General features: G+C 44.3%; 2 long non-coding RNA genes and 1 pseudogene across 2 annotated transcripts; 1 reads left to right on the top strand and 2 right to left on the bottom strand.

Annotated features, from left to right (window-relative positions):
* Positions 1-20,808: 20,808 nt before the first annotated feature.
* On the bottom strand, positions 20,809-39,367 carry LOC117075054. Its single transcript, XR_004433825.1, has 4 exons — positions 39,180-39,367; positions 35,378-35,430; positions 24,272-24,334; positions 20,809-20,938 (listed from the first exon to the last, which is right to left on the bottom strand). It is a non-coding gene; the product is annotated as an uncharacterized LOC117075054 (long non-coding RNA).
* LOC117075055 lies at positions 20,863-35,542 on the top strand. The gene is made up of 4 exons (XR_004433826.1): positions 20,863-20,946; positions 21,502-21,598; positions 34,888-34,943; positions 35,396-35,542. It is a non-coding gene; the product is annotated as an uncharacterized LOC117075055 (long non-coding RNA).
* Positions 39,368-42,839: 3,472 nt separating the features above from the next.
* LOC117074434 lies at positions 42,840-44,277 on the bottom strand (annotated as a pseudogene).
* Between the last annotated feature and the right edge of the window lie 21,753 nt (positions 44,278-66,030).

Here is a 66,030-nt window from a genome sequence, read left to right as displayed (position 1 = left end):
TATTCCATTCTGAATTTAGTCCTCACCATGGTCAACAGGCTCCCGATCTCTCCCAGCCCCAAAGCTTGAGCATTTAATGACTCTCCATTCGTCTTTTCCAAAATCTCACCAAATCCTGATTTTTGTCTTAATCCAATAGCCTTGGATCTACGTCTCCTTACATCTAGCTCTGGCTCTTGGCCGGTGCTCTTCCGTATATGGGCTCCCTCCCTTTGCTAAAGAATTTAAAGAACCTAAACCTGTGGGCAGGCTGAAAGCCATGACGCTTGTCACGTTGGAGTAGCTTTTCTGAATTAGATTGGCTGACCCCCAATCTCTCTCTCTCAACGTCCCAGGGCAGCTGGGCTGTCTGCCTGGGCTGGCTGCCACTTTCAACCATGCTGTGGTCCAGGTGGAGGACTCGTAAGAATTTGGCTTGGCCTCTCCAAAGGAAAGATGTTAGTTTGATCACAGAGCGTCTGTCCTTGCACAGGGAAAAGTGTGTCACCATAGATCTGAGATTCTAAGAATCCAAACAACCATGAGATTGTAGCAGAATGGAGCCTTCTAGATGGGGTGTTTTTCCTGAGACATCTGTTACCCTACTAGTCGCCAGGCCTGTCTGGCCTGATCTGGCTGGCATGTTGCCTCTCCCTGTAAAAGAGTGCAAAGACATTGGCAAATCTCACCCAAATATATATGAATTTGGCTGTCAGTTTCCAAAAGTTCACTTGGAAGTTAATTATTTGGAACTCAGAACATATTTTCCCATAACAGTAATGTAATAAATGGTGATTATATTTCCAGGCTGACACGCAAGTGTGTTTAACCCTTAACGTGCTTGAAATGCCACATATCTCAGAGGGGAAAAGCAGTACACCAATAGTACAGTCAGAATACCAGGGATTCAATAATACTGAAAAATAACATCAGGACAAAAACTTTAAAAAAATAAATTCAGTTAACATAAAGCACTGTTCTATGCCCAGGGATGGTAAAGAAAGCAGGTAAGTTTCCTATCCTCATGAGTTTACATTCTGTCTTAGTTTCTCTGTTTGTGGTCCATCTTCCCCTGGGTATGTAAGCTGCCTGTGGGCTGGAATCTGGTCTGTCTTGTTCTCTAGTGTAGGTCCAATGCCTAGAACAATGCCTAGCACATAGGATGTGATCAACAAATATTTGTTGAATGAATAAGTTCTAGTTGGAAAGACAATAAACAAGTAAGCAAACAAATATGCAATCAGTTGGAGATGTGATAAATGCTATGAAGCAAAAAGAAACAGAGATCATAGGAATGGAGGTGGCTGGGGTGTTTTTTGTTTTTGTTTTTTTAAAGCTAGGGTCTTACTTTGCCACCTAGGCTGGAATGCAGTGGTGCAATCATAGTTCACTGCAGCCTGGAACTCCTGGGCTCAAGTGATCCTCCTGCCTTAGCTTCCCAAGTAACTGGGACTACAGGCTTACACCACCACACCTGGCTAATTTTGGAGGTAGCTGTTTATGATGGGGTGGTCAGAATGGCATCTCTGAAGAAATAATACTTACACAGAGATCTAAATGAAAGAAAGAATCATGGAAGATCTGAGAGAAGAAGGACTCTTGCTTTTTTTTTTTTTTTTTGAGACAGAGTCTCACGCGTCGCCCAGGCTGGAGTGCAGTGGCGTGATCTCGGCTCACTGCAACCTCTGCCTCCCAGGTTCAAGTGATTCTCCCGCCTCAGCCTCCCCAGTAGCTGGGATTACAGATGCCCACCACCACGCCCAGCTAATTTTTTGTATTTCTAGTAGAGACAGGGTTTTACTATGTTGGCCAGGCTGGTCTCGAACGCCTGACCTTGTGATCCACCCGCCTCAGCCTCCCAAAGTGCTGGGATTACAGGCATGAGCCACTGCGCCCAGCTGACTTCTGCTTTTAATATCAGACCAGTACATTTGTACCAATGTTCTCACTGAGATCAACTAAAAAAAAACTGGACAAAATTTAAATAATGTGAAAAAATAGTTATCAGTGGTGAGGAATTGCCAGGCAAAAAGTAGGAGAAGAGGAGGACCATCATTGAAAGCCACCGTTGCCATGAGGACATCTATGGATTAGAATAAATATCTACAAAAGCTGTCTTTTGACCTCATAAGGCAAGGGGAACAAACCTCAAAGCCTAGGAAGAAATGGGGACTCTGTGCTTGAAGCTGGGGCCCCTTAGGAGCTGCATCTATCTTCTGGGTAAATGTGAAGCAGAAATAAACCAGCTCTTACTCAGACTTGTAACCTGACTTCAAGTCACCTGGATAGTACAAGAGATAGCCTAGAACTTGGGTTAAAGTGGTTCCAGACAAGGAGGAGTGCCAGGTACCTGGCAGAGTCAAGAGGAAAACCCTATCACTCTAAGCTTCAAATTATTCCAAAATGGAATTTCCAGCATGTAGTCAGGTATAACCAGGAAGGCCCACAAAACCCTGAGATACTGAAATTATCCAGCGCAGCCAATAAAACAACTAGGCTTGCTTGTTTCTTGAGGTCAGAGGCTGCCTCTTCAAAGAAATAAAATTCAGACTTGAAAATTTGCGCAGAAACTCAAAATCGTGTTAAGATCTGGGGCAAGAACATTCCAGGCCAAGAGGATAGCAAGTACAAAGGCCCTGGGGCAGGAATAAGCTTGGCATGCTAAAAAGAGAAATTCTCTGGCAGGAGCAGAAGGAGCAAGAGTAAGAGGTGGTAGGTGAGGTCAGAGAGGAAGGTGAAGGTGAAGGTCAGATCATGTGAGTCTTAAGGGATTTTAGGTTTTAGTCTCTGTGTCAAAGGAAGCCATTTGACGCCTTGGAGCCGTGAAGTGGTATACCTTAATTTACTTAACTTTATAAAAGTCAGTTTGGCTTTTGTATAGAAAATAGACTGTAAGGAAGCAAAAATAGAAGGAAGGAAACCAATTAATAGGTTATTGAATGGTCCAAGTGAGAGATGATGGAGGCTTAGAGTAAGGTGGTGATGATGGAGGTGGTGGGAAATGAATTCAGAATATTCAGTGAATTGAACTAGACATGGGGTGTGAGAAAAAGCTCGGCATAGCTCTTCACTTCCATGTGCTTTCTGTATAACCCCATTCTCCCCCAACCCACATGGTTTTTCCTTCTCTCTCTCAGTAGACAGCTCTTTAATTGGCATTTTCAGCCCAGTCGTTTTTTCTGTGTTTTACATCTATCGAGCCAACTGCCTTCTGAAATGTTCCACCTCAATGTCACCAGACCTTATACTGAACATGCCCCAAACTCAGCTCATTATTTGCCCCTCTAAACTATTTTTTTCCTCAATTTCCTATCTTAGTTGATGAAACCACTTTTCACTCAATCACATAAGCCAGAGCCTTTGGATTAATTTTAGACTTCTCACTTCCACGTTCAATTAGCAACCAGGGACTAGCAATTCTACCTCCTTAACTTCTTTGGAAGCTGTCTGTTTCTTTCTATTTTCATGGCTTTTGCCTTAGATCAAGCCTTCATCACCTCTCTCTAGACTATTATCATAGTCTCCCACCTATCTCCCAGGTAATGATCTCAGTCCCTGCCCATCTGTCAATTCTAAAGTTTGCATCTTTCTAAAGTATAGAGGTGACACTTCTGGGGCTGCCAATTGCTTAAAGAAGGTACAAACTCCTTAGCATGGGTTAAAGGGCCTTCCAACCCCCCTTGATCTTTCTCTATTTTCCCTATGCTTTTGATCCTACTATATCCTGCTCTTACCAGTTATCTATGGCTTCCTGGACATGCCTTTGCATGTGCTAGGTAGTTTGCCAGTATGCCCTTCCTCCTTTTGCTGCCCATCAACTTGGCAAACTCCCACCCTTCTTGTAGGAACAACCAAAGCATGAGTTTCTCTAAGAAGTATCCCTCCTCCTGTCTGTCCAGAATTGAGTTAATCATCTATGAAAGCTCTGTGTTTAGTATAGACCTTCCTCTAAGGTAGCACTTTTTCACTTAGGTTATTTTTTTAATGTATGTCTTACCTACTGAGTTTCTCGAGGTCAGTGGCTGCCTGATATGACTATGTCTTCTGCTCCCTATACTATGCGTGGCACATAGCAGGCACTCAACTAAAGTTTTTTTTTTTTTTTTTTTTTGAGACAGGGTCTTGCTCTGTTACCCAGGAGTGGAGTGAAGTGGATTGGATTGGACATGGGGTGTGATCTCGGCTCACTGCTGCCTCAACCTCCTGGGCTCAATTGATCCTCCCACCTCAGCCTCCCAAGTAGCTGAGACTACAGGCATGCACCACAAAACCCAGTTAATTTTTAAATATTTTTGTAGAGATAGGGTCTCACTATGTTGTTAGGGCCAGTCTTGAACTCCTGGGCTGAAGCAATCCTCTCACCTTGGCCTCCCAAAGAGTTGGGATGATAAGCATGAGCCATTGCACCTAGTCTCAACTAAATCTTTATGGAATGGATAAAGGAGTCGTTAAATGAACAAATACACCAGACTATACACTCGAGCTCACAGAGCAGACCTCCAGCCCCTAGAGGAAAGCTGTAGCAACCAGCGTTGGGGGTATTTCATGAGCTTTCGTCTAGGTGATGCTGGCCATGGCATGTGCCTCTCTCCCTAGCTGCTTTAGATGGATGGTTCACACAAAAATAAGAGTTCAAAAGTTTTGTAGCTACTTGTACCCAAGAGGCTTAGTTACTGATTACCCTCTTTTGTGCCATCCACAAATCCCGTGCCCAGCCCTTGGAACTTACCCCAAAGCAGCATTTCCTCCCAGCTTGGGTGATGCTAACTGTATTTAGGAGCCCACAGATGTACCTTAAGTTCACAGCACAAATGATCACATGTGAATGTTAACACTCATCTTTCATAGTCATGTGTAATTTCTACTATAGTCCATGACCCCCGCATCTTCTCCCTTTTCCCCTCACTTATAATATGCTTTTTATAGAAGAAGTACAGAGGAACATAAAAATGAGACAGCTAGGAGGAGAGAGAATGAACCGATAAGAAAAATTGGGAAAAGGAAAGAATAAAGGGCGGACCAGAAGGGAAAGAAAGGAAAAAGAAAGAAGGAAGAGAGAAAGAGGAGAGAAGAGAGAACAAGGGAGAGAGAGAGAGAAAAAAAATAAAGGAGAATAAGGGGAAGAAAGAGGAAAATAAAGGGAATAGAAAGAAGGAAGGAAGAGAATAAAAGAGAGAAAGAAAGAACAAAGAGAGAACTTTAAATTAAGCATCCACACACATCTGTGAAATTTATCTGAAGTATCTCTACTTAAACAGCAGGAACCTCGTGGCCGATATTAAACATTTAATTGACTAGAGAAACCAATCATAGAACAAAGCCCCTTTTCTTTGTGACCTATCATGTGATAACCCAAACACAGGAATTGCTATTTTTCTCCAGAAACTATCAGCCACAGCCATCTGTCTTGGTCCCAGACTGTTTAAAAACAATTTTTCTTCTTTAAACATGTGTGTGTGTGTATGCTTCAGCCACAGAACCAAAGTAGCCTCCATTGCAACAATGGCTGACTTGTGAGACTCAGCAGCGGTTCCCCCAGCCTGCTTCTGGCCACCAGATGTCATTCAGTGGTTCCCTTTCATCCTCACCCACCACAGAGCCATTTCAGCCTGTGTAGGGGTGGGGGTTTGCAGCCCTTTCTGAGCCCCACCCCAGATCTGAGTGTGGCCTAATCTTGCCTGAGGCCAGCTGTGGGGGAAGGGAAAGAGCAAAGCCACCTGGAAGTGGAGCTGGGATGGAGTTAGATTTCTTCCGAAAGTTCAGCAATTGCTGCTTATTAAAAAGCTTGTTTTCCGCCTGGGAATCCAGTCTTTAGCATGAGAGAATAAAAGGACAGACATAATAGTGGGATTTGAAAGGAGTGCTGTGAGCTGGGGACATGGAGTGGGGCACACAGAGTCCCCCTTCCCTGAGTACTGGCCGTGCAGTCCAGTACTGTACCATAGACTGAGAGGCAGCTGATGGTTCCTGACCCCATCACCCCACCACCTCTTCCATCTTTCTCTTCCAGTTCTTTCTTCTCTATCTCTTTCCCTTCCTTTTCCTCCTCCATCTCCTCCTTTTCTTTCATAACTGTTGACTCAGGTCAGCAATGGAGTCACAGAAAGGCGGTCAGAAGTCACACCACACAAAGATGCCAATCAGAAGGCCACAGAGCCGCCAACACTGCCTCTGGGGCGTAAGATAACACTAAAAAAGGCAAATGATAGTTCAGCTTACTAGTTTAGAGCTCAGGCAGGGTGTGGTGCCTCACGACTGTAATTCTAGCACTTTGGGAGGCCGAGGCGAGAGAATCCCTTGAGCTCAAGAGTTCAAGACCAGCCTCGGCAACACAGTGAGAACTCATCTCTCCCAAAAATTTAAAATTAGTCCAGCGTGGTGGCATGTGCCTGTCTCCTGGCTACTTGGATGGCTTGAGGCCAGGAAGTCAAGGCTTCAGTGAGCTATGATGGTGCCACTGCACTCCAGCCTGGGTGACATAGCCAGCCTTGGTTTCCTCATTGGCAAAATGAAGATAATAGCACCTGCTTTATATAAGGAGATATCATAGTGCTTTTTCCCCATATTATAGATATTGGGGTTAGTATGAGGAATGCGGGACTAACACAGTAGGTGAAATACGTAGCACATAGTAAATGCTCAGTGAATTATACACTACTACATGCCAGGCTCTATTCCAGGTGCTGAGTGAACAAAAGAGACAAGAAGAAAATCTTGCCCTCATGGAGTTAACATTCTAGCAGGGGGAGACAGACAATAAACAAGTAAATAAATAAAATATATAGCACATCAGATGATCAAAAGTGAAAGGAGAAAAATAAAGCCAGAAAGGGGATAAAGGAGTGCTAGGAGGCCGGGCGCGGTGGCTCAAGCCTGTAATCCCAGCACTTTGGGAGGCCGAGCGGGCGGATCACGGGGTCAGGAGATCGAGACCATCCTGGCTAACCCAGTGAAATCCCGTCTCTACTAAAAAATACAAAAAACCAGCCGGGCGAGGTGGCGGGCACCTGTAATCCCAGCTACTTGGGAGGCTGAGGCAGGAGAATGGTGTAAACCCGGGACACGGAGCTTGCAGTGAGCTGAGATCCGGCCACTGCACTCCAGCCTGAGCGACAGAGTGAGACTCCATCTCAAAAAAAAAAAAAAAAGGAGTGCTAGGAGAAGAGGGGTTGCAGTTTTAAACAGAGCAGCGCAGACTCCCTGCAAATGTAATTTTTTGATTAAAGACCTAAAGGAGGTGAAAGAGCCAAGCATGCAAATGTTGAAGAGAAGAGCATTCTGGGCAGAGGGAACTGCAAGTTCCAAGGTCCTAAGCCAGGAGTACACCCAGCATGATTGAGAAATATCTAGGAGGTTGGTGGGCTGGAGTTCAGTGGGGGAGGGACAGTAGTAGGAATTGGGGCAGGAAAGGCAATGGTGCATGCACGCAGGAGGGGAGGTGCAGCAGAGAGTGCAATCATGTAGGAACTTGTTAGCCATTGAAAACTCTGGGGAGTTTTAAGGAGAGGAATGATAGAATCTGATTCACATTTTAAGAGGATTGCTCTGGCTGCTGTGCTGCAAGTAGGCTATGGGGGTTCAAGAGTGTCAGTAGGGAAACCAGTTAAAGGTCAGTGCAATAAGCCAGGTGAAAGATGCTGGTGGCTTGGACTAGGTAGTAGAGAAGGAGGTGGTGATAAGGGGTTGGATTCAGGATATCATTTTTAAGGAAGAGCTGTCAGAGTTTGATGATGGATTTAACAGGAATTGTGAAAACAAGAGAGGAGTTCAAAAATGTCTCTGAGGTTTTTGGCCTGAGCAATGGAAAGGATGGAGTGGCTATTTGCTGAGATGAGGAAAATTGTAAGTGGAGCAAATTTGGGGGTGGATGAGATGGAGCGGGTGGTAGATGTTATGAATTATGTTTTGGACATTGTGAGAGATTATTACCGTAATAGCCCCCAGTGAGTCATGTACTGGGCCTTATATACTGGGACTTGCCCTCTTAGAATGCTGCCTTGGCCTTAAAAGGAATTCTACTGAAGAACCATATGGAGGACAGCCAAAATGCCCTGGTCAATAGGCTCAACTAATATCCAGACACGTAAGCAAGGACATCTTAAACCATCCAGTAAATCTCCAAAAGACTTCAGTCATGTGAATGACCCAAGTCAAGAAGAGAAGAACCACCTAGCTGAGCTCAGCCTAAATTGTCACTAAACTTCAGAGTTTAATTATGTAGCAATATATAACTGGTACAATCATGTTAAATTTGAGATGCCTTGTGCACATTCAAATTAGGATTTCAAGTAGGCTGTTGGATGCCTGAGTCTAGAATCCAGGGAACATGTCCAGGCTGAAAACACAATTCAGGAATTAATGAGCATATAGATGATAAAGTCATGAGACTGATAAAAACAGCAAGGAAGTGAGTAAAGGTAGAGAAGTTTAAGGACTGAGCCTTGGGGAACCATAACATTTAGAAAGGAAGAGGAATCCCCAAAAGTGATAAAGGACCAGTGAGTGCAACAGAAGGAAAACCAGGCGTGTTTGGTGTCCTGAAAACCAAGTACAGAATGTGTCTCTGGGAGAAACGAGGAAGCAATTGTGTTGGATACTGCTACCTAATCAACTAAGATGAGGACTGAGAATTCATTATTGAATTTAGTCGAGGCACGTCTTTGGTTACATTGAGAGAAACAATTTTACTAGGGTGCGAAGTGTGGAAGCCTGCTTAGGAGGAGTTAAAGAATGAGAGGAGAAGAATTAAAGCCAAGGCTATAGATAACCCTTTTAAGGAATTCTCATATAAAGAAAAATGGGGAAATGGGTCCATAGTGGTAAAAGGATCTGCAGTTAAGAGACAGGTTTTAAGACTGAGAGCATATTATTTACAGATATGAAAGATCTAGTAGAGAGAGGAAAATCAAGTGATGAAGAATAGAGAAAAAAAGATTTGCTGGATGATATCCTTGAATAGATGAGTGGGAATGGGACCCGTTGAAGGCATTGGCTCTAACTGGGAGCAAGGATGAATCTTACATAACGTGAGAGGAAAGGCAGAATATGTGGGCACTGACATAAGTTGGTGGAAACACGTAGGTAGAAGAACATAAAACTTCTTTGCTTATGTTTTCTCAGCAAGGTCATTGGCTGAGCTTGAGGATGGGGGAGGGCTGTTGGGGTTGTTGGAATGTTGAGGAGAAAGAAGATAAGAAATTCTCGTCTAGAAATGAACAGTATCCATTGTTATTATCTTCTTGTAGGAGGCAAGGGCTCCCAACTTACTCATTATATCCAGGAGCTCAAGACTCCTGTTCTGATGGGCCCAGGCTTGACATAACCTGTAATGTAGAGAGATCTTGGCTGGTACTATCATGCCTAAACAAAGTCATTTCTTACTTTCTCTTTTGTTCAGATATGTGGTGGTCATGTGCTTGGGGGAATCTGAGTCTTTTCCCTGACCAAGGCTGTTAATCTTGGTTAGTGTGAGCCAGTCAAGATAGTTTTATTTCCTTGGCCAGCAATTCTTTTAGGTACAAACATGTGTTACAATTCTGACCAACAATATGTGACAGGACATCTGCTGGTAGTCTCTTAGAAAATATTTTCCTTTCTGATAACAAGAGAATCATGGAAGGAATATTTCTTTTGTTTCTTTTCTTTGCTCTATGTGTTGAAACTGGATCTGCAGCAGTCACATGTTACCAGTACGAAGGGTGGCCCACAGGCTAAAGAAGGCAGTTCTGTAATGAGTCCCTGAACAACTGAATTCAATCCTGGAGCCTCCCTGTCTCCAGACTCCTTTTTTTTTTTTTTTTGAGACAGAGTCTCGCTCTATCGCCCAGGCTGGAGTGCAGTGGCGCGATCTTGGCTCACTGCAAGTTTCGCCTCCCGGATTCACCCCATATTCCTGCCTCAGCCTCCTGAGTAGCTGGGACTACAGGCGCCCGCCACCACGCCCGGCTAATTTTTTGTATTTTTAGTAGGGACAGAGTTTCAATGTGTTAGCCAGGATGGTCTCAATCTCCTGACCTCGTGATCCGCCCGCTTCGGCCTCCTAAAGTGCTGGGATTACAGGCGTGAGCCACCACGCCCGGCCCAGACTTCTTAATATGTGAAATATTGTTATATATTTTCCTTGTCGACTATGCCTTTTCTTGTTGGTTCATCTGTGATTTACAGTGGGAAGAATTGTGATGCATAGATCATTAGTAAAATAGATGCAGAATTCAGCTTGGGACCATTGAGAACACAAATTCAATTCAGTGCAATATAGATACAATGAGAACAATGTACCAGGCACAGTATTAGACACAGAAGAATAAAACTTCGTCACCATGAATATCTTATGACAAATATATATGGTGTGCATTGTAAACTGGGGATAATAAGAATATCAAAATTCCTATTATAGAAAGCAGAATATGTTTAGTGCCTTGAAAGAGATATAAGAAGTCAAAGAAGATGGTGAAAACATCCATCTGGAGAAACTGGGGTAGTGTCAATCAAGGAAGTAAGGCCTAGAAAATAGGGAACAGTAGGCCTGGCACGGTGGCTCATGCCTGTAATCCCAGCATTTTGGGAGGCTGAGGCGGGTGAATCACTTGAGGCCAGGAGTTCAAGACCAGCTTGGCCAACATGGTGAAACTCCGTCCCTACTAAAAATACAAAAATTAGCCAGGTGTGGTGGTGGGCACCTGTAATCCCAGCTACTGAGGAGGCTGAGGCACAAGAATCACTTGAATCTGGGAGGTGGAGGTTGCAGTGAGCTGAGATCGTGCCACTGCACTCCAGCCTAGGCGACAGAGACTCTGTCTCCAAAAAAAAAAAAAAGAAAGAAAGAAAAGAAGGAGGGAACAGCAGTAATAATAAACATACAGGCAAGAAAGTGGACTGGTCTGGAAAACTCCGTGGTAAGATTGGTTTGGCTGACTTACAGAGTGTGGAAGGGGGTAATGAAAATAATGTTGGAAAGTTACATTGGGTCAGGATTTGAGAAGCCTTAAATGGTAGGCCAAGAAATCTGGGTTTGCTTAGGTTGGAAATGGCAGCCCCTAGAGAATTTTTTTTTTTTTCTTTTAAATAGGAAGGTAACATGGTCAGAGCTGAATCTGGGAAGAGTCATCTTTAGCAGGGGAACTGAAGGCATTTCTTTTTAATCCAATAATAACGAATTATTTTAGTCATTTGCCACACCCTCAGTGTATGCAGATGTTTAACATGAACACATCTAAAGCCTCGGCAAGAATAAACAAGAGAGAATTACATTCTCAGACCCAAGCAATGAGAGGCAGCATCAAGACAGAGAATCTGCCTTGGCCTCAGGCAAGCCTCTTCAGCCCTTTTCTCTGTGTCCCACCCACTTCCTTTAGGCTCCCTGGAGCTTCAGAGAGCCCTCATTCCAATTAAAATCTTCCCTCAGAGTTCAAATTTGCACCAGGACAGTACTATTTCTCTGGTCTCCAACACTTTTTTTTTTTTTTTGGAGACAGTGTCTTGCTCTGTCACCCATGCTGGAGTGCAGTTGTGCAAATCATAGCACACTGCAGCCTCAATCTCAGCTCAGGCGATCCTCCCACCTCAGCCTCCCGAGTATCTGGGATTACAGATGCATTCCACCACATTTGGCTAAGTTTCTTTTGGCTAATTTTCTTTTAATTTATTTTTTTGGTCGAGACAAGGTCTTGTCGTATTACCCAAGCTGGTCTTGAACTCCTGGGCTCCAGCAATTCTCCCACCTTGGCCTCCCAAAGTGCTGAGATTACAAGCCTGAGCCACCGCACCCAGACCTTCAATATTTTCATACAGTGGGACTCCTCCAATCAGTGATGGTACCCTTTGCAGAACACCATGAAATATTGATATATTTAAGTTCAAAATACTGCCTATGAATTAACACAAAATTACATATTTAGCTACTTTATGCTTAAATTGCTTAAAAATGTTAAATTTGGGCCAGGTGCGGGGGCTCACACCTGTAATCCCAGCAGTCCGGGAGGCCGAGGCTGGCAGATCGTGAGATCAAGGGTTTGAGACCAGCCTGGACAACGTGGTGAAACCCTGTCTCTACTAAGAATACAAAAATTAGCCAGGCATGATGGCATGTGCCTATAATCCCAGCCACTTGGGAGGCTCAGGCAGGAGAATTGCTTGAACCTGGGAGGCAGAGGTTGCAGTGAGTTGAGATTGTGCCACTGCACTCCAGCCTGGGTGACAGAGCAAGACTCTGTCTCGGGGGGGAAAAGAAGTTAAATTTAATTAAACTTACAGATACTAACACATAATAAAAAACCACAACCATAAGCCCAAACACCTGTCCATAGAAAAAAGCTGTCAAACTAAGCACAGTCGGTGATGTCTGGGTCCATTAATATTCATTTGTTACTTACTAATTCTTTCTGTCATCTGCTAGCACTGGCCAGTGGACAAGGAATAACAGGTGCCAACAATTTAATAAAAATGTAGAGAGAGAAAACTAAAAGCTGAAGATACTCTATCCATTAACTTAATTTTTCTGGGAATTAGTATATTTATTCATTCAACAAAGATTGATTGAGCAGCTACTGTGTGGCAGGCACCATGCTAAGGAGAGGAGACACGAAGAAGTAAGGTACAGTTCTGTCTTCCAGAGATGTCTAGGAGGGGAGACAGCCAAGAAATGCTACGAGCAAACAGAAAGTGAGTATTAAGGTGGAAGTGATGCAGGGTCCTCCAGAGCTCTGGGGTTAGAGAGGGCTTCAGAAAGGATGTCATGAGAGGTAAGTTTTTTTTTTTTTATGCTGAGAGGCAGTGTCTCACTCTGTTACTCAGGTTAGAGTGCAGTAGTGCGATCATAGCTCACTGTAACCTCAAAACTCCTGGGCTCAAGTGACCTCCTGGGTCGGCCTCCCAACATGCTAGCTCTACACACCTGTGAAAGGTAAGCCTTGAAGATAAACTCAAAGTATCTAAACCAGTGCTTCTCAGACTGTGGGGTTTCACAGAGCAGCAAATTGTCTGTGGAACTGAGGGTAGGGGTTGTCAGGACCAGGAAAAGGTTATCAACTTTTACATTGTGAAATAATGTTTACTGAGAATATCATCCACTATTATACTTTTATAGAAGAAAGGACATTTTTCATACCAAAAAAAAAGAAAAAGAAATAAAATGGACATAATAACAGGCAAAAATGAAGTGTCCTTGAGTTGGTATGAATTTGGCTTTGTGAAGAACTCATCGCATTGTCCTTATTTGTCTTGTTTCATGGGAGAGAAGCTGGAGAAGGTGCCACAAGCAGAGTAAAGGGACATGGGCAAAGGTCCTGAGGCATCTGGTCTTTGTTTTTTTCCTGGGGCTGAGGTTCCAGCCACCCTGGGTTTGGGGAAGCGGAGCCAACAACCTGTCCCCAGGGCCACATGATCTTCGGCCCTAGGCTCTGTGTCCGGGGAAGTAGGAGGAGTGAGCAGAACTTTCACCATAAACAATTCTAAAGATTACATTTTATGACTACTTTGGTATAAGGAAGACTATAATCTTTGACCTCCAAAAGTTTATTATTTTTATTCTGACATTAAAACAAAGTAAAACCTTTTTCTGGACCCCTAAAAGTGTTGTGTGCCTAAGACATGCCCGTTCTAAACTTTAGGCAGCGTGCAGTAGGATGGGGTCCTGAAGTCTTCCTTATCACCATGATCCCCTCCCCATTCTGCCTGTGGAGAAGTCTGCCCCTGCCTGGGGAGCAAGGATTGTATTCGAGGAATAAATACTTGAGGAATAAATTCACAAGATGGCCAAATACCACAGAGGTGTGTGCATCTGGAGATGAGCAGTCAGGACTGGACACTCCAGGGGGCGAAGGGCCACTTGTCAATGGCTGGTAGGTCCTGCTAGCCACAGCCAGCCCCAGGGACAGGAAGCAGCAAGGACCTGCCCTGTCTGGAAACTCTGCCAGATGGCCTAGCATCCCAGGCTTGGTCTGCTCTGCATTTTATCAGCCAGAGCCAGAACCAGCCTTTCATAATTCAGAGCTACTTGGGACCCTGTCCCAAAGACTGCCTCTGATGTGGACTTGATTCACTAAGGCTTAACTTTAATCTGTCCTTTTTTGTCCAAGCCTCAGGGGTGTGTGTGTGTATGTGTGTGTGTGATGTTCACATGATGGGGAAGAAATAACCGGCATTTCTTCTCCTTCCTTCTGTTCAAAGGATGTCTTATCTAGGATATGCAGGGCTGGAGGGCAGGGACAACGGTCATTTAAATGCAGGGGCGTTTGAGATAACTGGTGGGAAGACAGTGAAGAGAGAAAAGAAGACTGGGAGAGAGAAGGAAAGGGGGAGATGAAGGAGACACAGTAGGAACACACAGCAGGGGACCAGTTAATGTTTTTGAAAGAACTTTGCAATCCTGACAAATATGTGTACTCTGATATGTTATCCTAGGCTGCCCAATTTGGCCTAAGTAGAAGTTGAAAAACAAATGCAGGCTGGGCACGGTGGCTCACACCTGTAATCCCAGGACTTTGGGAGGCTGAGGCAGAAGATGGAACACTTGAGGTCAGGCGTTCAAGACCAGCCTGGCCAACATGGTAGAACCCCGTCTCTACTAAAAATACAAAAATTACTAGCTGGTCATTGTATTGGGCACCTGTAATCCCAGCTACTCAGGAGGCTGAGGCAGGAGAATTACTTGAACCCAGGAGGTAGAGGTTGCAGTGAGCCAAGATCACACCACTGCACTCCAGCCTGGGAGACAGAGCAAGACTGTCTCAAAAAGCAAAACAAGGTCAGGCCCGGTGGCTCATGCCTGTAACCCCAGCACTTTGGGAGGCTGAGGTGGGTGGATCATTTGAGGTCAAGAGTTCGAGACCAGCCTGGGCAACATGGTGAAACCCCATCTCTACTAAAAATACAAAAATTAGCCGGGCATCGTGTTGCGTGACTGTAATCCCAGCTACTCAGGAGTCTGAGGCAGGAGAATCGCTTCAGCCTGGGAGGCGGAGGTTAAAGTGAGCTGAGATCACGCCACTGCACTCCAGCCTGGGCAACAGAGTGAGACTCTGTCTCAAAATAAATAAATAAATAAAAATAACACACTCCTAAAATATGATCACACTAAAATAATTTAGCATTGACGCAATAGCATTCTTTGATATATAGTCCAGCTATCTAAAAATACCTATTTTATAGTATTTTAATAATCCAGGATCCATTCAACTTTACTCATTGAAAACTGATTTTTATATCTTCTTGATTTCCCTTCATCTAAAAGAAGCTTCCTGCCTCTATTTACTACTTATTTTGTGTTAAGGATACTGGCATGTATTTTTTTTTTTTTTTTTTTTTGAGACGGAGTCTTGCTCTGCCACCCAGGCTGGAGTGCAGTGGCCGGATCTCAGCTCACTGCAAGCTCCGCCTCCCGGGTTTATGCCATTCTCCTGCCTCAGCCTCCCGAGTAGCTGGGACTACAGGCGCCCGCCTCGTCGCCCGGCTAGTTTTTTGTATTTTTAAGTAGAGACAGGGTTTCACCGTATTAGCCAGGATGGTCTCAATCTCCTGACCTCGTGATCCGCCCGTCTCGGCCTCCCAAAGTGCTGGGATTACAGGCTTGAGCCACCGCGCCCGGCCGACTGGCATGTATTTTAATTCAGTTTAATTTTATTTTGAGACAGGGTATCACCCTGTTGTTAAGGCGGGAGTGCACTGCTGCCTTGACCCCCTGGACTCAAGCCGTTCTCCCACCTCAGCCTCCCAAATAGCTGGGACTGCAGGCCCACACCACCATGCCCAGCTAATTTCTTTGTTTTCTCTAGAGACAGGGTCTCATTATGTTGCCCAGGCTGGTCTTGAACTCCTGAGCTCAAGCAATACTCCTGCCTCAGCCTCCCAAAGTGCTAGGATTACAGGCATGAGCCACTATGCCCGACCAACATTGGCATTATTAGAGTTCACTTGTCTTGTTGAACATCGCACAATCTAGATTTTGCTAATGGTTTCCTCATGATGATATTTAGGCTAAATGTTTGAGGCAAGAACACTCTGCAGGTGATACTGTGTGCTTCCTGCTGCACATATCAGGAGGTCCTTCATGTTTACGATGCTCAGTAATTTGGTTAAGGAGATATCCATCACGTCTCTCCATTGTAAAGATACCTTTTGACCTTTTTCATTAACAGTCACACTGTGGATGTTAAAACTGTTTTTAGGGGGCAAAATCATCTACTTTTCCTGGAAAAACCGTCTTTCTTCCATTGTCTTATCAAAAACCCCACTGCCATATGGTGTGCTTATGGCTGACACCAGCATCCAGGAGGCTGCTCTTATAGCATGAAGATTCATGATTGTAATCATTAATAACCATAATATTTCCTAATGTCTTGTAGCATTTTACAGTTTATAGAGCATTTTTGCACATGTTGCAACTTTTGATTTGCCCCAAATTTCCTTTTCATTGTCCAAGAAGTAAGACTGCTTAGAATCATTCACTCGCTCATTCACCCGTCCATTCATCCAGACCACATGCCAGCCGCTGGTCCAGAAGCCAGGGCTTTCATAAATGAATGAGGGGATCAGATCTAGGTGGGGAGACCAACAGGCAATCTCTTCCCAAACAGTGTCACTGCAGCGGTAAGACAAGCTCTGGGGTAGAGAACATGGGGTTGAAAGGAACCAGCTGAAAAGAGAAGCATAGAGAAGTAGAAACTGAGGCTCCAGCCTGCCCTATCCACTGTCACATGAGAAACTCTATTTCTCTCCCTTTTAAAGCACTGTGAGTTGGGTTTTCTGTTTCCTGCAGCCAAGTGCGTCCTGATACTCTCAACATTCTCACATTGCAGGTGAGGAAATGAAGGCCCCAGAAGTAAAATGATTTTGCCAAATGACACTCAGCTAGCAAATGCCCGAGATGGTCCTTGATCATGGGTGATTGATTCTAAGTCCCTCACTTGTGTCCTAGGGGAAGAGACAGGAAGAGCCCGTGTTGTCTGAGTCTTGATGAACTCCCTGGCTCTCCTCTTCTGTACACAGTTCAGAGATGGCTAGACAGAAGGAAGATGCCCAGTAACACTTACTCAGGTGCTCTGAGTGCTGGTCACTTCCCCCTTGGTGGCTAAGTGGCGGGCATTTCAGGATACAGAGCACTTTTATTAAGTTTAGCACTATTCACATGGACAGACAGTGGGTGTGCACGTTCAGTCAACCCAAACAGACGAACATACTGTCTGAAGGCCACAAAGTGCACCATGAATAATTCCCTGTAAATACACATTCAATGCCCACACTTCACAGAGACTGATTGAATGTGTAAAAGACTGAAGGGCTCAGGGAACAGGAATTAATGGATGGAAGGAATCTATCGTGGTTGAGGTCAAAGAGTAGGCTCAATGTAGCAGAGAGCCAGGCTCACCAGCCTGCTGTGAATTTGAAGTATGGGGGCAATTAGGCATGAGCTATTTGTAGACAGAAGGAAAAACGGTGAACTAAATGGCTTAGGCTTAGTTCCATGTGCAGGTTGGATGCAGAGGACTGTCATCCTCAATACAGGCTGCAAAATGATGCCAAGGGTCACCCTCATAGAGGGCAGGGCCCAGTGTCGGAAACATTTAAAGTACAACTTCTGAGCTTTAAAAGAGACATTGTATATATAGATCAATAGGAAGGTCAAGAATTCTAAAATCCTGACAGCTAATTGTCCCATTTCACCTTAAGTAATTTTGCTAGAGAATGCTGATGCAGCCTGTATTTGTGCTGTGTGTGTGTGTGTGTGTGCGCGCGCACGCATGTGTTTATGCGTGTGTGTGTGTGTGTGTGTGTGTGTGTAGAGGACGTAGTAAAAGGGAAAAAATGTGGCATTTTTGCCAGCATTTGCCTTTTTTTTTTTGTCTTTTTTTCTTGCTGTTCTCCACCCCTACAATAAGCTGAGCCAGTATAAGTTACAATTTATTAGCTGGTTGCTATGGGTTACACCAGTGCTCCACAGATATTCCCTTCAGAAATAGTAACATTTAATGTAATGTAAAACAGAACTACTGTATCACCACTTGCTTGGCTTCTGCTGGCTTGCAATATTATATCCTTCCCTGCTGAGCTTGAAGCCTCAGGAAATTAGCTGGTGCCATTATTTTATGATGATGATGGGTGTCTGCCATACCCCCCTTGTTTCATGAAAAAGACAGCCTGCAAACCGAGGGTGTCTGCAGGACCTGGGGTGCCAACTTGCAGTGCCATGCAGTGCCCAGGGACTGACTGTTTGTTTCATCTGCCTGTTCATTATTTAAGGCAGTCTTCTCAAAGCTGAGTCCCTGTGGGCCTGGGGCCAGTTACCATTTCAGGGAGGCTAGTTGTAACTACCAATGAATTTTATTTATTCTGCCATCTGTATAATATTGGTGGCAGGCTGCTTAACAAAAATTTGTGGGCTGGTACATTTTCAGGATAATTTAACTGTAAGAGTGATTTGAAGGGGAAAGGTTAGAAGATGGTGACCCTGAGTAAAGCCATTCAAGTTAAAATAAACAGAATATAAGAGAAACGGGTGTTTTCAGGCCACCCACATTCTCTCTTTTCTGCCTGCTCTCTCCATTGCCCACCCACCTAACCACTACCCCTCTCAGAGTACACCTTTTCCTGCCCGTGTGCTCAGTCTCTTCTCTCGCCTGCCCACGGAGGTGTGCTCTCTTTTACAGGCAGGACACTTGGTTGCTCTACAGATGATGCTTCCCTAACAGGGCCCACTAGTGTAGGAGGAGTGCTAGGGTGGTAAACAGAATGTGGGCTCTGGAAGATCTAGGTTCAAAGCCTGGCTCTGCCACTTCCTGGTTGTGTGACCTTGGACAAGTTCCTTGACCCTTTGAAGCCTCGGTTTCCATATTATAACATGGGATAACCATATTTACCTTGAGTGCATATTGTTAAGGATCTGAGGGTGCAACGTCTGTGTAATCTCTTAGCACAGTGCCTGGCCCGTCGTGAAAAGTGGTCTTGCCTACTCTCCAATGTGGGATATTTTTTTTCCCTCTTCCTGAGAGACTCTTAGCCAGCTGGTCCTCCTGGGCATCTCCTGCTTTTCATTCAAGACTAGATCAGACACAACCTCTTGTGAAAGCAACTTAGCTACTCTCCTGCCTGTCCTCTTTCAAGCCATGTGCCTGCTGCTCTCCGCCGCTGCTGTGGCACCTCTGCATGCCTCTGCTGTAGTGTGTCCATGCTGGATTGTCATTCTCTGTTGAAAAGTCTTCCTCCCACTGAGCTCTGAGCTTCCTCGGGGTTGGCAGCTTGCCTTTCTGATCTCTCTTCCTAGTGCAGTGCCTGTACACATAAGTTTTCAATGAAGTTTGTTGGGTGTATGAATGAAGTAAAGAAAAAACTAATTCATTAACTCATGTTTACCTACAGTATACCTGGTGGATAAAAGTCATGGCTCTATTCTACAGGGCAGTGGCAGCCACCAGGACTAAGGGACAGTGTATGCCATAGTCTCTATCATTCAAATGCCTTTGGCTGTAAGTAACAAAAGATGCAATTCGCAATGGCTTAATAATAAGAAAATTTATTATGCTCCATAGCAAGAGACCCAGAGGTATGCAAGCTCCAGAGATGGTTAATTTATTTCTTCAGTCACGTCATAGAAGACTCAGTTTCTTCCAACTCCCACCCTAGCTATCTTCATCGCGTTGCATTTTTCTTCACGGTAACTCTCCTCAGAGCGAGAAGTAAGGCACAGCTGTACTAAGCAGATCCAATCCAGATAATATGACAGTGACTGCTTCTCTTTTTATAAAGAGGAAAACCTCTTTTAGAACCCCCGGCCCTACCTAGTAGACTTCTGCTCGTGGTTTTGGTCAGAACTAAGTTATGGGTCCTTTTGAAAAACTGGTTATTAGCACAGGGAAAGAGAATGCTATGAACAGCTTAGGGCAAACACATGGTCATGAATAGGACATGTTGCCAAGCAGATTGGAGTTATGTTAGGAAGGGAGAAGCGCAGGGATACAGTCATGTTGGATAAGCAGCCACACAGCTTGCTGCTGTGTGCATTTATTCATTCAACAGATATTATCTATCCTATACCCAGCATTGTGCTGGAGGTTGTGGACAGTAGTGAACAAGAGAGACAAGATCCTTCCCCTGCCAGGCCTTCCCCTCACCCTCTGCCCTTTGTCCCCGCTTCACCCTCTGAGGTGAGGAGGCGTCCAGGGCCTCGCACCTCAGCATGGGACTGACGGGCTTGCCCTGACCTCTCGCAGGCATGAATGCCGCTGTCTGGGTCGTGACACACATGAGCATTTATTTGGGCTGCAAAGTCTTCCTCATCTATGAGGTAAGGCTGAGGTGAGCTCTGTGTATGTGGGGAGCAGGAGCCTCTTGGGGTGCAGGCTGGGGTCTGGTCTGTGTGGGTCACCCTGGGAGCCTTCAGATGACCCTGGTGGAGCTAATGTTCCAGACGTTCCAGTAAGGAAAGAGACAGTGGCCATGTAAACAAATAAACAAGATCCTTGTAGAGTGCTGTAACTGTCATAAAGAAATCAGCAGAGCAGTGGACAGAGTGTAAACAGGGCCTGCACTGGAGGTGGACATGGAAGGTCCTTCTGAGAAGATAACATTTGATGAAGTAGGGAGCAACAAGTCCAGTGCAGATCAAGAGAGAAGACTCCAAGCAGAGCCAACAGCAACTGCAAAGGCCCCAAGGCAGGAATGAGGTGGCTACGTGGCTGGAGCAAAGGCTGTGCCTAATGACCGATCAAAAGTTGCTTCTGGCACCCAGCCTGGCTCCTGCCCCAAGTTGAAAACAGATCATCAGCAACAACTCTAGCTTCCCAAGCCTCTCCTGCCCAGACTTGCAGCTCCACCCAGGTCAGAGGCACAGCTGCAGGGACCACAGAACAATGGGCTCAGCTCTGTGGAGACAGGAAAAGCCACCATGGTTTCGACAAAGAATACAGGAATGGTGTTAAAGGCTTCTTTGGGCAGTATCCAATTTATGTAGCAATTTTCTTGGTCACATCTGCGGAGGTATAAAAAGACAGATATAAGGCAAGGATGGAACTACTTTATGTGTGTTGATATCCCTTCCCCATGGTTCTGTACACCTCAGAGCTCCTGCAGCGTGGCGGGTGATCCCAGTGGCTCCTATTTCACCTGGAGGCAGGACCGTGCTGCTGCCACGTATGGCAGCTCTGCCAGGGCTGGGGAGGCAGAGACTGTCATTCTCAGTTTGGTGTACTCATCCCTACCACTTTTCTGCCACTGAGTTTTTGGGTGGGCATAAGTTCACTGGTGGCCTGGGTCCCCAGTCTTACTCCCCTCCAGGCCTGATAGCTCTTCTTTCCTGCAGTGAACACCTCTCTGAGGGTTTTGATGATCCTGCCCAGTTCTGGCCTGTCACACCCATCACAGCCTGGTCAGTCCAGAGAGCACTGAGTCCTCCTGCTTCCTCTGTCGGCAGTGACATCAGGCATCTTCCCTAAGCTTCCTCTATAAACTGGTCCCTTTTCGTCCCTCTTCCAGGTAGCCTTTTCCCCCGAATGTTGTTAATGGATTCATTTGATATCTTGTTTTCCTTTGAAGCTTTTGTGAAAGTCGTGTAGACTCATGGAGCATCCAAATGAGGTAACATCACCATCAGTGCTCCTTCCCTGGCTCACTGCCTCAGGAAACCAACCTGGTAGGTGTTTCTGAGACTCTCAGTGTCTGTGGAAGTCCCTGGGGATTTCTCACTCAAATCTGCAGAGTGTTTAGTCTTCCTGGACTTTTGGCTCTAGGCAGTTTGCTTGGAAGTATTGAAGGAGAGTAGCTCTCTGACCCCCATGTGATAATATTATAGGGCCTCAGAGCATGCTTGTTTGGCATTCTAGGGGCTGGGAGATTGGTGAGACACCCCAGATGTCTGCTTGACTTCAGGGTGGCTGATAACAGAAGAGACCACCACCCAAGACCCGGAACCGCAGCTTCCTCTGACTTGCAACTGTGCTGCTGCCTGGGACAGATTCCTTTCTTCTTAAGGTTGAACTTTCTCTTAAGGAGTCCATGTTTGGGTGTTGTCCCTAACCACCCCACCTCCCCCGCTCCCTGTCCTAAGTTCTACAGGCACCAGGGACCCCAGCTGTGGGCACAGGGGGATTCTTTCCCTGGAGCTCCAGAATCCAGGTAGAACCTGGGAAGGGATGGGAAAAGAGGTCATTCCATCATTTGGACAAACCTAAATCTAAATTTAGCCCCAGCCTGCTATAGAATATCAGTATGAAAGAAACTTTGGACGTTATTAGGTCAACTGCTTCATTTTGCAGATGAGAAAACAGAGGCCCAGAGAGGTGAAGTGGTTGGACTAAGAACGTGGACCTCATGGCAGAGCTGGACTGACCATATCTCCTGACTTTTAGTCTGGGTCTCCATTCACTGTGCCTTCTGCCCTTGTTGCTTTTGAATGTTATAAAAGGTCCTTTACATTCAAAAACCTCTTCTTTCTGTTCCCCTGCCCACCCTCTACCTCGTAGAACTTCTGATAAGATGCCTAGGCTATGAGTGGCATTCTTGGGCTGTCTTGAGTGTGAAGACACCTTTGTGGCTAGCCTCCTTGAGCACGTATGGGGCATCAACACATATGTATTGAATCAGATTAGGACATAATTTTCCTTTTTTTTTTTTTGTGAGACAGAGTTTCGCTCCTGTTGCCCAGTCTGCAGTGCAATGGCGCAATCTCAGCTCACCACAACCTCCACCTCCCAGGTTCAAGCAATTCTACTGCCTCAGCCTCCCAAGTAGCTGGGATTACAGGTGCCTGCCACCATGCCCAGTTAATTTTCTACTTTTAGTGGAGATGGGGTTTCTCCACGTTGGTCAGGCTGGTCTCGAACTTCCGACCTCAGGTGATCTGCCCGCCTCAGCCTCCCAAAGTGCGGGGATTACAGGTGTGAGTCACCGCACCTAGCCAATTTTCGGTTTTTTAATTCTCCAATAGTATATTAATAGAACTACTGTGAAAATAAAAGTGCATATTTTCCACTTAAATAATTAGGTTAAATCGACTAAGATTGTTATTTTTCCTGCAGGACTTACAGCTTATAATGGGCTAAAAAGCACTGTGACTGTTGGCCAGGCATGGTGGCTCACGCCTGTAATCCCAGCACTTTGGGAGGCCGAGGCAGGCAGATCATGAGGTCAGGAGATCGAGACCATCCTGCCTAACACGGTGAAACTCCGTCTCTACTGAAAAAAAAAAAAAAAATTAGCTGGGAGTGGTGGCGGGCGCCTGTAGTCCCAGCTACTCAGGAGGCTGAGGCAGGAGAACGACTTGAAGCCGGGAGGTGGAGCTTGCAGTGAAATGAGATCGCGCCACTACACTCCAGCCTGGGCGACAGAGCAAGACTCTGTCTCAAAAAAAAAAAAGCACTGTGACTCTGGACATTTAACATGAACTCCAGAAAGTGTTCTCCATAACATATTTTGCGAAAAGCTGCACAAAGGTGGATGCATGGAAAATTGAAGGTTTGCCTGATCCTCTACCAGGAAATCCTGGTTCTATGGAGCAGCCACAGCTATGACTGGTCTCCAGGACAGGAATATGCCTGCTCCCTGGTGAAAGTGCCTCTCTGTGGCCTCAGGGCCTCTGTGAGGCAAGGCAGAACTCCTGTCCCTGCATGAGCACACCTGGGGCTTCTGGAGTGGCTGAGACACTTATGCTCCCTGCTTCCTGCTTCCTGGAGCAGAATTTAAGGAAGACTACTGGGCTTTTGCCTCAGGAGACCAGACGAAACAAAACCTCCTTTCAGTGGGGCATTCTTCTGACTTTTTCTTCAAGTGGAATTGTGACTGTAGGTTTGGGTTTAAACATTGAATTTCAATTTTGCACACACACACCAAGAGGCCTTGGGGCAATGGGGGTGTTTGAAATGAACACCAGCCCGAGTCCTCTACCTGCCAAGTGTTCGATTAAGCTGCTTAGGTCTGTTTCCACCATCCTGTCTTTCAAATATTTATGTGGCAGATTATAGGCAAGCTTCAAAGGCAAGGAAATGCAAATCTGTTCTATAAATCATGGAATAACACAGCTGCTGTCTTCCTCAGTGTGACAGCTTACGAATGCCAGCATTTCTGTCTGCAGAAGGGGTGGTGGGAGTGGGCTTCTCGAGTGCAGCCAGGCCTGTGTGCGTGCCTGTGTATGTGTGTGTGTGTGTGTATGTGTGTGTGTGTGTGTTGGGAGTAGGGAAGAGAGTAGGTCATACTAATAATATTCGCATTTTTGCAAAACAGCAGGTTTTTTGTTGTTTAAATTTCCCAGCAGTTAAGGAGTTAATTTATTTTGCTAATCTTAAAGAACTGTGGCAGGAGAAAACCTCACCTGGGATCTGAGGCATCCAGAAAACTAGAGATGAAAATGGCTTTCGGTTTTGGGGATATATACCTAGAACGTGAAGTAAGGGGAGAGAAGTCAACAGCAATAACTTTGGAGATTCCAAAATGAATTTAATTTAGTCTAAATGAATAAAAAGGTAATTGTGCATTGCAAATACTTATGCAAATTAAGTTTTGCCCCCAGGGTCTTAACAATCTGCCAGTGAAGCCCCCAGTGTGCCAAAGATTAGACTTTTGTGGGCTCTTTTCGGCTGTTGCCATGAACACATCGATTTGGTACATTGGTGTTTAGTGACCCATTAACATCCACCAAGACCAGCACTGGGGTTTATGGTCCTTGCCCAGCAGCTGGTTTTGGCCTGGTGTCATTCTAAGGAAAAACCTGGGAAAGCTGCAGTCAACAGCGTGCAGGGACCCAAAGGAAGATGCTGTATAAGACAAAATGAGTGGGGATAAGTTTTGCCATGTATTAGTCAGGATTCTGTTGCAAGTGACTCAAACTCACTTAGGCAATAGGGGGAATTTTCTGGGTCACTGAAGGGAACATTGAATAACCAAATCATGGGAAAGGACCGAAAGTAGTTGGGCTCGGGAACAGTTGGAACAAAAACTGGAATGCTGCTAGGACTGTCTTCCATCACCTGTCTTTACTTTTTCTCTGTGCTGGCTCCTAACATGGCTGCATATTAGGACTAGTAGATTTTGTGCCTAACGACTTTTCCTATTATAAAGACTGTTTTGCACCTGACAACTTTTGTCTCTGTAGAATCCTATTTTGAATAATCCCAGAGAAGAAATTTTTTTTTTTTTTTTTTTTTTTGAGACGGAGTCTTGCGCTGTCACCCAGGCTGGAGTGCTGTGGCCGGATCTCAGCTCACTGCAAGCTCCGCCTCCCGGGTTCACGCCATTCTCCTGCCTCAGCCTCCCGAGTAGCTGGGACTACAGGCGCCGCCACCTCGCCCGGCTAGTTTTTTGTAGTTTTTAGTAGAGACGGGGTTTCACCGTGTTAGCCAGGATGGTCTCGATCTCCTGACCTCGTGATCCGCCCGTCTCGGCCTCCCAAAGTGCTAGGATTACAGGCTTGAGCCACCGCGCCCGGCCTGAGAAGAAATTTATAATTGGTTGAGCTGGGATCAGGTGGCCATGCCTGGACCAATCAACTGTAGGAAGAGGACAGAGAGTCATATAAAAACATGGCAGCTCTTATGGTAGTCGTGTTGATGATGGGTGGCTTTCCCCCCCCACAAAAAAATGGAGTGGGGAAGCTTTGGACAGACAATCCAGTAAGCATCTACTACATTCTAGAGAGAGCTGGAAAAAAGACCAAAGAAGGCCAGAAAAGATGGTGTGATGAATGAGTTGCATGTTGGAATTCATTGACTGACTCCTTGACATTCGGTATTCCATAGGATTCCTTAATGACACTAAATGACACTAAATACATTCAGTATTCCATAGGATTCCTTAATGACGCTTAATGACACTAAATGCTCCTAATGACGCTAAATAAGAGCTATTTTTCTGATAGCTCTTATTCTGTCTCCTTGATTGTTCTAGAGCCTTCTCTTCTCTGCACTGAGAATCTCCTCAAGATTACAGGCTCTTAGTTATGTATCTTGCCTCTACAGAAGACAAATAGATAGCTTCTTTCCAACTGCATAAACAGTATTCCCTGTCAGGACCCTCCTCTTACCTTCCAGAAGAAATCTACACTTGGATTTCCTTTAGTCACATTTAATACCTTTCTAAAAAAGTGTGATTCCTGAACCAGTCACATGAGAATTACCTGGAAGCCGATTGGAAACACAGAATCTTGGGCTTTATCCCAAAACTGCTGAACCAGAATCTGCATTCTAACAAGATGACCAGATACTTAGTAAGTCCATTAATTTGGAAAGCACCACTTTAAGCAATTAGAAAGGGAACTCATAATCAATCTGCTCTCAGTGGCGAAATAAATGTTTTTTCACGATTTTCCTACCAGGTCAATGGCAACCCTGTCTAGAAACCCAGATTCACAACAACTCTCAAAATTACTTTTCCAATACTTTCTTGTCTTCATTACCTATGTCCAATCTGTTACCAATTTCAACCTATTAATTCCACTGTCCAGTAGGTCTGTTTTTCCTAACCATGCCTTCCTCACTTTCTGCAGGCTCTAATAGATGCATTTGCCAGTCAGCCTCCTCATTTAAAAAATGGGTCAAATGATGCTTACAATGCCTCCTATACATATTTACATACAATACAAATTTAATGTGTAATTATCTTCATCCTGGTAGGACTGGTTTTCCACTATGGCTTTGTACACAGTTGTAAGGGATATTGCAAATAACATATTATTAACCATAAAGTGCCAAAATCTATGAATAATTTTGATTTTAAATAAATTAGAAGGGATTAAAGATTATTTCTAAAATTATTTTCCCTTATCTGCACTTTAATATGCTATAATGAATAACAGAGAAAGTGGTGGAATAATACCTGGTAGGCCAGGAATTATAGATAGTAGTGTCTTACATATGAGCATCATCTATGATAGAGGTCAGCAAACTCTTTCTGTAAAAGGCCAGATAGGATTTTAGGCCTTCTGGGCCATATGGTCCCTGTTACAACTACTCAACTCTACCATCATAATGAGGAAGCAGCCAGAGGCAATACATTGCACATTGATTACTGTAGCTTTAAAGTAAGTCTTGGTATCAAATTAAGTCCTTCAGTTTTGAACTTCTTTTTCAAAATTGTTTTGGCTAACGTAGGTTATTTTCATTTTTTACAAATTTTAGGTTCAGTATAAAAATTGCTTAAAGAAAAAATGCCTGCTGGGATTTTGATTGGGGTTGCATGTAATCTGTAGATCAATGTGATGAGAATTGACAGCATAACAATATTGAGTTTTCCAATTCACAAACGGGTATGTCTCTCCATTTTCCAAAGGTCTTTAATTTCTTTCAGTAGTTTTTTTGTAGTTTTTAGCATAGGTTCTATACATACTTGGTTAAATTAATTCCAAAATATTATCTATTTCTGATGTTATTGTAAATTATATTTTACATTTTAATGTCTCACTTATTTGTTGCTTGAATACAGAAATACAATTGATTTTTTCTGTTAACTTTGTATTCTACAACCTTACTAAATTTACTTATTAACGTAGTAGCCATTCAGGGTAGACTCTTTAGTATTTTCTAGATAGAAAATTATGTACATGGCTAGGCATGGTGGCTCATGCCTGTAATCTTAGCATTTTGGGAGGCTGAGGTGGGAGAATTGCTTGAGGCCATGAGTTTGAGACCAACTTGGGCAACACAGCAAGACCCCATCTCTATTAACTAAAAGAAGAAAAGAAAAGAAAATTGTGTACTATGTGAATAAAAAAAGTTTAACTTTTGTTTTTCTAATCTATAAGATTTTATTTTATTTTTTAGGTCTTATTTTACTGGTGGGACACCAATATAATGTTGAATAGAAGGGAAAAAACAAACATTCTTGCCTGGATCTCAATATTAATGGGAAAATGTTGAGTCTTTCAATATTAATTTACAGTATTTGCTCAGGTTTTTCATTGATTCCTTTATTGGGTTAAGATAGTTGTCTTTTATTCCTAGTTTACTGAGTTTTAAAAATCGTAACAAGGCACTGAATTTCACCAGATGATTTTTCTGCATTGTTGTAAATGATCATAGGATTTTTCTTTTTTATTCTGTTAATGTGATGAATGACAATGATTGATTTTCAAATGTTAAATAACCTTGCATGCCTGGAATAAACTCCATTCAGTCATGATGTATTATCATTTTAATTATATTTCTGGATTCTAGTTGCTAATTATTTGTTAATAATTTTTTATCTATGCTATGTTCATAAGGAATTAGACTATAATTTTCTTTTAATGTCTTTGTCTGGTTTTGTTATTAGAATAATGGTGACTTCATAAAATGAGTTGGGAAGTATTTCTTCCCCCTCTATTTTCTGAAAGATTTTGCTTAAGACTGGTATTATTTCCATAGAATTCATTATTTACTCTATCTAGGCCCAGAGTCCACTTTGTCAGAAGAGTTTAAGTTATAAATCCAGTTTATTTAGGCTTAACATAGAATTGATGAGATTTTCTATTTCTTCTTGTGTCAATTTGAGTTATGCATGTTTTCAAAGGAATTATCCATTTCAACTAAACTTTTTAATTGGTTGGCATAAGTGGTTCATAATATCCCCTTTTTATTTTTTAATGTCTATAAGACTTATAATGCTGTCCCTTCTTTTATTATTAATATTTATTTTTGTGTTTTTCCTTTTTTTCTTTATCTGTCTTGCTGGTAGTTTATTTTTTATTTTTAGGGGTTGTTTTCTCTTTAATGGAAAACAAAGCTTATTTTGAGGATTTTTTCATTCATCAAACATTAGCTTGGAATTGATGACTGTCATAGTGTTGGGAGTGTGGTGGGAGAGGGACTACAAAAAGCAGAAGATAGTTTTTACTTTCTTTTTTAAAATTTTTTAAATTTTACTTTAAGTTCTGGGATACAAGTGCAGAACATGTAGGTTTGTTACATAGGTATATGTGTACCAGGGTGGTTTGCTTCACCTATCAACCCGTCATCTAGGTTTTAAGCCCCTTATGCATGAGCTATTTGTCCGAATGCTCTCCCTCCCCTTGCCCCCCATCCCACCGACTGGGCCCCGTGAGTGTTGTTCTCCTTCCTGTGTCCATGTGTTCTCATTGTTCAACTCCCACTTATGAGTGAGAACGTGTGGTGTTTGCTTTTCTGTTCCTGTGTTAGTTTTACTGAGGATGATGGCTTCCAGTTTCATCCATGTCCCTGCAAAGGACATTAGTCTCATTCCTTTTTATCGCTTCATAGTATTCCATAGTGTATATGTACCACATTTTCTTTATCCACTCTATCACTGATGGGCATTTGGGTTGATTGGTTCCATGTCTTTGCTATTGTAAATAGTGCTGCAATAAACATGTGTGCATGTGTCTTTATAGTAGAATGATTTGTATACCCAGTAATGGGATTGCTGGGTCAAATGGTATTTCTGGTTCTAGATCCTTCAGGAATTGTCATACTGTCTTCCACAATGTTTTAAGTAATTTGCATTCCCAACAGTGTAAAAGCATTCCTATTTCTCCACAGCCTCACCAGCATCTATTGTTTCTTGACTTTTTAATAATCACCATTCTGACTGGCATGAGATGGTATCGCATTGTGGTTTTGATTTGCATTTCTCTAATGATCAGTGATGTTGAGCTTTTTAAAATATTTTTTTTTGCCACATAAATGTCTTCTTTTAAGAAGTGTCTGTTCATATCCTTTGCCCACTAGAAGTTTATTTTCTTCATTGAATTTTTTTTCAAAGAATGAACGTTTGGATTTATCAGTTTTCTTTGCTATTTGCATATTTTCTATTGTACTGATTTCCTTTTTTATGTTTATTATTTCCTTTCTTCTATTTACTTGAAGTTTATTTTGCTGTTTTTTTCCAGTTTCATAAGGTAGAAGCTTAGAGCATTGATTTTTTTTTTTTTTTTTTTTTTTGAGACGGAGTCTTGCTCTGCTGCCCAGGCTGGAGTGCAATGGCCGGATCTCAGCTCACTGCAAGCTCCGCCTCCTGGGTTTACGCCATTCTCCTGCCTCAGCCTCCCGAGTAGCTGGGACTACAAGCGCCCGCCACCTCGCCCGGCTAGTTTTTTGTATTTTTTAGTAGAGACGGGGTTTCACCGGGTTAGCCAGGATGGTCTCGATCTCCTGACCTCGTGATCCGCCCGTCTCGGCCTCCCAAAGTGCTGGGATTACAGGCTTGAGCCACCGCGCCCGGCCTAGAGCATTGATTTTTAAACTTTTTTTCTTCTAATGTAAGCATTAAAGTTGTTAATTTCTGTCTAGGTACTTCTTTAACTGTATCTACATATTTCTATCTATCTATCTATCTATCTATCTATCTATCTATCTATCTATATCTATCCAATCTATTTAGTTCAACATAGTTTCTAATTTCCCAAAATATTTTCTGACCTTATCCATAGGTTATTTTAAAGGTCATTGTTTGATTTTCAAATATTTGTGGATTTTATAGATTTTTTTTTTCTTGTTTTTTAATGTAGTTCCATTGTGGTCTGGTCAGAGAACATACTCTGTATAGGGTTTGAATATCTTTAAATTTATTGAAACGTATTTTACGGCCAATTATGTGCCCTCTGTGTCCTCTAAGATAAATGTTCTATTTTCACTTACAAGGAGTGTGTGTTTCATAGTTGGCTGTGTGGAGTATTCCATAAATATCAATTAAGTTTGATTGTTTGATGGTGTTGTTCAAGACCTCCATTTACTTTCTAACTTTTGTGCCCTTTTGTTCTATCAACTACTGAGAGAGGGGTATTAAAAATCTCAGACTATATTTTTGTATTTGTGTGTTTTTTCTTTCAGTTCTGTCAGTTTTTTTCTTTGTGTATTTTCAAACTTTGTTATTAGGTGCACATACATTGACTATTGTAAATATTCTTGATCAATTGACCCTTTTTTATGATGAAATATTTCCCTTTAATCTGGAAATATTTCTTATCATGAAGTCTACTTTGTCTGATATCAAAGTAGCCACTCTAGCTTTATAATTAATATTTGCCTGGTATATCTTCTTCTGTTCCTTAACTTTTACCTATATGTATCTTTGTATTAAAAAACTAAGCCTTGTAGAAAACAAATAGTTGGATGTTGTTTTTCTACCAGGTATAATAGTATCTCTTAATACATGATTTTGGTCCTATTATACTTTTCTACCAAGTATAATAGTATCTTTTAATAGATGATTTTGGTCCATTTTTACCTAATACAATTCTTAATGTGGCTGTGTTAAATCAGTTAACTATTGACTTATCGGTTTCATTTTTTCTTTGCTTTTGTTTTCCTTTCTCTCTCCCTTTTTTGAATTAAAAAATTTATTATTTCATTTTATTTTCACTATTGTCTTATTAGCTATAACTTTTTAAATAGTTTGCTCTAGGGTTGATATAATATGTCTTTTATTAATTTTTTTCTTCTATAATGTAGAATCTGCCTTTAAATCTGCCTAGTGGGCTTTTTGTTTTAGATATTGGGGTGTTTTTTAGCTTTAGATGGCTGATTTGTTTCTTTTTCTGTTATTTTTGTTTTTGTTTTTTGAGATGGAGTTTCACTCTTGTTGCCCATGCCGGAGTGCAATGGTGTGATCTTGGCTCACTGCAACCTCCACCTCCCAGGTCCAAGCGATTCTTCTGCCTCAGTCTCCCAAGTAGCTGGGATTATAGGCACCCGCCACCACGCCTGGCTATTTTTTTCTATTTTTAGTAGAGACGGGGTTTTACTATGTTGGCCAGGCTGGTCTTGAACGCCAGACCTCAGGTGATCCACCTGCCTCAGCCTCCCAAAGTTCTGGGATTACAGGCATGAGCCACTGTGCCTGGCCTGTTTCTTTTAATGATTTCCATTTACTTATTTATTATGTTAGTGTTTTCCCTTAATTGCTTGAACAAATCTATAATGGTTGTTTTAACGTCCTTGTTTGCTAATTCCATCTTTGTCTTTTCTAGATCTGCTTCTATTGTCTGATTTTCCCTTTCATTATGGGTTACATTTCTTGTTTGTGGCATGTCTAATAATTTTGACTGGATTCTGGCTATTGTGAATATTCCATTGTTAGCCTAAACTTTCTTGTGTTTCTTTACAAATTATTGATTTTTGCTCTTGCAATAGATTAAATTAATTTCAGATCAGCTTTATCCCTTTGAGGCTTTTTCAGAAAGAGTCTAGAGTATCTTTTGCTCTAGGACTAGTTTAGCCCTACTAGTAAGACATACTCTTTCCAGGATTTCACCTGAATGCAGCAAGTACTCAATGAGGTCTTTCCATTCTGGCTGAGCTGAACTCAAATATCTCCCAGTCCTGTGCAAGCTCTGATAGTTGCTCAGTTTATAGTTCTCCGTAATTTATCTTTCCTTCATCATTATTATTTCCCAGGGTTTATGGAGTTTCACCTTAAACATGTGCATCTTATTATTTAGCCAAAGATTCAAGAGGATCCTCTGCAGATTTCTGGAACTTATTCTATGTTGCTCTTTCATTCTGCTACTGTGTCTCACAAGTTCCATCCAGATGCCTCAGCCTTCCTGAACTCCAGTCTCTGACTTTTTGAGTCATACTCTGATTGAATTCCCCTTTCCTGCAACTGGTACAGAAAGTGCATTGACATAAAAGGCTAGGGCTATGGTAGGGCTCACCTCACTTGTTTCTGTTCTCTCTCAGGCATGAGATCTCATGCCTGAAATGCCTGTTGTTCAATAACCGAAAATAACTATTTCAGATATTAATATTTTTGTTTAATTTTCTGGTTGCTGACACTTGGTGGACTAGATGTGCACTAGTTACTTCGTTCTGATCATAAACAGTCTTATTAAAATTTAATTTTATGCTGTTTTTCATGAACACTCCTTTCCAGTCAATTTTCGGCTGATCCCTATATACAATTTGATGTTCTTCAGTGTATTCAGACCTTTCAGGCCTTCCTCAAATGCATTTTCCCCTTTCTTTCTATGCCTTACTCCATACAAAAGCTATTTCAAACTCACCTTTTCCAGAAAACCTCCTATGATTAATCCATTCACCCTCTTTATTCACCTGCCCTTTGTTGTAATTTGTACTTCGTTTCTACTACATTAAGTTGCACTTTTGGCCATGTAGTTTTGTTAAGTTTTTGGCAGTTATTTTATGTGTGACTGTTTTGCTGATGATTATAGGCAGAAGCTTATAAATAGAAAAAGCCTGTCTTTCATTTATTCCCTTTGTTGCAAACCCACCTAATTCAACTGGCTGTTCCCAAGGTAAATATTGGTGACCCTCTATAGTTTGGTGGAGAGGCATTGTATTATGAAACAGACGAAGCTAAATATCAGAGCTCTCATGTGATGGGCCACTTCCAAGGCCCTGGGAGGGTCCCCAGCCATCTATTTACATGGTAGATGGTTTTATAAATTTTGCAAAGGACAGATTTGAATCACAATGGAATAAGGCACTCTCTCTTTCCATTATGAATTTCTTTCAGCCAGTCTCCCCTTTCAGGTGGTGGGGAGTGACTGTAAGCATTTGGGGATCTAGTTAAGGAAAGTTGAGTTGGTGATACATTTAGCTGAGGTTTAGTGGGAGGTATTTATGTGGTTTGCAGACATTTCCATGTATAGTTAACTTATTCCTAGCTGTCCTGTGCAGGAATATTCTTACCACCCATGGGGCAAACTTACCGAGTGATATGACAGGAAGATACAGAACCAGAGCACCTATGAACATGAACCTATGCTATGGCACCCAGCACTGGATCCTTACAGGGAGAGGGGAAGAAACAAGGTTTTAATTGTATGAAGCCAGAAACTAATCTCCGGAAGTGTCTTTCCATCAAGACATAAACAATTCTAAGTGGAGGATTCTGTTCTCATCCATTTCTAGTAAAGGACATTCTGTCAGGAGTGTGCTTTATATGCAGTGTATACAATTATAAACACTCCATGATGTTTTCTTTTGTGAAGATATTATGCAAAACTAAATTCATCAGAATTTTTCTGTTTATAGTGCACAACCTTGTGGAAGAACTACAAAGAGTGAACTTGTCTATTGAAGTTGCATGTTTTATGAATCTTAAAAATTAACATGGAAAAAATTTTGATCAACCAAGTTAGAGGAAGCACTAAATTATTTTATTCTCTCTATAGAAAGTATTACAACATGGTGGTGACATGAAGAGGCCATCAAGGAGGATGCAGCAAAAAAAGTAAAAAAATGAGCCTGGCGCGGTGGCTCACGCCTGTAATCCCAGCACTTTGGGAGGCCGAGGCGGGCGGATCACGAGGTCAGGAGATTGAGACCATCCTGGCTAACATGGTGAAACCCTATCTCTACTAAAAATACCAAAAAAAATTAGCTGGGAGTGGTGGCGGGCGCCTGTAGTCCCAGCTACTCGAGAGGCTGAGGCAGGAGAATGGCAAACTCGGGAGGCGGAGCTTGCAGTGAGCCGAGATCGCGCCACTGCACTCCAGCCTGGGATTCAGAGCGAGACTCCATCTCAAAAAAAAAAAAAAAAAAGTAAGAAAATGCATTACACAGCCATATCAACCATTAATTAATAGAAATATTATGTCATTTGGGGGATTTTTGTGGTATTTGTAAACTTTTCAATATTTGAAGTCATTGGCCGGGCACAGTGGCTCACGCCTGTAATCCCAGCACTTTGGGAGGGCACAGCAGGTGAGTCACCTGAGGTCAGGAGTTCAAGATCAGCCGCCAACATGGTGAAACCCCGTCTCTACTAAAAATACAAAAATTATCCAGGCATGGTGGTGCATGCCTGTAATTCCAGCTACTCGGGAGGCTAAGGCAGGTGAATTGCTTGAACCCTGGAGGCAGAGGTTGCAGTGAGCTGAGATCACGCCATTGCACTCCAGCCTGGGAGACAAAGCGAGACTCCATCTCAAAAAAAAAAAAAAAAAAAACATTGGAGCCATTTTTTTCTCATTCTGTATTCATTTTCATCGCTAATTTTGTATTTATAATTTTTAATACTTCTTTTTCAGAGAAGACCCTGAAGGTTTGTAAGTCTCAGGCCCCACAAAAGTTGGATCCAACCTTGAGTAGGTGAGGATATTGGCTCTTCCCCCTTCTTAACCTTGTTATCGGGTGATATGGTTTGGCTGTGTCCCCGTCCAAACCTCATCTTGAATTGCAGCTCCCATAATTCCCACATGGTGTGGGAGGGACGTGGTGGGAGATAACTGAATCATGGGGCGGTTCCGCCATACTGTTCTCGTGGTAGTAAATACGTCTCATAAGATCTGATGATTTTATAAGGGGTTTTCCCTTTCACTTGGCTCTCATTTTCTGTGTTGTCTGCTACTTTGGTAAATATTAACTAACCATCCCTGGAGTACGCATTCCCAATTATAGCAAGTGATCATCCCTTGGGTGCAGATTACATCTAAATAACATATACAAGCAAATCACACTGCCAATGCTGAAGCGTTTCAAAGTAAATTCAGACATAAACAAAGTAAACAGAGAATATAACTTACCTGTCTCTTCTATTACAGTTGCCTTTTCATTGAGTCCTGTGGAGCTTAGGTTCCTGTGGAGGGTGGCAGAAGGGAAACTTCAATTACAGCATATACGGTCTGATCTGTTCTAAATATTAAAGTTCATACTATTTTCTTTGTGATAAATGAAGGGTGTTCTGCTGCATCTGAAACTCTGAAAACCATTGCTCTAGCACTAACCATCTGTCTCTATAACAGGTATCCACTCAAAGTTACAATGAAAGCCCAAAGATGTGCTTGAGTTAGCTTATGTCAATGAAAATGCTGCTAGAGACTTGGTGTAGATCTGCTGAGCTGCGTGTGAAAACTACAATGTAATCTGCTCCTCCTCTCCCTCTCTCTTTTCACCACCATTGTTGTCAATATCTATTCCTTCCACATTTTACCCAAGAAAACTTAGTATACTGGGGTCACATTCTCCATAACCAAGTTGCCAAACAGAAAGACTTCTGGAATAGAAGACGTCTCCTAACTTGGGGAAGAGCGCTTAGAGGGGAAGAGATGAGAGATGGTCAGAGCCAGGATGTATTTAGTCTTGGTCTACAGTGGACATTTATTATCTGCCAAGATCCCTTCTTTCTGGCATGGACATCCTTTCACTTAGGAACATCCCCCCAATGATGAGGCTCTATAAGGGCTTCTCTCATTTTCCCCTGGACTGTGAGATGACCTAATTCTCCAAGATACTAACCAGGTGCTTTCTTTCTTTTCTTTTCTTTTTTTTTTCTTTAGATGGAGTTTTGCTCTTGTTGCCCAGGCTGGAGTGCAATGGTGCAACCTCAGCTCACTGCAACCTCTGCCTCCCGGGTTCAAGCGATTCTCCTGCCTCAGCCTCCCAAGTAGCTGGGATCACAGGCATGCGCCACCACGCCTGGCTAATTTTGTATTTTTAGTAGAGACGGGGTTTCTCCATGTTGGTCAAGCTGGTCTCGAACTCCCCACCTCAGGTGACCCGCCCACCTCTGCCTCCCAAAGTGCTGGGATTACAGGTGTGAGCCACTGTGCTTGGCCTAACCAGGTGCTTTCAAAGGTGTTTTGAACCAAGAAGCAAGCCCTGCCCTGTTGGACGCAAAGCTGGGAACATGTGAGATGGGAACTGCTGGCATCCCTGCCTCCAGCACTGAGAGGAAAGCCAGCCGGACAGCATAGAGCTGCCTGCAGCAAGCAGGAAAAAAGGGTGAGGACAGAGTGTCCCGAGAGCCTCCAGCTTCTGGTTCTGGTGGCCACTGATGTCCAACTCTGTTTCTGCCCTTCTTGTTTTGGTTACAGGAGCCCACAAATCCTCTCTATCATTGGTGCTTATTAGAATTGAATTTCTGTCATTTTTTTAAAACCAAGAATGTACAAAACAATGCACTGGCTCCGGCAGCAAAATTTTAGAGCCTGATAAAAGAAAAGAAATAGAAACCACAAGAAGAATGGAGGAAATCTCCAGTAATTCACAGGAAATAAAATAACCAGGGAAAATAAAACTTTGCAGTCTTGGGTGTCTACAGAGGTGGTACTGAAACAAGTGACCTTGAGATCACAGCTCAGGAAAGCCCATGTGACTGTGCTGGTTCTCTGAACCCAGGGAGGTGGGATGGCAGCAATGGAACAGCATTCCTTTGTCAAAAGACAGACCTGGGAGGTAGTGGAGTGGAGGAGACCATGGAAGATGAGAGCTCCTGCATGAAAATCCACAAACCATGAGTAGAGAGAGTAATGGAGAAGATAAGGAGAGAGAGGGAAGGGGGACTGTGGCCTGCACACGAGGTTGTGCAGCCAGATGTAAGGCCTGGAAGCCACGCTCCTGAGAATCACAGTGCACATGCTAGGTTGGGGCAGAGAGCCACATGCAGCTCACTGGCAGGCAGAATCAGGGGCTGGAGGCATAGAAAGCCAAGAGCCAGGCAGCAGCAACTGGCTGACCCTGGTAGGCAGTTCCAGGAGTGGGCACGTCTAGGCGCAGGGACTGGAAGCAAAATAGATTGACTCAGGAGTAGACAAATATGGGTTCAAGGTCAATCAAAGAGCAGAAACTAGGTGACACAAGTGATTCAAATCTAGAAAGAGAGTTGTAAAAGTGGGCAGACACAGGTAGAGGGAGGACCTAGGAACAGAGGCTAGAAACCAGAAGGGGTCTGCTGGCGTGGATGGACAAGAGGCAGGAGCTAACAGGCACAAAGATGCGCATGGAATTTCACCAGATGGCTGTTTGCTGCTGAGCTGTGGAGCTGTGGCTTTTCTTCCTGCTTGTCCACAAGCGGGTGGCTCTGCCCTTGGGGTTCAAAGGCATGAGCAGGCCTTCTGATGACACATTTGACAACGCTGGCACAGAGGCAAGATCGAGTGGGAATAGCTGGGAATTTCCTTCTCCTAGACCCTGGGTGTCTGATAAATTCTCCTCATGTTGACAGTTTCGTCTTTCATAGTTTAAATAAAGAAATGAGAGGGACTGCTACCCTGCACCTAAGCACGGGGGTCATGCTCTGCAGAAGTGGAAGTGACAGGGACCCTGAGAGGAGCCGTCTTTTGCAAAGTTGGTGGCATCCGGGGCTCAGGCAGAACCCATTCTGAAAGCAGGGTTCAGACGTGTTCGGAAAAGAGACTCTCGATGAGAAGACAGCTCAAGAGGAAAGGGAGGCTAATTGGGGCTAATTGTATTTTGTTAACAGACGATAGCAAGAAGGCAGAACTCGGGCTGTGTGTGGTGGCTCACTGCTGTAATCCCAGCATTTTGGGAGGCCGAGGCAGGTGAATCACCTTAGGTCAGGAGTTCAAGACCAGCCTGGCCAACACAGCAAAATCCTTTCTCTACTAAAAATACAAAAAAATTAGCTGAGTGTGGTGACGTACGCCTGTAATCCCAGCTACTCAGGAGGCTGAGGCAGGAGAATTGCTTGAACCTGGGAGACGGAGATTGCAGTGAGCCGAGATCACGCCACTGCACTCCAGCCTGGGCAACAGAGTGAGACTCTGTCTCAAAACAAAACAGGCAGAACTCCTCAAATTGTACTTCCCAATTCTCAGTCAAGAAGACCCATCTTCAGACTGGAAAGGGCAGAATTAGTGCTGGTTAGAGGGAACCAAAGCCATATATAATTGCTCTGAGCAGACTTCACACACCCATTAAATACCCCTGCAGAATTTAGCGCTTGCAAAGAGTTCCTCAGATATTTCTGAGATTCCCCCTGGGTGACGGGCTGCGAATGCTTGTTCACCACCCCAAATCATTCCCTGATGCTAATGACACTCAGGAGATGGACTCTCTGCAGGGCATAGCTAGCCAGCTCTGCTGCTGCCACCACCTGGGATGAGGGATGCTGGGTTTCCCTTTGCCTTCCATCCTAAGCACAGGACACAGCATTCCCTGAGTCCCCAGAGCACAATCCTCTCTCTAATATACCGGCTGCACAAGCGCAGGAATTTTTGCACCCCACCACACCTCCACCTAGGTAACCCCAAGGTCTAGAACAGTTTTTGGTAGACAGTAGGAGCTCAGTAAATCTCTGACTTTTAACAAGTGTTTAGTAAACAATCAAAAGTGACAGAAAGGGCTGGGCAAGGTGGCTCATGCCTGTAATCCCAACACTTTGGGAAAACAAGGGGAGAGGATTGCTCGAGCCTGGGAGTTCGAGACCAGTCTGGGCAACATAGCGAGATGCTATCTCTATTTTACTTTTTAAAAAGTGAAAGAAAGAACAAGGCAGAGAATAACTAACAACAATTAAAAGATGTTGTGAATTTCAGGATCCTCAGACTCAGACTTAGAAATGCCCAGTGATGAAAATGTACCCACCTTAAGCAGTCTGATGGCTTGGCGTGCAGAATATGTCTTTGTGGGCAGAAAAAGCTTCTCTGGGCTGAAAAAAATAGAAAAATGTGTCTCCTCTCCCCACCAGCAAGGCAGGCAGATACCTTAGAAGACAGAGATCCCACCTGGTGGGCAGGTCCTTGTCAGGTAAGGGTTTGGTTAGTAGGTTGTACCTTTGTGTCGAAAAAAAGACATGCCTTTCTCCCAGCAAGGGCAGCCCCCAGCAGGGTGCACAGCTTGGCCGCACTCTGTTGGACAAAGCTGCACTGTCTTCCTGCAGGGCTCCTATCCTGTCATGTGGTGTGAGCCAGCACAACTGCACGCAGTCTAAGTGCCCTCAAATCAGGTCTACCCTGCCTGGAATCCCAGCCCCACCCCTCCCAAGACCCAGAAAGGGGAAGGGATTCTCAGGCTGCCTCCCTGCACTTATTTCCTACCCAACACCTGCTCCTCCCTGGTGACCAATGATGGGACATCTATTCCCCCAGGAAACCTGGCCCTCACTCCAGGCCTATGATCTCATCCTGTGGCACCCAGTACAACAGTCCCATCAGAACACAATAGTCTCAAGGCTTTGGGGTCATTATACTTCAATAATGCCACTTGAAGGGCAGAAACTGTCCATTGAACACACTTAGTTCTCTTTCATAGGCTGTCTTCTAGGGAGAGGTGAATATTCTGCCTGAATGTCCTTCTGTAGTCCTCTGGGCTGGCCACTCTTGCAAACAATTGCTCTCGCAAAAAACACTCTCCACTCTGCAAGGATAAGCAAACACTGTAATTCACTGCATTCCTACCGAGTTAAGAAATATTTCACTCCTTCCTGGAAAGCAAGGAAATTATAGAGACTTAGCTCAGGCTTGACCATATTCAAAAACATACACGACCAAAACAAAACGTTTATCATCCAAACCTAAAATCATCATCCAGAATAATGATGACTTTATAATTGTTCCAAAGAGCACATTGGGCACTTGTTCCAGGCATATGTATGTAACAAAAAGACCCATGAAGTGTGACCCAAGGGCTGACTGTCCAGATGAATTCTGTGATGGTTAATATTAGGTGTCGACTTGATGGGACTGAGGGATGCCTAGATGGCTGGTGAAGCACTTTTTCTGGGTGTGTCTCTGAGGGTGTTTCTAGAGAAGACTGACATATGAGTCAGTGGACTGGGAGAGGAAGACCCGCCTTCACTGTGGATGGGCACTGTCTGGTCGGCTGCCAGCACGGCAGAACAAAGCAGGCAGAAGAAAGCAGGCAGAAAGGGCATGCAGCTTGCTGGGGCTTTCTGTTTCTCTTTCCCTTCCAGAGCAGGCCGTCTTCTCTCCTTCTGCCTTTGGGCATCTGACTCCAGGTTATTCAGCTTTTGCACTCTGGGACTTGTACCAGTGGCCTCTGGGGTGATCTCAGCCCTTCAGTCTCAGACTGGGAGCTGCACTGTCAGCTTTCCTGGTTTTGAGGCTTAGGGCTTGGACTGAGACACACTACCTGTTTTTCTCATTCCCCAGCTTGCAAGCCCTATTGTGGGACTTTGCTTTAGTAATTGTGTGAGCCAATTCTCCCTAATAAACTCATATATATATACACACACGTATACAATTACTCAAGGTTCTCCAGAGGGACAGAACCAATAGGATATATGTATATATGTGTGTATATATACACAAATGTATACAATCCTATATATATGTATAGGATGCATGTGTGTATATACACACATATATGTGTGTGTATATATACACATATATGTATATGTATCCTATATGTATGTATCCTATTGGTTCTGTCCCTCTGGAGAACCCTGAGTAATTCACCATCTTCTTTCTGAACAAAAATTAATGCTGGTTTGAATGGCAGTTTCTTCCAGATTCTACCCGTATGGTTCTTAAAGACAATGATAGGGTCCAGGATAAAAAAGTTGTTAAAGGAATGTAAAAGAGCTTCATGCAATTGGAGGTAGTATCAAGTTTCTTGGCCCGAAAACATTTTACCCTTGGGTGCTAAGAGATCTTGCAAATGTGTTGCTTAGTTCTATCAATGATCTTTGTGGGACTGTAGTGAGCAAAACTGGTGCCATAGCACTGGACCCAGGCAAACGTCCTAAGTACAAGAAATAGAAGGTGAGTTCTGGAGATTACAGAACAGCAAATGACCTAGATTCTGGGTCATATTTACAAATAAATTGTTTAAAGAGAATTTATGAGCACCTACACAAGGAAGTAGTGATTACCAGTGTAACTAAAATGCAGGTTAGTTGCTCGCTGCATGTGGAGTCCAGTTAACAAGAGCAAGGTCTGATACAAAAAAAAAGCGAATTGATTCCAAAGTTAGCTTGGGGAAGGGGCACAAAGGGTCCTACCTTAAAATGTGCTGCTTCACTTTGGGAACAGAAAGCAGGGATTTTTATAGGGGAAGGGAGGAAATGAGCAAGGGCAGGGGTCCCCCTCCTAGCGTGGTGTTGAGTTGGCACCTTCCTGGGTAGAAGTAAGTTGAAAAAGTGGCCAAGCGGGTGTGCTTTCGATTTGCCCTCCTGGTGGATGGAAGTCCTCAGGCAACCCTGGGAAGATGGAAGTTCTGAGGCAAACTCTGGAAGGGAAAGTTCCTTGGTGGGTGTGCTTTGGTCTGCAAATCGACCGTCAGCTCTCAAGGAGAGATCTGTCTTGGAGCACACAGTTAGAAAAACTTGCCCTGCAGGGAATGTGGGGTGAGGGGGAGGAGAATGATTATATTTGCATTTCTGAAAGGCTAAGGGAGCCAGGGAAATGAGAAAAGAAGAGAGAGAGAAGGAAAAAAACAAACCACCTCTAGAAAAACAGGGGTGCTGGGTTATACTAGGAGCTAGTATAGATTCACCCATAATGTTAAAGGCAAAGTAACCACTTTCCTTTTTGAGAGGACTGTTAAACTCAGCAGACTCTGAGGTAGTGTGTATGTTTCAAGGAAGAGAACAAGGCTTTCACTCCATTTCTGACTTTTTAAATTAGAGGTTGTACATCCATGGCTTGTGGTTTCTTGTGTTTTATTTGGCTCTGCCCAGCATTTATGACACTTATAATTCAGTTGCTAACATTTAAAAACAGGGAGTGGGGCAGATCCTATTCTTGTGCCCAGTTATCCCTTACCCTCCCTTTGTTGCCTATGGGAGAGGTGTAGGTCCTCTCCCTACTCCCTCAGGCCTGGACAGGGGGCTCGCTTTGGCTAACAGGATGTAAGCAGAAGTGATCTGTGCCGCCTGGTGAGCAGTGGCTTGAAGGAGCACCACATGGGTCTGCGGGCCCTCTTCTCCCTCGGTTGCAAAACAATGTGTTCAGGATGGGTCTGCTTTACAGCTGGATCCTGGAACAAGAAGACATGCAGAGCAGAGCCATAGCTGCTGACAACATGAGCAGAAATGAACTTTTTTTTTCCAATCCTATTGTAAATGTTTTTTTTTTTTTTTTCTTTCTGAGCACAGGGGACTTTATTGATGGTACATGACAAGGTGGGGCTCCCTAGGCTCCTCCCTCTTCAGGAGATCTGCATGGAAACTGTGAGGCGGGAAGATTCTCAGTGTAGTGGGGGACTGAGTGCGGCAGAAACTCCCCGGCAGTGAGGGCCTCTCTCTTCCTCTCATGCTGTCACTGGGGCTGGTGGTCTGGGGGTCTTACTCCTTGGAGGCCATGTGGGCCATGAGGTCCACCACCCTGTTGCTGTAGCCAAATTCATTGTCATATCTGGAAATAAGCTTGACAAAGTGGTCATTGAGGGCAATGCCAGCCCCAGCATCAAAGGTGGAGGAGTGGGTGTCGCTGCTGAAGTTGGAGGAGACAAGCCTGGTGCTTAGGGTAGCCCAGGATGCCCTTGAGGGGGCCCTCGGATGCTGCTTCACCACCTTCTTGATGTCATCATATGTGGCAGGTTTTTTCAGACAGCAGGTCAGGTTCATGACCAACACGTTGTCACTGGGGACTCGGAAGGCCATGCCAGTGAGCTTCCCATTCAGCTCAGGGACGACCTTGCCCACAGACTTGGCAGTGCTAGTAGAGGCAGGGACGATGTTCTGGAGAGCCCTGCGGCTGTCACAACACAGTTTCCCGGAGGGGTCATCCACAGTTTTCTGGGTGGCAGTGATGGTGTGGACTGTGGTCATGAGTCCCTCCACAGTACCAAAGTTGTCATGGATGACCGTGGCCTGGGGCGCTAAGCAGTTGACGGCACAGGGTGCATTGCTGACTATCTTGGACCTGTTGTCCTACTTCTCATGGTTCAAGCCCATCATGAACATGGGGGTGTCATGAGCGTCCGTGTGAAAAGACCACCAAACAGGCTTTGTGTGAGCAATAAAGCTTTTTAATCACCTGAGTGCAGGCGGGCTGAGTCCGAAAAGAGAGTCAGTGAAGGGAGATAAGGGTGGGGCTGTTTTATAGGATTTGGGTAGGTAAAGGAAAATTGCAGTCAAAGGGGGGTTGCTCTCTGGTGGGCAGGAGTGGGGGTTACAAGATGCTCTGTGGGGGAGCTTTTTGAGCCAGGATGAGCCAGGAAAAGGAACTTCACAAGGTAATATCATCGCTTAAGGCAAGGACCGGCCATTTTCACTTCTTTTGTGGTGGAATGTCATCTGTTAAGGCGAGGCAGGGCATTTGCACTTCTTTTGTGATTCTTCAGTTACTTCAGGCCATCTGGGCATATACGTGCAAGTCACAGGGGATGCAATGGCTTGGCTTGGGCTCAGAGGCCTGACAGGGGGCATCAGCAGAGGGGACAGAGATGATGACCCCTTTGGTTCCCCGCTGCAAATGAGCACCAGCCTTCTCCATGATGGTGAAGACACCAGCGGACTTCACAACATACTCAGCACCAGCATCACCCCATTGGATTTTGGTGGAATCTAGCTCCTGGATGATGGTGATGGGATTTCTATTGATGACAAGCTTCCTGTTCTCAGCTTTGACAGTGCCATGGAATTCGCCATGGTGGAATCATACTGGAACATGTAGACCATGTAGTTGAGGTCAATGAAGGGGTCTTTGATGGCGACAATATCCACTTTGCCAGAGTTAAAAGCAGCCCTGGTGACCAGGCACCCAATACAGCCAAACCCATTTGACTCCAGGCTTCAGCTTCACCATGATGTCTTAGGGATGCAGCTGGCGCTGCACGAGAAGATGCAGCTGTCTGTTGAATAGGAGGAGCAGACAGCCGGGATTTTCTTAATTGCTTTTTTGTCCCCCGCCTGAGATGGAGTCTTGCTCTGCCGCCCAGGCTGGAGTTCAGTGGTGTGATCTCGGCTCACTGCAACTCCCACCTCCCCGGTTCAAGCAATTCTCTTGCCTCAGCCTCCTGAGTAGCTGGGATTACAAGCATGCACCACTACCATGCCGGGCTAATTTTTGTATTTTTAGTAGAGATGGGGTTTCACTATGTTGCCCAGGCTGGTCTCAAACTCTTGACCTTGTGATCTGCCCACCTTGACCTCCCAAAGTCCTGGGATTACAGGTGTTAGCCACCGCTCCCGGCCCTCTTAATTGATTTTTAAGAAAATTTGTTGTTAGTATATAGAAACGCTACTGATTTTTGTATGTTGATTTTGTACTTGAAACTTTGAAAAATTTGTTTATCAATTCTAACGATTTTTGGCAGAGTCTTTAGGATTTTCTCTATGTAAGACCGGACTGCCAGCCAATAGAGGCAATTTTACATCTTCCTTTCCTATTTGGATGCCTTTTGTATCTTTTCCTTGCCTAACTGCTCTGGCTAGAACTTCTAGCACTATGTTGAACACAAGTGTCAGGAGTGACGTCCTTGCCTTATTCCTGAGCTTAGAAGAAAAACTCTCAGCTTTTCACCATTGAGTGTGATGTTAGCTATAGCCTTGTCATATGTGGCCTTTATTGTGTTGAGGTACATTTCTTCTGTTGAGAGTTTTAATCATGAAAAGATGTTGAATTTTATCAAAAATTTTTTTCTGTGTCGAGATGATGGTTTTTGCCCTTCATTCTGTTAATATGGTGTATCACATTTATTGATTTGTGTATGTTGAACCATCTTTGCACCCCAGGGGTAAATCTCATTTGATCATGGTGATCATGATCCTTTTATGTGCTGTTGAATCCAATTTGCTAGTATTTTGTTGACAATTTTTACATCTATGTTCATCAGGGATATTGGCCTGTAATTTTATTTTCTTGTAGTGTCCTTGTCTGGCTTTAATACCAGGGTAAAGGCAGGCTTGAAAAATGAATTTGAAAGTATTCCCTCTGCTTCAATTTTTTGGAAGGGTTTGAGAAGAATTGATATTTTTCTTCTTTAAATATTAGGTAGAATTCAGCTATAAAGCCATCTATTCTTAGGCTGTTCTTTGATGGGGAGCTTTTTATTACTGATTCAATCCCCTTACTAATTATTGATCTATTCAGATTTTCTATTTCTTCATGATTCAGTTTGGTAGGTTGTATGTGTCTAGAAATGTATCCATTTCATCTAGATTGGATTTCAAAAAAATCCAAGTTTTTGGCAAATAATTGTTCATAGTCATTTCTTATGAACCTCTGTATTTCTGTAGCACCAGAAATACAAACTAAATAGTTTCTACACAGCAAAGGAACCAACTAACAGAATAAAGAGGCAACCCATCAACAGGGAGAAAATATTTGCAAACAATTCATCTGTTAAGGAGTTAATATCAAAAACACATAACGAATTCAAACAACTCAACAACAAGAAGACAATCCAATATTTTAAGTGGGAAAAGGACCTGAGCAGACATTTCTCAACAGGAGACGTACAAATGGCCAACAGCAGGGAACTACAAATTAAAACCTCAATGAGATATCACTTCACACCTGTTTCTAACACGCTATTATAAGAAAGACAAAAAAGAAATGTTGGTGAGGATGTGGAAAAAAAAAGGAACCCTTGTACACTGACTATGGAAATGTAAATTAGTACAGCCATTATGGAAAACAATATGGAGCTTTCTCAAAAAACAGAAATTAGAATGACCAGATGACCCAGTAGTCCAACTTCTGGGTATATATCCAAAGAAATTGAAATCAGTCTGTTGAAGATATATCTGCACTCTCCTTCTCACTGCAGTATCATTCACAATAACCAAGACATGGAATCAATCTAAGTGTCAATCAACTAGTGAATGGATAAAGAATATGTGGTATGAACACACAATATACACAATAGAATACTATTCAGCCTTTGAAAAGAAGGAAATTCTGTCATTTGTGACAACATGGGTGAACCTGGATAATATAATGCTAAATGAAATAAAACAGGCACAGAAAAGCACATACAGCATGATCTCACTTATATGTGGAATCTAAAAAAGTTGAATTTCTGGAAGTAGAGAGAAGAACGGTGGCTACAAAAGGCTGAGGAGTGCAGTGGGGTGGGGAGTAAGTAGTGTTGATCAAAGGGTACAAAGTTTCAATTATACAAGAGGAAGATATTTTAAGACGGTCTCAGCATGGCACAGCGTGGTGACCATAGTTAGTAATAATATATTATAGACTTCAAAATTGCTGAAAGAGTAGACTTTAAATGTTCTCGTTATGAAAGATGATAAGTATGTGAGGTGGCAGATATGTTAATTAGCTTAATATAGTCATTCCACAATATATACATGTATCAAAGCATCACATTGAACCCTAGCCCTTCTAAGCTTCTAACTGAAATCTCCATGCCACTCGTGTATAACAAGAGCCACAGGAGGCCAGGCGCGGTGGCTCAAGGCTGTAATCCCAGCACTTTGGGAGGCCGAGACAGGCGGATCACGAGGTCAGGAGATCGAGACCATCCTGGCTAACCCAGTGAAACCCCGTCTCTACTAAAAACTACAAAAAACTAGCCGGGCGAGGTGGTGGGCGCCTTTAGTCCCAGCTACTCAGGAGGCTGAGGCAGGAGAATGGCGTAAATCCGGGAGGCAGAGCTTGCAATGAGCTAAGATCCGGCCACTGCACTCCAGCCTGGGCGACAGAGCGAGACTCTGTCTCAAGAAAAAAAAAAAAAGAAAAAGAGCCACAGGGAACCTGTAAAAGCCAGTTATGGGCACTTGTTTCAGACATTTGTTCAAATATTTGACATGATTTGCAAAGCTCTGTTTGACTTGGCCTCTGTTCTCAACCTCACTCATACACCCATCTCCTTGTACTTCTCACTCCAGCCACCCTGAACATCTGTAAACTCCTTGAATGCAGAATGTTCTCTCACAGCACAGGAACTTTGCACAAACCATATGAGAAACAAGGGCTATCTTGAATCTTGACCCTCTCCCAGTTTTTATGACTCACTGTTGGAAGCCAGACCCCTAGAGTTCACCCACTGCTCAGCTCCAAGTATTTTTTACATACCCTGAGAGACCCCACTCCATCCTTTCTCTCATTCCTGGAATTCTCAACAAGTGCCACATGGGTGGGTGAGCTCAGGGAAAATTATCAAGAGTTCTGCTGCTGTGTAGACATTGCCACATGGACGCTACCAAGCATCTGGGAGCAAACCAAGAGTCTCGGAAGATCTTCCATTTGGGTAGCTACAGATACCCATTCCTGACATCTCCCCTGTCTTCCTTGGCCTCTCCTGGGAAGGGTGTACCCCAATCAGCTGAAATGCAGCTGATTCTCCTGGAGAATGCTAACCCCAATCAGCTGAAATGCAGCTGCCTTGTCTATACACCCTGAATGTCCCCTCTCTAGCCACCCCTCAGATGCTAAGGCCCTAGACACTTCGTTTAAAACATGATCGACCTGGTACCTGGGCCTCCCAAATATCCTCCCTTTTAGTTGGACCTCAAGGTCCTTGGCCTATGCCTCAGCACTGGCTTGTGGTAATAGTTCATCGGGGCTCCACCATCCCTATAGGAACCCCTCTGGATGGTGAAAAAAGGCAGAACATGAAGCCCAATCAGGGTGTCAAGATGTCATTGCATGAAACCTTTGCCTTCTCCTGGAGTCCAAGGTTTTAGGAAACTAGATCTAGATGGCACCCACCCTCTCACTTGGCACAGGGAGAAAGGAAGTGAAAACAGCTTCCTAGGCTCCCATGGCTAGAGCTAGGCCACATGGTTTGCATTGTCTCACAACAATTTGGTGCTGGCTTCCTGGACCATCCCTAGAACATCTTGATATATTTGCCTCACCTGGCCTCTAATCTCACATCCATGCCAATCTTTTTTACAGGCTGCTGCCAGAAAGAGCCTCATAAAATGCACATCTGATTGTGCCATCGGCCTCCTCGAACGTCTCTTGCTTGGTTCCCATTGCTTTCATCATACAGTTCAAACTTCCTAGTATAACAAACAAGTCTCTTCATGATCTGGGCCCCACAGGCCTGTCTGCTGTCCCCTCCCTTCCCTGCCACCTTCCTCTAGGTTCATGCTCTATCATACTGCTCAGGGCTCCTCCAACCCACCAGGCTGTGGAACTTTACCTGCTCTTCCTGATTCCAGGAGCGCCTCTTCTGGATTCTCCTTCTTGCCGAGTCCTCCTAGGGATTGTCTAGCTTTCCCTGACCCAGAGGCTAATCATGATGCTCATCCATGAGCCTCAGAGATCCCTGCAGAACACACGGCCGTGCTCCCAGTGTGTGCCACCTGCTTCCCAGTCTCACACCTCCATGGACTTGCAGTACCTTGACAGTTGGGGCCCCCCACGCCTGGTGCATGTATTGTCTCTGGCATCAAATAATACCTAATATTAAAAACTGCAAAACAAAATCACCCCACTTGTGTCATTCTGCTTTCTTCTCTCCTCTCTACCGCTTACCCTAAACCTTGCTATTTTCCCCATTCATCCATGTGTACATAATCAGGAAGACAGCCAGATTGCTGGTCTGTTCACTCATTTCTTTACGTGTCCATCAAACATTTATGGCACCCCCACACTGTGACAGCCACCATACTAAGTGGTGGGGGCATGTGGAAATACCCCGACCAGATGGCAGCCTTCATGGAACTTACATTCTAATGGAGGGAGAAAGACAGCAAACAACTCAGGCACGGAGCCACGAGCTGGTAAAGTCTATGCCAAGTGATGTGTACTAAACAGAAAAGGAAAAGAGGGTCAGGCAGAGAGGAATGCTGGGGTGGGTGAGCTGCTATTTTATCTGGGGTAACCTGGGGAAATTGCTCGGATAAGATGCTATCAGAACAGAGACCTGAGGAAGTGGAAAGTCATGCAGGTATTTGCAGAAGAGCATTTCAGGCAAAGGGAACAGCAGGAACAAAGGCCCTATGTGAGTTACAATACTACTGTCATAACAAACACATCCCCAAACTTCACAATAAGAGCACAGCACAGTAAATGTTTATTTCTTGCTCATGCTCCAGTTCAACATGATGTTGCTGGTTGATGGACAGCAGTCTTCATTTGGGTCCAGACATCCAAACAACTTCCATCTTGTGACTTTCTCATTTCCAGGGGTCCAAAACTCCTCCCCAATAAGTGGACAGATGGGGAGTAGAGAAGGCACAGATGGTTCTTAAGACACCCCCTCCTCACACCCCCAGTAGAAGTGACAAGCACCACTTCACGTCATGTTCCGCTGGGGAGAACCAGTCCTGAGCCACACCTGAATGCTGAGGCATCTCTCCGGGCAGCTGCCTCCAGCAGTAAGGGCACACTATGATGGGCATTTTTGGTGGTAAGTGAGCCACCTCTGCCTCTGAGTGGAGACAGTGCCTGCCAGTTCAAGCTCAGCAAGAAGGCTAGGATGGCTGGAGAAGCTGATATAGGGCCTTGCAGGCCACTTGAAGGCCTTTGGATTTTACTCTCTATGAAATGGGAAGCACTTGGAGGGCTTTGAGTAAGGGAGTGACATGAAATGACTTATGTTTCAAAGGGGTGCACTCTAGCTGTGCTGAGGAGAATAGACTGCTGGAAGCCAGGAGGTAGACGGCTAGGCAGAAAGAAGGTAGGGCTGTCATGCAGGGGAGAGATGGTCAACTGGACCAGGTGAGAGGGAAAGGTCAGTGCCAGCCCCCCTACAGAGATAGGGCCGAGACCTCTAATTTAGTCCAACTCCTACCTTCTAAGCCAGGGGTCAATACACTTTGGAAAAGGTCATCTATTAAGTACTTTAGGCTTTGCAGGCCATATGGTGTCTGCTGCAACTACTCACCTTTACTGTTGTCTCATGAAAGCAGCCATAAATCATGAGCATGACAGTGTTCCAATAAAACTTTATTAACAAAAACAGATGGTCAACTGCAAAGTCTGCTGATTCCTGTTAAACCAATCACAAATGATGCTGGTCTTCTCTCATCACACATTTCTAGTCAAGGCATCAGTGGTGGCCACAGAAAACAGCTGAGAACTCTGGACTTTGTCACTGCTTGAAGTTTGTGCGCCAGCCACTCCCAGTGAACTGAATTTCTTGTAGTAACACTTGTGGCACAAGAATGAATCACAGCTTCCCACTGTCTTTGAGCAAGTTCTCTCTTGACAAGGGAAATTTGTCTATAACTAAATACCTTTATTATGTGTAATTAAGGCAGCAACTGAGAAAAGATGCAAATGTGTTCTGAAAAACCTTACTTTGCAGCAGCTAGGAGCTTTGCAACCTTTTAAAAGTGCAGGTTTAAACTGAAACACATTTGGCATGTGCTGAAATAGGGCAAGTAGAGAACAGCTAAAGGACAGAACTAAAAGATAAGAGGGTTTTGTGTTCAGGAATTCATGCCATCTAGTGCTCACCCTGTGAGCTGAGCTGACTGCAGACACCAGGGAACACCCTCCCCACCAAGCCTGCCGTGCCCTCCACAATGGTCCCCTGCCCCAGAGTGAAAAGTATCGTCGCAGCAGAAATATCACAAGCGGCCACTTTCACCTTTGGTTGGTATTTGTTTTTTCAGAATTTCTTCTGTCTCTTTGTATGGCTGGGCTATATAATATATCAAGAAAAGGCAGCTAGAAAACAGGAAAAGAGGCTAGGGCAAGAAAAAATTTTCTCATCATCCCATTTGTGATGATGAATGAAAATCAATAATGATCCATTCCTCTGGCACAGCATTGTCCAATAGAACTTTCTGTGATGTTGTAAATGTTCTACAGCTTTGCTGCCCAAGATGGCAACCACTAGCCACAAATAATGAAATAATGGAAAAAAAATAAAGTTATTTTTTTCTTCCACTGATCTTGTGTTCTACGTGTTCCACGGCTACTGAGCTCTTGAAATGTAAGCAGCATGGTTGAAGAGCTGAATTTTAAATTTGGCTTTGCTTTAATTAATTTAAATCTAAGGGTATATAGCTACGTGGGACCAGTGACACTGTATGGGACAGCACAGCTGCAGTGGGTTGGTTAAGATCCTGGGCTTAGGCTGGGTGCAGCGGCTCAAGCCTATAATCCCAGCACTTTGGGAGGCCGAGACGGGTGGATCATGAGGTCAGGAGATCGAGACCATCCTGGCTAACACGGTGAAACTCAGTCTCTACTAAAAAAATACAAAAAAACTAGCTGGGCGTGGTGGTGGGCGCCTGTAGTCCCAGCTACTCGGGAGGCTGAGGCAGGAGAATGGGGTAAACCTGGGAGGTGGAGCTTGCAGTGAGCTGAGATCCGGCCACTGCACTCCAGCCCAGGCGACAGAGCAAGACTCCATCTCAAAAAAAAAAAAAAAAAAAAAAAAAAAGATCCTGGGCTCAGAAGTCAGATAAACACAGGTTTCCATCCTGGTCCCCACTCACTAACTGTGATCAGGCAAGTTACGGTCACTTATCCTTAGCTCCCTCATTTTCAGGATGGGCACAATTGTGCCTACCTCATGGAGCATTTGTGAGGATGAGGTAAAAGGGTGGAGAGAAAGCACTTCACACAGTGCCTGGCAGAAGGTTAATGCTCAATAAATATTCAGTGTGAGGTTATTTCCTAGGAAGCTCCTCAAAGGGCTCGTACCACCCTCTAGACATTGCAGAGAAGTGGTGCTAAAGCCTCAGTGCTGGTGTCTTCCCTGGAAACTTCCCTCATCCTAAGTGATATCACATAAAGTCAACTCAGGGGAGGGACAGAGTTGGAGCAAAGGGAGAGTCAAAGGCCACTAAATCAAACTTCTCACTATCTCTGAAACTTCCCTGGGGAGGCGAAGACTGCTAGTTGCTCACTCAATATTTGAGTGACCATGTGCCCTAATAAAAGACCACAACACCCAGGCTATCTTACAGTTAAGGGTGGTCAATAAGATGCAAGCAGACATTGTTAAATCTAAATGTAGATCTCAGGACTTCCAGGAAGTCTTAAGAGGGTCAGACAGTTTGTATGTTCTCTCTTGTCTTTTTTCCCTTCACCTTTCCTCCTACTTCACTCCAGCAGCCTTAAGGAAGTGTCTTTGAGGATGAGAGCCCTGTAATACTAATGACGGCGAGCAAAAATAAAAGAGGCCCGGGCTCATGGACACCATGAAATCACGGTACCAACCTGGGCCTACCCACCTTCAGATTTCTTTTATGTAAAAGAAACCACTTGTCTTGGTCTGTTTTGTACTGCTATAACAGAATACTTGAGACTGGTAATTTATAAAGAACAGAGATTTATTTCTTACAGTTCTTAAAGCCTGGGAAGTACAAGATACAGGGGGCCTCCATCTGGTGAGGGGCTTGTTGCCATGACATCCCATGGTAGAAGGCAGAAGGGCAAGAGAGCATGGACACGAGAGAGACCAGGAAGCTGTCAAAACTTATCTTTTATCCAGGAACACACTCCTGTGAGAAAAGCACTAATCTATTCACGAGGGCAGTGCCTCTTAAAAATCCCACCTCCCAATAATGTTGGTTTGGGGATTCAGTTTCTAACCCATGAACTTTGTGGGACACATTCAAACCAATAGGACCTCCATACCATGTTTAAGGCATTATTACTTTTGTTTTCTCTTATGTGTAGCAGCTATGAGCTAGCTATTTCTAAGCAGTGATTAATTCTGCAAGTCCAGATTATTATGACATATATTCAATGAAAGAAAGGGCTTGAGAAAATCAGTCCAGTCTTTATTCCTTCATCCTGCCTGCAGGGGGCGTCTAAGTCTGCGAACAACATTAGAGATCGCCTGTTATAGTCAATCTTTTTTTTTTAATCTTTAAACCTGTTCATTATTTTTTCTTCCATTGATCTCGTGTTCCAAAATATGTTTCTCTACTATCAGTTAAGTTCTATTGGTTTTTTGGTCATGAAAAACGTTTAACAAGCTGGATGTGGTGGTACACGCCTATAGTCCTAGTCCTAGCTACTTGGGAGACTGAGTCAGGAAGATTGCTTGAATCCAGGAGTTTGAGGCTGTAGTGAGCTATGATTGCATCATTGCACTCCAGCCTAGACAATAAAGTGAGACCCTGTCTCAATAAAATAAAAAAAAAAACAAACATTTAACAACCATAGTGGATTTTGTTTTGTTTCATTTTGTGGGCTGGCCAGCAGCTGATCTCCTTCTTATATTTGGGGAATTCTAATAAAACAGAGTTTTTGACGGCCTTATGCTTGTTGTCCCTGTCCTTCAGCAGCTGGGCAAGAGCACACGAGACTTAAGATTTGCCAACTCAGCTAGGCGCGGTGGCTAATGTCTATAATCCCAGCACTTTGGGAGGCCGAGGTGGGCAGATCACCTGAGGTCGGGAGTTTGAGACCAGCCTGACCAACATGGAGAAATCCCATCTCTACCAAAAATACAAAATTAGCCGGGAATGGTGGTGCATGCCTCCCAGCTACTCGGGAGGCTGAGGCAGGAGAATCCCTTGAACCCTGGAAGCGGAAGTTGCAGTGAGCCGAGATCGCGCCATTGTACTCCAGCCTGCACAATAAGAGCAAAACTCTGTCTAAAAAAAAAAAAAAAAAAAAAGATTTGCCAACTGGATGGTCTCAACCTGGGACTTTGCATCTGGAGCAAGTAACACAAAGCAGCAACCATGGTTTGGAATGCAGTCTGCTGGGTAGTGGCATCCCATGTCCTAGTGATTCCCGTGGGTCAGTGTCTGGTGTCCAGTGGCATCCCAACCATGCCATTTCTGTGGTGTGACCTTGGCTGAGCTCCTCATTGCTCAGCTTTTCCTGGCTACTGCCCATTACCAGAGTCTAGTCCTCCTGCCTTTTCGTTTGCTCTGGAGCTGGCAGACATTTTTCTGAAGCAATTATTTTCTGCTTAAGTCAACTAGACTTAGTTTCTACTGCATGCAGCCAAGAATCTTGACGGATATACATGCTAAGCAACATGATTTCATCTACGATACCCGCAGAGTTGACATCATTCAACCAGAGCAAGAGACAGTGTTCACATTAGCCAACATAGCCTTAACTGGCAACATACACAGTTTCTTTTGAGCTTTTAAACACATTGCTCCATGTCTATCATCATAGACCCCCAAGGAGAAGGCACCCCAGCCTCCTGGAAACCACTGATATCATTGCATATCCTAATATTACAGATGAGAAAATAGAATCTCAGAGAGTTGAAGTGAATTGCTCAATGTGTCAGGCTATAGAAAGAACTTCTCATGAGGGTCATTAGCCATTTATTCACACACTACTCTTGGCATGTGGACATGACGTCTCAAGGAACTCAGAGTCAGGTAGGAGAGATGGGTGATTCTTGGGGAAACAAAAAGGATTCAAATAACATGGAAATGAGCAGGTTAGGATATTCAGAAAGAGATATTTAAATGATAATGAAAACAGAAGGGATATAACTTAAGCTTCAAGAACTCAAGCATAGTGGTAAAAGCAGGCACACAGCAAGATGGCCACGAACACTGCAGATGTTCACCTCTGCAGATGAGAAAGTCAGCCCAGACAAGATGGGGTTCTGGAGGCGTGAATCCAAGAAGTTTGGTAGAAAGCTGCCACAGCCAGACAGTAAAGTCAATATATGCTTGTGTTCTCCTTTAAGAACATGTGATGCAAAAACATCTGAACTTGCAAAATAGATTTTTGAGACTATTATTGTCTTTAAAAAGGACTCTTCACTTTAAAGATAAGAAGACATCTATTTTTTAAGTTGCACTAACTTTTTCTTAGCTTATTTATTGTCTACAACAACATATTGAGAGGAGGCGTTTTTATCCCCATTTCATGGATTAGAAACTAGGGCTCAAGTAGATTAAGTCACCAGTAAAGATCACGCAGCTTATAAGAAGAAGACCCAAAGGTCCTGTGTTTTCTGTTCTACCAAGCCAACTCCCACAGAGTGACTTTAAATAATGAACGTTTGAAATGCATTTGGAAGGCACTTCTAATTGAAGAGACTCAATTTACAAAGATTAGATTTGCACACAATTTTGAGAACACATCCATCGCACAAAGCATTATGCAACAATATAAGGATAAATGCCATGGATCGCATGCAAAAAAGAGGAAAATAATAGAGGAAGCGCAGTTAATTAATGCAGTAGGAGCTGAAACACTACAGGAGCAGATGAACATACACTCCCAGAATATGATACAATAAGCGGCTTCATTAGGAAGACAATTTATGTGGTCGGAAAGATAATAGCAAGAGAAAGAAGAAAATGTAAAAACAAATTAGTCTACTAGAAAGCACTGATTTGAAGACATTTTATAATGATTGATTTGTAAGAAATCTCTCAGCAATAAACATCAGTGGAACCCTTGCTTTTAGAGGTCTTAAAAAATAGGTCAGTATCTCTGGGTTAGACAGGTTTAGGTGTGATTTTCCTCTGCAAGGAAACAAACCAGCTGGGTGTTTTCAAAGGCTCCCTTTAGTTTATGATTCTAAGGTTCCACTTATGGGAGCTTTCTATGACAGTCATTTTTTAAAGCTGGTTAACTCGTGGCTTTATTTTTCTTCCCCCTCTAAATTCCCCACAGGGCTTTAACTAAATCAGACCACATTTGGAGTTCTGTGTTGCTTTCTGGGCACCACATTTTAAAAGGGACGTTGACCTACTCTCCCTCCAGAGAATGGAACCAAGACAAATGAATGGAAGTTGCTCAGAGATAAATTTCAATTCAATACAAGAAAACCCTATCTCCTTCTATCAGAATCCTCTGACAATGGAACCGGCTGCTTTTTGAGACAATTTGCTCCTAGGACTGGAAACACTGAAGCAGAGGGTATTTGAACTACTGTCAAAACTGCTCTGGAAAAGATTTTTTTTTTAACTAAGTTTCCTCCCAATTTCAACACTTTATGATTGATTGATCATGTAACTCTTCAATATGATTTTGCCAAGTCGAAGCTCCTTTTAGTTCTTTTATCTTAATTATTAGCCTCTCCTTCACTCCACCCCCATCTCCATCCCTGAAAGTTAATAAACACAATACAGAATGACAAAAGTTAAAACACCAAGGCCACATTGTCTGACAGTGCCATGTCCCTCCACTGGGGGAGCTGGACGTGACATGGCCTGTTGATTGTCAAACTAGCGGTTTGTGGGTCAATCAGGGTGATGGTGGCAGCAGTGGTAGCTCCAGTGGCCCTTGGGCAGATCTACGTGCAAGAACAAGGTGAGTTAAGGGTTGGGTGACGCTCGCCATGGGTCCTCTTCTAGGGCTTTCCATCTTGGTTAGTGCATCCCCATCCAGATACGTGATCCCAAACCCCAAGGTGCTCCTTTTGATATCGTCCTCTCCATACCCTGACTCCACACCATCATATTCAGCTCATCACTGCATCCTGCCCATTTTTTTTTCTGTCTTCACTGCCTCTGCACTAATCCAAGCCCCAGGCTCCTCTGTCACCTGGCCCTGTATTCGCATCACATGGCCCACTCCAAATTATATACACATCGAAACCGGAGTGATTTTTTAAAAATTCGAACCTACCCTGTCACCAGCTGCTTAGACCGCTCAGCAGCTTCCCATTGCTGCTGAGACAGAGAATAGGACTTGGCCTCCTTGGCCCTGCCTTCCCCGAGACCGCGTACTTCCCCAGCTCCCGGCTGTAGCCAGTCACTGTCAGAACGGCCACCAGCAGTTACGTATTGCTTTGGGTAAGCAGTGTCCTCACATTTCAGTTTTCTTTTGTAATGCAATTAAGGGAGGTGAAAGTGGCCTAATCCTTGAGGTTAGCCAAAAGTTGAACCTATTCCTACAACTCTTTCTCTAGTAAGAAATATCTGAATTATGAGGGAATTTTAGGCAGCCAGAGGGTTTAGCTGGAAAGATTTAGAAAGAAAAAGGAATGATTTATATGCTGGATCTTATTACAGGCTATTGGTGCCTCTTGGCCTCTGCACACTGGTTTCCTGCTGTTTCAAGAGTGCACCTTTGCCAGTTGTCCAAATTCTAGTCATCCTTCAGGAGCAAGCACAAGAAACACTTCTAAGTGTTCTAAGAACACTTCTAAGGTTTCTAAGCCTTCTTCACTGGCCTATGGGAGCAACATTGCTACTCCTCCTCTGAGCTGGCAAGGCACCTTGTCCATACATCCACCATTATTGCATGCACCACACCATATTGCAAAGGGGTGTGTGTGTGTGTGTGTGTGTGTGTGTATGTCTTCTTCCTGGGCTGTGAGTTCATTAAGAGCAGCACTGTGTTTCACATCTTTGTATCCCCAGTGCCTGTTGTAGAACAGGGCTTTATGAGTAGGACTTTTGGTTGCAAGTCACAGAAACCAATGTGATCTCCCCTCAAGCAAAAAAAGGACAAGCCATTTTTGTTCCCTCAGCATGCTCTGTACTTCCTTCCATTTCTCTTGAAGCGTGACAATCTTGTCAGTGCACTTTTCATAGGGAAGAACTCAACAGATGTACACTGAACACAGGGTGGTGAGCGCTGGAGGCAGAAGGAGAGAGAAGGAATGGGAAGAGAGGGGTGAGGCAGAAGCCCAGTGGAACCTGCCTCTCTGTTTATCCTGGAGCAGTCATGATGGCTCCAAGGTCACCATTCTCTGAAGACCCTGGCCTGGTTCTCCTTCCTATTCTCCCCTCCTCGCTCACTCTCTTTCCCCAGAAAGTGGGGAAGTTCTGTCAACTGGTTGCACTCAGAATTTCAGGCATCCTGCCCACCAGGCCATTGCCAATGTGGGGCTGGGCTGTTCCCTGAGCCCATGGCAGTTACGTCCCAGGAAGGTGCCTGGAGAGTTTGAGGACCACAGGGTGCAGACACCTCCTCCCTGCCAGTGTCTACTTAACTCTTCTCTCAAGTTGTTCCTACTATTTTTTGGGTCCTTACTCTTTAATTGCTCAATTTCTTTCCTTTGTTTTCCTAGTTAAAGGCTAACAAAAAATGAATTGGGTATTTTAGTCATTTGTGGTCATCATTAATTTCACGGTCCTCTGCATTTATTAAGTCTTATTTCCTCTCCATAATCTTCTTTCCCCCGATATTTGTAAAAGCCATCGTATTCTCCTTAATTGCTTTGGCTGATGTGATCTAATTCTGATTTTTCGCCACCCTTATCTTTTCCTGGGAAGCTTTAACCGATGCAGCATATTCTTGTTTAATTCTTTCCTTTTTCTCAGCAGACAGGAGAGTATTTCTTTCTCCATAGATTTCCTACCAGTCTTTGGGAGAAGTTGTGCTGATTAGATTTTGCCTCTCCTTTAGGAGTCCTGGGCTGGGGCCGGGCGCGGTGGCTGACGCCGGTAATCCTAGCACTTTGGGAGTCTGAGGTGGGTGGATCACTTGAGGTCAAGAGTTTGAGACCAGCCTGGCCAACATGGTGAAACCCTGTCTCTACTGAAAATACAAAAATTAGCCAGGGGTGGTGGCACACACCTGTAGTCCCAGCAACTCGGGAGGCTGAGTCAGGAGAATCACTTGAACCGAGGAGGTGGAGGCTGCAGAGCACTGAGATCACTCCACTGCACTCCAGCCTGGGCAACAGAGTGACACTCTGTCTCAAAAAAAAAAAAAAAGTCCTCAGCCGGGCTTCCCCTCCTTTCCACAGGCTCCTCCCCTGAAACCAAATCACCCAGGTTGTCCAGTCTTTCATCTGCAGCCAGACAAAGCACTCTTTGCCCCTCAGTGGCAGGTAACTGTTTCCCTTGCTGTTTCACTGCTTAAACAGAAGGCTGTGCCTGGGGCAAGAAGGAAGAAGGGAAATCACGCAGTGAGATGGACTTCCTGTTGGCAGCTCTGGTACACAGACTAGAGGTGAAGCAAACAACAGCAAAGATGCTAGGGACGTCAAGGGGTTGAGGGCCATGGATAATTAAGTGCTCCTAGTCAAAGACCTTCAGACTTCACTTTTGATTTGTTCAGAGCCAGATGCCAATGCCCGTCCCTCTATCTATGACCTGCAGGCACCACAGCTATAGTTTCCCCTGAGCATTGTGCTTATTCTTCTCATTTAGCACCTATTTGACTCTGCCCTGACTCGTTAATCATTTCTGTGTCTGTCTCTCTTACATCGTAATTTTTTTTTTTTTTACATAGTAAAAAATTTAACTCATCTCACTCCTTTGCAACCCACGCATACTTTGAATCCCATAGTCTCTATTTCTATTAACATCATTGCCTAGATTATTCTGGAACCGTCTACAGCCTCCTTTCTCCCTCAGCCTTCACATATAATAGGTCACCAAATTGCATTTTTATGAGTACCCTCCTTTCCATTCACATTAGATGCCCTTCATTAAACTTCCTCTGGATGCATTGGACATTGTGGTGGCCAGCTTACACCCAGCCCCCTTCTCTCAATAACTACCCTTGGCTTTCTTTCCATCACCACATCTCCCCATTTACTCAAGGGATGCCAACTACCTAAAACTCTAGGAATGAAAGATGTGGCTTAGGCCTAACCCAGTCAGCATAATTCCACCCCACTCCCCCACCTCCCTGTTATTCTCATTGGTTCAGGCTGAGCACATGACCTAGTTCAAGCCAATGATACTAGAGAGGACACTTATTGAAGACTTTGGGAACAAAAAGCTTCCTTGCTCTTCTGAGCACTCCCAGAGTTGAGCCAGGTGCTGAAGCCATCTTCCCCACTGTATGGGAAGAGGCTACCTGAAAATGAAGCCAATGCGGAAGAAAGCGCAGACAAGAGATATGGAAAGATGAAGAGTCCCAATTTTATTATTCAAGTGCATGGATCCAGCTGTGCCTGAACCCCTCCTACACCTTTGTTGTGCATCCACATTCTACATCCAATCCATAAGAAGATCCCACCAGCACTGCCTTTGAGAATATTCAGAATCCAATTCGTTCTATGTCTGCTGTTACCTTCCTAGTCCTTTTGCTCAGACTACTGCGGTAGCCCTCACACTGGTCTCCCTGCTTCCACAAGTGGCCCAGGAGATCCTTTTAAAATCATAAGTTGGATCACACTACTACTCTGTTCAGAACCCCCTTACACCTCCCCATCCAACTCCAAGATCCTCACCATGACTCTCAGTCCCTGTATGGCCTGGCTGCTCCCCCCCGTCCTCCTCTCTTACCACTCTAGCCCTCGCTCAGCCCACTACATCCTCACTAGCATTTTAGCTCCCACTTCAGGGCCTTTGCACTTGCTGATCTATCTCCCTGGAATGCTCTTCCACCAGATAGCTGCGTGGTTTGCTCTCTCTTTCTTTCAGGGTTCTGCTCAATTGTTACCTTTTCTGTTAGGCCATCCTTGACCCCACCTTCCTACAACAGCACTTCCTTATAATTCTGTATTCCCTTGCCTTGCTTTATGTTATTTATAGCACTTACAACCACCTGAAAAAATTATATATTGTCAACCAAAGAATGACAAGATTCATAAATTTGGAAAGGAGAGCTGTATTTTTCTGCAGTTGACCATTCTGACAGGCTGGAAGTGTAGCCTCTGGCCAGAAGTCAGAAGCAAGGATGGGAAGAATAAGGGTGGGAAGAATAAGACAAGGATTTATGCTGAAGAGGGGGGTCAAATATACATAATCAACAGGTTATAGGAGGAGCTATAAATAGTCGCAAACAGGAGGCGTGGGCATGCATAGCAGGCTAATGTGTGCAACATGCACCCCGTGTTCACCCTGGGGTGGAAACTCAACATTTAAATGTGTTACAGTTAGGTTCTATAAGTCAAAAGGTGAAGCAGGGGACACAAAGGCCCTCTGTGTGCAACCTCTGTAGACTGGCCAAAACCACCCCACGGTCAGTGGTCTCTAATGAGGAAGGAACACTGATCAGTTGTTGTATTGAAACAGGATTGGTTTCTGTTTAACCTTTAGGGAAAAAAGCCTAATAGTAGTTAGCAGAAGGGGGTGTAAGGAGATGTGTCTGACTTCCCACTCTGTCATGGCTAGGAAGTCAGTTTTTAAGGTTTCTCTGAGGTCTCTTTGGCCACGCGAGGGTCCATTCAGTTGGTTGGAGGACTTGGGATTTCATTTTTATTTCTCAGTGTATGTGTGGTTATTGTTATCTGTATCTCCCCTTTAGAACATGCACCCTATGAGAACCTTGGGCTGCTTAGTTTGCTGCTATATATCCACTTCCTAGAGCAGCAGCTGGCAAGTGGCAGGTACTCAGCACAGTGTTGTCAACTTACTGATTGGATGAATTAACACATGAGCTAATCATTTTCCTATTTTTGCATGAGGTATTTTCAGTTGAGTTTCTGCCACTTACAAAGTATTCTCATACAGCATTTAATTAATATGTTTGCTTAAAAAGTGGACCAATGAATACTTTAGCTTAGGCTGGGTTGTAGGTTACATCCTCATAGATAGCAATACCTGACATGTGACTGTCCCTTTTGAATGCCAAGATACCACATTCAGGGCCTTCTTACATACTTACATTGGTTTTACAACATCAACAGGGCAAATATTGCCTTCCCCCCATATTTCAGGAAAAGCGAAGTGGTTTGATGGAATTAAGCAGCAAAGCAGGGACTGGAGCCCACATCTTGTCCCCAGCCCACAGCTCTTGCCACATCTCAGTTTTGCATTTCTGTCCATAGTTCTGCAGCTTTATAGCATGGCATTCACCCACAGGCCTGGGGGAGTGCTATGAAATACTGTTCCATGTGATACCTACTTATCTAACATTTCCAATTCCCTCTTCCCTGAAAACCAATAAAATTCTAAATTTTTTCCACATGAGACTGTGGGCTTTTTGGGAAAAAGAAGAGCAAGCATATGGCTCTCAGAAAATCAAACTGCTTTGTGAAATAAAAATCTCCCTCCTTCCCCCCACCCTCCCAGCTACCCCATGGTATAACATTCTTTGGAGTTTATTTTACATGTTGAGGCTGGGACAACAGACACACGTGTGTGCCTGCATTGAGTGATCATAATACATTGCAAAAAATCCTTCTGCAACCCCTCTCTTCCAGAGTGGTTTTTTCCTTCCTCAGCTATTCCCCACGGATGACATTAGCTCCCTTTTTAATTCCTTTCCCCTCGCTGCACACTCTGATGTTACTTACCAACCCCCAGTGGATATGCAGAGGCTTATTCAGTGTCACATGTAATAGATAAAACAGCGGGGGCTTCTAATCGGAAAATGTTTTGCAGGCTGCAAAAGACTATGGAAAACCACAAAGCTGCCAATATGGTCCAGAGTTTATTAATACATATTTGGCACAAGTGTGGCACACAACACTGCCCTGTTCCCCATGGGGGATTAGTTACATGTTTACAGATATAGCCCTTGGTGGAAGGGGGGCGAGGATATAGCCTCCTTCCCAGGAACCTCCTGCAGAGCTTTTTTATCTGAGGTTCAGAGACACCCAGGTAGGATGCCTTTTCATGTGGGCACAGCGTTAGAGGTTGCTTGAGTCTTCTTCCTATTTTATTTTTTTAATATTATTTATTTATTTATTTATTTATTTATTTTTGTAGCGACGGGATCTTGCTTTGTTGCCCCAGCTGGTTTCAAACTCTTGGACTCAAGTGATCCTTGCACCTTGGCCTCCCAAAGTGTTAGGATTACAGGTGTGAGCCTGGCTTGTAGTGGTACTTTTAAGAAGCTACCAATTCCTTTACACACTCCCATCAAGAGGTGGGATCAACGTCTCCTTTGCTAAAATCTGGGCTCTGTGACCCCTCCAACCAAGTGAGTACAGTGGGAGGACGCTATGGCCTCCCAAGGCTGGGTCAGAAGGGGCCAGGCCCACTCCACCTGTGGCTTTTGGGATGCTCGCTGCGGCCCCTTTTCTGGATACTCCTAAGCAGGAAGCTTCCACATTGCAAGGAGCCTAGTCTCATGGAGAGGCCTTGTGGGGTGCTCTGGTTGACTGTCCTCCAGCCTCCAGGCACAGGCCCCAGGCATGCAAGTGAGGCCACTCTCTCGGAGGCACCACTCACACTCGGAGCCCCAGCCCACCCAGCGCTCAGCCATTTGCATCACCCTGGCCATTCAAGTCTTCCCCGCATCACTCCAGACACAGTAGAGCAGTGAAGAGCCGGGCCCACAGGTTCTGTGAATGTAACAAGGCAGCCGTTTCATGCCCCTGAGTGTGTGTGGGGTGTTTGCAGCAGGAGGAAGCACAGCACACAGCCAGGTGAATGCTGAGCGTTAAAAGGGCCCTGGGTGCATTCCAAGAGCTAGACCTCCCAGGCCCTCTGGCTGTACCGCGCACACCTCATCAAATCTATAGGACCAGACAGCAGAAAAGGTTCCTTGTCCATTGTTAAAACCCTGCAGAAAGAGCCAGACTGTATGGCAGTCAGCACTGACTCGCTCCCACTCTGAACAAGGCCTGCTGTGACCTCCTACTCAACCTGCCTGTCCCTCCTGGGCCTCTCTGGTCTCCTCTCCTTCCACCTTCTCTCACTCACTCCCCAGCAATGTTGGCCTCCTCCTCTGGCTCCACACACACCAGATATGGTCCCACCTCAGGGCCTTTGTTCCTGCAGTTCCCCCTGCCTGGACTGTCCCTCCTTGTGTATTTGCCTGTCTGTCTCCCTCAATTCCTTTAGGCCAGGGATCCCCAAGCCCCAGCCGCAGACTGGTATCGGTCTGTGGCCTGTTAGGAACTCTGCCACAGCATTATCTTCTCCAAGGAGTGCGAGCCCTATTGTGAACTGTGCATTTGAGGAATCTAGGTTGCATTCCTTATGAGAGTCTAATGCCTGATGATGGGAGGTGAAACGGTTTCATCCTGAAGCCATCCTCCCCCAACGCCCCCGGTTCCTTGGAAAAATTGTCTTCTACAAAACTGGCCCCTAGTGCCAAGAAGGTTGGAAACTGCTGCTTTAGGCCTTTACTAAGAGCCACCTCCTCCATCAGTCCTTTGTGGCCATGCTCTCCAAAAGAGCAAATCCCCACCCACGTCCCCAATTTGCATGACTCTTTTTCTACTTTATTTTTCTCTTGAATACTTGTCACTATCTAAATACTTCTATTTTACTTATTGTTCTTGTTTGTTATGCCTTTCCCACTAAAGCATAAGTTCAATATCCACAGAAATACATCCCCAGGGCCTAGAAGAATACCTGGCACAAGGAAAGTAGGCAGTCAATATCTATTGAAGAAATAAATGAATATTATGTAACAAAATTATGCTTTTGCTCTTATCCTGAGAAAGAGTATATGCCTATCACAATACATATTTGTTAAGTGAATAAATGGGAGACATGCAGGATGGCTGGTTTATTGCTGCCTTTAGAAAACAGTATGAATTTCATCTTGCCGAGATCTCCTCCAACCTCCCTCTCCAGCTTCACCACCTGCCTCCCTCCTCTGCCCAACCAGAACAGGTATCCTCTGGTTCAGTGCACTGAAGCCTGGCTTCTGCCAGTTCCTCTGCCTGGAAGGTCCTGCATCTACCTCTTTGTGAACTTACATCCTCTTTGTCTCTTCAGGACCAGCTCAGGTACCACCTAGCTGGAGTCCCTTTGACCTCTGGTGAATTCCATGTGCACTTCTCCCAGGTCCTGAGGTCCCTGGGTATCTGTCTCACCTCCTTCATCAGTCTGAATCCCAGAGAAGATCAGGTGCTGCTCTGCCCTGTTCGTATTTGTAGTCCTTACTCCCCTTCACTCATAGGCAGCTGCAGGTACAGATGGGGTCTGGAGAATTTGGGGATGTGTTGGAGGGATGGGGTGAGAGAGGAGGTCAGGAGAACTCCATGTTCATATCTGCTTCTGTCAGAGTTTGAGAAGTGCAACAATAGCAGTAGAACTAACTGACATGTTCCTGTGACAGTGAAAAGAACCAGGACTTGGAATCAGAAAGCTTGGTCTCATCTCCTTTCCAAGTCTCTTTAGACAAACCATTTACCTTTCCCAAGCCTTGGTTTCTTCATCTAAAAAAATGTTTATGCCACAAAGATATTGTTTGGATGAAAGGGCATCATTCTTGAGGGGGGAAAAGTGTAAACTGAAAAACACTATGCAAATATAAATGAATGTGCAGAAGTTAGGTGTGCTAACCAGTGAAATTGACAAGAGTGCGGCTCAGGTTGCTGCCAGAGGGTGGCAGCAGCAGGCAGGAACTTTGGCCCACCGTCCTTTGAAAAAAAGCAACCCTGGAAGCTGCCAGAAAGGGACACATTCACTGGGTTGCCCTGAGATGATCAGCTCATCTGACGGTGAAGAGATTGCCCTCTCTCCTGGAGTGGGATCTGGCCAGGGCTGAACCAAACCCCAGAAGTCTTCCTTTGAGTGATTTTCCCCAGATGGTTCTTATGGCCACCCTCACCATCACAATGCTGTTCTGAAAATTCCAGCATTCGGTGTAGGTTTTTTGTTGGTGACCTCATCTAGCCTTCACCACAAACTTTTGAGTTTAAGGGAGCAGGCCAAATTATAACTCCTTCCCCCAGATCACCATTTTATTTTTTTAATTTTTAAAAAATTTTCATTTTTGTAGAGACAGGGTCTCACTATGTTGCCCAGGCTGGTCTTGAACTCTGGCCTCAAGCGATCCACCTGCCTCGGCCTCCCAAAGTGTTGGGATTACAGGCATGAGCCACGGCACCTGGCCATACCTCACCATTTCAGACATGACAAAACTGAGGCCCAAAGAGGTTGCTTTGAAGATCACACAGATAC

This window comes from Trachypithecus francoisi, unplaced genomic scaffold (assembly GCF_009764315.1).
Source record: "Trachypithecus francoisi isolate TF-2019V2 unplaced genomic scaffold, Tfra_2.0 Lachesis_group5, whole genome shotgun sequence".
In the NCBI taxonomy this organism is placed as follows: Eukaryota; Metazoa; Chordata; class Mammalia; order Primates; family Cercopithecidae; genus Trachypithecus; species Trachypithecus francoisi.
Note: the sequence above shows the minus strand (reverse complement) of the source record. Positions and strands in the feature narration are given on the sequence as shown.